Here is a 71,501-nt window from a genome sequence, read left to right on the forward strand (position 1 = left end):
GGTTTATTGAAGGTAGGTCAGAGGGTGCAGGTTGGGTGAGGGTGAGAAGAGGGACAGGAAGAGGCAGGAGCACAAGCACTGTAACATGACACATAAGGCACCTGCAAGCTGCTGGGGAAGCCACAGGTCTGCTCAGTGAGCCACGTGTGCCCTCAGCATTGGGACAGCCACCTTTCCCTCAGTGAGCCTCACATCCCAGGGTCAGCAAATCAAGAGGCACCAGGCATGCTGTAGGTGACTCAGAGCGAGTGCAGTGGGTCATGGTGGCCAGGGGCCAGAAGCAGGCAGAAAGCCAACAGGGCTGGGGAAAAGGCTCTGCTCTGCTTACAGCATAGGCTGAGGGCTGGGAGAGCTCCATTTCCCCCGTTGAGATGTTGGAGACGGGGCCTTTCACCTTCCTGATAGGGCTGTCCCTGGCTGCAGGCAGCCAGAGGAGTACGACGACACAAGGCCGAGAGCAGCAAAGCAAAGAGCCAGCCGTGCACAGCACAGGGAGGTGGCCCAGTGCAAAGCCAGCGTGGCACCCTGAAGGTGCCCGCTGCACTCTCATGTGTCCCTGGCCTGGGCAGGACAGGAATGCCCGTGGTCTAAGAGGGCCTTTCTGTGGCCCCTGTGGGCTCAAAGCTGCTGCTCTTCTGGCTCCATGGGGCCTAAAGCCACAGAGCTCGGCCTCCCCCACAGCAAGAGGAACAAGACTTGGATATCAGGCAGTGGAGCTCAATGCCTAAGGCTGAGGGGTGGGGGGCTCCAGTCTGGAGCACAGGGAGGGCACCCCCCCAGCCCCACAACAGCTGGCCTCACAGCCCTGAAAGGCCAGGAGCAGGTTTCCACGCCTGATTCCAGGGCGTCCCTCCAACCGGCCACCGACCTGGAAGCGCCAGAGCAGCCGGCTCTCGGGATCAAGGCGGCTGCCAGGGGGCTGCTTATGGCCTCTGCCGGCCAATTGCTCAGGGCTTAGCAGCGCCTCAACCCCTCAGGGTCTCCCCCAGCCTGGCCAAGCTTCCCGGCAGCAGCGCCGCAGCCCCAGAGCAGCTCCAGAGCAGCCCCATCCAGAGGCGCCGGGGAGCCCTCAGCACTGCAGCTAGCAATAGACGGGCAGGAGGACACGGATGGCCCTTCCTGTCCAGCACAGGGCTTGTGGCCATCTCCAGGCACCGCTCTGGCAGGGATCCCTGCAGCTCCGGCCCCTGCCCAGCCGCTCTGTGGGCAGCACAAAGGCTTCAGCAGAACCACCAAAGGCCTAAAGGCTTCTGGCCATTTTCCCTGCAACACTGCACGCCTGGGCAGCTGGCTGAGTACAAGCAACCTTTTCCCCCTCTTCTCTTTTGCCCTACAGACCTTGCACACGAAAAGAAAGATCCTGAGACTCTGTGTATTGTAACGTATTTTATATTTACCTACTCTACAATGAAAATGCAAACACGGAAATGTTAAAGAGGAAAAAGAAAATTCCTGCTGGCTTAAATGGCCCCAGATCATCTCTCTGCAGAGCTCCAGCAGAACAGCAAGGCAGTGCCACACAGACGAGGCCGTTTCCTCCATGCACTGCGGAATCGATCTCGCAGCTGACGCCATGGGGAGTAGGGAGCTCTCTGTATGGCTCGGAGAACTAAACAAGATTCAATGGCAGCATTTCTGATTGCAGGACTGCTGTCATAGGCCATTTCTTCAAGGGCTGCAAGAGAGAGGAACAGAGGTAAGGTCAGATCCTGCATGTGCAGGGAGCCAAGGAGAGCCCCCTGCCAGGGCCATCCCTGTCGTCTCTTGCCATGGCCCGCAGGGAGCAGGGAGCAAGGGGATCAGGCCGAAGTTGCTGGCCACGAATGCCACACGTAGCCCTGATATCTCTGTGTGCTCTGCCCACGGGTGCAGATCCCTCCACCGCAGGGGCAGGGCTTGCAGCTGCCCCCTCCAGCCCCCACGGTCAGTCCGCTGCCCTCACTCACTCACCAGTGCAGATCAGCTGCAGTTGTTGCTGCTGCCCTCTCAGGTGCCGCCCGGCCATGCCTGTGAACACAGAGCCTGTCACGGCCGCAGCGGCACAGCTCCCTGCCAGCGCCACTGCCGGTGCTGTGGCCACCCGGGCTGCTGGCCGGGCAGAGCTCAGCCCGGGCCCTTGCCGCACGCTGCCGCCCCAGGGCACGGCTGCCAGAGGGCGGCAGCAACGCCCAGGCCATGGGGGGCTCCACGGCGCCGGGCCCGGCTGGCGCTGCCGGGGCAGCAGGCGGGGCCGCAGCCGAGCTGCGGCGGGCCGGGGAGGGGCAGCCCGGGCTCGGGACTCACCCATGAACCTGACGGCCGCCTCTCGCAGGGACTCCTGTGGGCTCTGCAGGTAGCGCAGTGCCCGGCGCAGGTGCTCGGCCGTTCGGCTCCTGTCCTCTGCCAGCTGCAGAGAGCGGCAGGAGGGAAGGGTTGGCGCGGGCTCAGCTCCTGGGCCGGGTGCTGCCTGCGCCCATCGCCGACCTCGCCTGCCCGCACAGCCCTGAGGCGCGGCCAGCAGCCGCTGGCCAAGGGCTCCCGAGGGGAGGGGCGGAGGGCCGGCTGCTGCCCGGGGAGCCGTGGTGCCGCCCCGCAGCCCCGCCGGGCCGGGGCTCCATGGGCACCCGACTCAGGCTCACGGGAGCCTGGAGCAGAGCCCGCGCGGCCTCTGGCTGCAGCAGCGGGCACAGCTGCTAGCCCCGCATGCTGAGCACCGCCCTCAGGGACCTTGGCCATGCTGAGGCTGGGGGGTCTCTGCTGTTCTTACCAGGCACTCCCCAAAGCTCTGATCCACGTGTAGCATTTGTTCTATATCTCTCCTCTTCAGGAATCTGGCTGAGGAATGCAGCGTTTCCCGGGAGGCCTGGAGAGGGACAGCGATGCACAGATGGCCCCACAGTCCAGGGCACAGGAGCATCCCAGTGGCACAGGCTGGAGGAGGCTGCAGCCCACAAGGTGCCAGGGCAGGAGGCAGCGCAAGCCCCTGCCAGGGGGACCGCAGTTGGCCACAAGTGCTCACCTCAGCAACAATCTGATTCTCATCATGGCAGTGGAAGTAGAGAGGGAGCAGGCTCTGGCACACGTGGGACTTGAGGGCCTTTCTTCCCTCTGCTGTTAATAAGTCCAGCATCTCTTGAAATAGAGCCATGGAGCTCAGCTGCACCTGGATATCATCCTGGATGAAAGGAAAGGGCAAAAGACCTGAGCATCAGCTGCTTCAGGCCCCCCAGGGCACAGGCCTGCATCTGCACAGGGCACCAAGGGTCTGGGCAGCAGCCAGTGGCTGTGGCTGTGGGCACAGAGCCTTACGCTGTCAAAGAGTGGCAGGAGCGCCTCAGCCAGCTGCAGGGCGATGGGGGTGGCTATTGGAGCACCATTATCCAGGAGCAAATATCTGAGTAGAAGAATGCTCATCCTGATCATGTCGCTGTCATTTTCCTCCAGGAGCTCCACAAGACTTTCAGTCAGGCTCCGCATTTTTTCAGCCTGTGCGGAACACGACTTTGTGAAAGGCCACCCTGCTGCCGCAGGGCCCAGAGGCCAAAGGCCTGTCCCGAAGCACTGGGGCAGCTGAAGCGGGAAGCAGGAGAGATGGGAACAGCTGCCCCAGCGGCCGAAGCCCAGACAATGCCAAGTGACGGCGTTGCCCAGCCCCACGCTGCCTGCACGGCTTCAGCCACTGCCCCCTTCTCACCATCAAGGGATTCTTGCCCAGCACTACGAGGCCTCAGAGTGCCAAGTAACGCCTGGCCATGTGCTCGCTCTGCAGGTTCTGTGCCAGGATCTCCAGAACGCTGTCACTGCATTCGCTCAAGTCCAGGCACTCGAGGACCTGAAAGACACCGGGCAGTGACAGGGGAGCCAGCCGGCAGGAGCCCAGAAGCGCACAGGGCCGGGCCCAGGCAGCAGCACAGGGCACGGGCACTGTCCTGGCAGCTGTGGCTGCGAGAGGCCAGAGGGCTGGGAGGCAGCTCAGCCAGGCGGCGCTGGCCTTGAGGCTCACCTCCATGAGGAATGCCAGGGCAGGGAAATCCCAGTATGGCATCTCTTTGCCGAGCAGGGCGAGCAGGTAGAATGCAATCGCGGAACAAAAGTGGATGGCTAAGCGGCGTATTTCTCTGAAGAGGGGAAAAAGGAAACAAGACCCTGATGCAGTGGGGCAAACCTCTCCCAGGCGTGACTCACCCTGTTCTCATCTTTCCCCAGCACCCTTCCAGCAAGGGGACGTGGGCCATTTGGCAGTTGGTTGCTCATGGGCACCCTCCTGTGCCAGCCTTTTCCAGTCTGCTTGGCCGTCCCTCAGTGACAAGGCCCTCTGGCCCATGGCCACCACGGACACTTTGTGGGGCACCTGGGCACAGAGCAGCAATGTCAGAGGCAGTGGGGAGAAGGGGGTCTCACCTGGCAAGCAGAGCCACGGCAAAGTGGTGAGTGTCAAGAGAGAGCAGCGTGTCCCAGGCACACCTGCGCTCCATTGCCACCACCACATCCTCGCAGCGGAGAAGGCAGAGCAGGGACTTGAGGGTGCGCACTGCAAACCTGCGTGCAGAGCAAAGCCCAGGTCACACTGGCAGCACTGGCTCCTTGGCAGGCCACGTGGCAGGGACAGGAGGAGTGGCATGGAGCACCTGTTGGGGCATGTGGCAAGGCCGTGCTCTTCCTGGCATCCCTTCCAGAAGGTGTCGACCTTCTCTGGCATATCCAGAGTGCTGAAGAACACTTGGAATAGCAGATGCACAAATAGGCGGGGGAAATACACCTTCAAGATCCGTGGGAGACAGGGCACCTGGAGGATCTTCCACATCACCACAGTTGCCTGCAAAGGACAAAGCCCCCCGAGACAGCGCTCAGTGCCGAGGTGTGCGTGTGGCAGGGCCCGAGCGTGGCAGGGAGAGGCCTGGAGAGACCTTGGCAGGCGGAGCACGGGGCCTGGTGGGCCTGAAGCTGCCCCTGGGCCAGGTTTCAGGCCAGCGCCAGAGGCAGGGAGATGCAGTGGGGGAAGGAGGATAGAGAGCTGCTGGAGAGGCAGCCTTGGGGCCTGCAAAGGCCACTTGCAGAAACTCACAGCCAGGGCAAAGACACCCGTTTCGTCCCCATCGGAGGTGCAGGTGCTGTACTCTGGCCAGCTCCCCAGCACATCCAGGAGGATCAGCTGCGCCAGCTCCACAGTCCTGGCTGAGCCCATGATGGTCTTCCACATGGCCATGGCAGCTCTGTGGGGTTAGAGCTGTGTCTCAGGGGGGGTCTCAGAGACAGCAGTGGGGGCAGCTGAGCCGGCTGCCATTTCTGCCTCTGCCCACTGCCCCCCTGGCAGCAGCAGCCAGACAGCCCAGCCCTGTGGGGACAGAGCCCTGAGAGGCGGCAAGGGAGCATGGCAGCAGGCTCAGGGGCTGACATGGCAGGGCTGGGAAAGGGAGCAGCCAGAGGGCCCTGGAACTCTCTGTTGCTCCGACACCTGGGGCAGGCTGTGCAGGGTGATGGGCTGGATAGGCCTGAGCTCTATGGGCAGGTGGGCCCCATACCTGTCACAGGACGGGGCCACACGCAGGAGCGTGATGACTGCGTCATTTGGCTGTGCTTCGGTGAGATGCAGCAGGGTCTCGTCCAGCCTGTGCTCAGCAGAATCATTGGCCATGAGCCACTGGTGGATGTAGCTCACCATGGCAGGCACCTGGGGAAGGCACGGGGAGACTTGGAAAGCTGCCAGAGGGAGCAATGTTCCCAGCTTCCCCAGAGGGGTTCCACCTTCCCACCCCACTGCCATGTGGCCTGAAAGACTCACAGCAAGCGGCATGCGTGGATTGGGAGGCCAAGCAATTGCTGGGAGGATCAAAGCCTGGCCACAGGCTGCTTACTTGCTTTGGAGTGTAAAAATCTTCCTCTACAAGCATACACAGCAGGGCAGCACCGGTCTTGCTTAGGAAGATGGGCGAGTATGGTCTGAGGCCTACGCCCGTGGCGATGGTTTCTTCCTCCTCAGTTCTCTTGAGGAAGTTTCAAACAAACTGTAGGAGAAGGGCAAGAAGCCGAGGATGTTGCATGGAGTGCTGCACACACGGTGCTGGGCTGAGCAGGGCAGCAGGCCCAGCCCAGGTGGGGGTGGCTGCAGGTACCTGCGCTGTTCTGCGGAAGCGGCCACGGCTGGACTCCTGCTCTTGTGTGCGCTCCAGGGCTGCATCTGGCAAAGAGCGAGCGCAGCCAGAGATGAGGGGCTGAGAGAGAGGCCAGAGAACACGGCCCAGCCCTGCGATCCGCAGGCCGAGAGAGCCCGGGATGCCCCAGGGGATGGAGCACGGCCACTGCGGGGTGTCTGCCCGGCCCCTCTTCCGTCCTGTCTGTGGGCATGTCCCCAGGGGATAGCATGGCAACGCACGGCACGGCATGGGGTCCAAGCTGGCAGCAGGCACCAGTCCTGTGGCCCAGCTCTGCCACTCACCCTCCTGTGGTGGCTGCAACGGCACCACCTCTTCAGTCTGCTGTGCCGGGGCAGCTCCAGGGCCTTCTTCCTCCTCCTCCACCCAGGCCAGCTCAGGCACTGCCGGGTGTCTCTGCTCCATGTCTCTGCCTGGATTTGTGGCTATTTGCAGGAGAGTTGCCTTGGAAAAGCTCCAAGGCACCAAGTCCTGCAGTGGTACCTGGAAGGCACCTTCAAGTAAGAAGCCTCAGGAAGGCTACAGGACAGCAAGTCCTGCACTCGGTCTCAAGGGCCCCTGCCCTGTCAGGACAGGGGACTCCTGACAAGGACTATGATATGGCCTCAAAGGCACCTGCAGAAGAGAAGCCTCAGGGAGACCACGGGTCAGCAAGTCCTGTGGTCTGGCCTCGAGCTCAGCTGCAGGAACAAGGCTTCAGAAAAGCTCCGGGTGGGACGCGAACGGGCACGCTGTGCGGGGGCTCCTCACGGCACCGCTCTGTCCCGTCCTGTCCCGTTGCGTGCTCTGAGCACTGTGGCGTGCTCTTGTCACCTCCAGCTCCTATGTCACCCCGTGTCACAAAGGGCTTTTGGACACCCGTTCCGTGTCACAGTGACTGTGCGGCACCGTGTCACCAAGGGCCCTTGCACACACTGCCGCCTGCCCTGGGGCCACGCCCAGCCCACCCAAAGTGGCCCAGTTTGGAAGGAATGGCTGGCCCCAGGAGTCTAAGCAAGGCCGACAGGATCTTTAAGAAGGGCTCAGACCATCAGCAAACGCTGCCATGCTCTGTGGGCTCAGGGCAGCAGAAGGAGCCCCCAGGGCTGCCGACACAGCCGTTCTGGGAAGGGCACGAGGCCTTGCAGGGAAGCTGGCACGGCCTCCTCGGGACACGTCGTCCCGGCTGGTGGCCATCCTAAAGCTGCCAGTGTGACACGCACAAGGAACGTGTGGGCCCGGGCACAAATGCTGCTCTGAGGCCTGGGGCCCGGGGAGCGCTGACATCAGCAGGTGTGGCAGAGTCCCCGGCCAAGCAGACCTGCCATTCCCTGAGCCCTGGCAGCACTGGTGCCTGTCTCCTGCCCCAGAGACCTGTGCCCCCGGGGGGCTTCTGTGCCAGAAGGAGCCAAAGGCAACGTGCCTTGGGGGCTGTGCCTCTTTCCTGCAGGGGCTGATGGCAGGAGCACCTGGAGCAACTGCTGGCACACTTGGTCTCTGTCAGATGATGTTGCTCCATCCTGAAATGAATTTTTCTCATGGAAGGCATTGGCAGTAGCACCAGAGCACCATCCATTGCTGAGTTTCGCAGGGCAATTAGAATGCAAAGTTAACAGTCTGAAATTTCCTTGTGCTTTTCTCACTCTCTTTCCCACATTCTGGAAAACACGGCATCTGCCCAGCCTCTGCATTTCTCAGCTTCAGTTGCTGCATGTCTTGCTCTGGCAGCTCATGTCCAAACAAAACTGTGTCCCTGCTGAGCACAGCAATGAGCGGCCACAAAGTGGCAAGTTCCCCAGTGAAGATCAAGGCAGAGACGTGGAAGTGCGGAGGATAAGGACAAGTCTGGGAGGAGAAGCTCTTCTGTGTCTCTGATGATGGTGCCCACACCCTGAAGCAGCAGCCAAGAGAAGCGCTGGAAGCAGACGGGCGCAGTTTTGGGCAGCACAATATCAAAAGTTATGAAACCATTAGCCAGAATGCAAAGGAGGACTGCAAGGATGGAGTGTGGCCTGGAGGGGAAGCCATCCAGGTGCAGCTGAGGCCACTTTGTTCAGCCTGGAGGAGAGTAAAGGGCGTCATTGTGGTCTTCAACATCCTCCTGAGGGGAATCAGAGGGGCTGCTGCAGCTCTCGTCACTGTTGGGACCAGTGACAGGACTGGAGAAAAGGGCAGGGAGCTGGGACAGGGCAGGTTTCATTTCCGTATCAGAACAGGGTTTTTCACCCAGAGCACGGTCGGGCACGGGGACGGGTTCCCCATTGACGCAGCCCAGCGGAGCCCGGGCTGGCTCTTGGGAAAACTGCGGCGCTGCGCCAGGAGTGGGGAACGGCCAAGGCTTGGGTCCTGCCCGCGGCTGACCCTGGTGAGCCACTGCTCAGTGGTTCAGGATGCACTAACTGCAGCACGCAGCAGGCCAAAGAGAAGGAGGAGGCTCCTCCATTGTGAGGTGCCACAGGACAAGGCTTATTCCAAGGGAAGGATTCAGCAGCAAAGAGCCGCCAGCACTTCTGTGCACGGGATTTTATCGGGGTACAACTCAGGGGGTGGATACAAACAATTGAGCAATAAGGAATCTGCAGGGGAGGAGCTAGGGGATTCCATCAGTTGCTTGGGACTAATTAGGACAGATGGGAAGAGAGGGTAGGTCACATGCGCCAGCGGGGCTTCCAGCATGTGAGGAATTCCAAAGGGGTGGTGCAGTCAGGGATTGGTCCAAGGCAAAAGTGACAGGGAAGGTTCAGGAATAAAGAGCTGGATTATCTTGAGAGGCAGGGAAGGAGCTGGAACAAAGAGTGGGGAATGGCATGAGGGAGACAGCTTTGAGGGAGGGCAGAACCTAGGGGTAAACCAACTTGGGGAAAATACGGGGTACATGAAAACAAACCATTCTACGATAACTGATAAATAAACACGAACTGGAACACCCCAGGGAAATGGTCACAGCACCAAGCCCGTCTGTGTTTGAGAAGTGTTCAAACAACATTGAGCAGTCACGCAAGCTTTTAGACACTACATCAAAAGTAGAAAGTGTACGATAGTCAAGAGAGGGAAGAAGAAAAAGAGCTCCCTGCAGCCATGGTGGCAGCTCTGGATTGGCACCAGGGAGAGGACGGATGTAGGCGCGGTTGAAGCAGAGGCAGGGGCGAAAATAGCAGAGGCAGAGGAGGTTCAAAGCAGCCGCAGACCAAGCTGGGGCCAAATCAATGTGCATCATGTAATAAATCAGGACACTGGAAATAGGACCAGTGCCCAGAGTAAGCAGACAAAGTACACAAAACTCTTGCAGCCACTCTAGATGATAAGAAATGACCAAGACTGGCAATTCTTACCCTAGCAGGCCTCTGTTTAAAATACAGCTAAAGAATGATGAAGAAGTTGAAATTTTAAGAAATAGTGGAGACACATTTGCACTCTTGAATCAAGAACTGATACCCAAAAGTGAAAACTGTCTTCAAGCAATAGGAGCAACTATAGGGCAGCCAGAAAATGCATTCTTCCTGAAACCACTTTGATGTAAAATCAAGAAGAAAATGGGAATACATCAGTTTCTTTCTTTACCAAACTCACCCAAATCTGTCCTATGCAGGGATTTGCTTGAAAATTTAGAAGCAACAGTTCTGTTTAGGAAAAGAAAACTTCAATGGAAGGTACCTGAAGACAAATGAGCGGTTTTAGCAGTAGGACTGACAATTGACACCAGACCAACAAACAAGAGGAACTAGTTAGAGCACGTATTGAATCAGGTGTACCCAAGAGTATGGGATACTGATAGCCCAGGAAAATCAAAACGAGCAGACCCTATGAAAATTGAGCTACAGATGAGAGTTAGGGCAGTAGTCAGAAAGCAATACCCTTGAAGATTAGAAGCTAGGAAAGGAATAGAGCCAACAATCAATTAAATCCCTGACATCAGGACTATTGGAAGAATGGGAGTCAAAATTTAATACTGCTAGATCAGCAATAAAGAAACCTAATGGAACTCAGAGACTAGTGCCAGATTTCCAGGCAATTAGTGGTTTATACCTTACTAGCTTACTAGCTAAACTTGGAGATGATTTTATTTGGTGCGGGGAAGGTCCATGGGCAGGTGCTGTCGAGAGCCGTTCCCTCTTGGTCTGAGAGACCAGCTCCCCCAGCCCACCTTGCTCCCAGGCCCGGAGGTTGTAACGTGCCCTCGACCGGCAGCCGAAGGAGGGCTCTTGACACCGTGTCTGATGCAACAGGGTTTATTGAAGGTAGGTCAGAGGGTGCAGGTTGGGTGAGGGTGAGAAGAGGGACAGGAAGAGGCAGGAGCACAAGCACTGTAACATGACACATAAGGCACCTGCAAGCTGCTGGGGAAGCCACAGGTCTGCTCAGTGAGCCACGTGTGCCCTCAGCATTGGGACAGCCACCTTTCCCTCAGTGAGCCTCACATCCCAGGGTCAGCAAATCAAGAGGCACCAGGCATGCTGTAGGTGACTCAGAGCGAGTGCAGTGGGTCATGGTGGCCAGGGGCCAGAAGCAGGCAGAAAGCCAACAGGGCTGGGGAAAAGGCTCTGCTCTGCTTACAGCATAGGCTGAGGGCTGGGAGAGCTCCATTTCCCCCGTTGAGATGTTGGAGACGGGGCCTTTCACCTTCCTGATAGGGCTGCCCCTGGCTGCAGGCAGCCAGAGGAGTACGACGACACAAGGCCGAGAGCAGCAAAGCAAAGAGCCAGCCGTGCACAGCACAGGGAGGTGGCCCAGTGCAAAGCCAGCGTGGCACCCTGAAGGTGCCCGCTGCACTCTCATGTGTCCCTGGCCTGGGCAGGACAGGAATGCCCGTGGTCTAAGAGGGCCTTTCTGTGGCCCCTGTGGGCTCAAAGCTGCTGCTCTTCTGGCTCCATGGGGCCTAAAGCCACAGAGCTCGGCCTCCCCCACAGCAAGAGGAACAAGACTTGGATATCAGGCAGTGGAGCTCAATGCCTAAGGCTGAGGGGTGGGGGGCTCCAGTCTGGAGCACAGGGAGGGCACCCCCCCAGCCCCACAACAGCTGGCCTCACAGCCCTGAAAGGCCAGGAGCAGGTTTCCACGCCTGATTCCAGGGCGTCCCTCCAACCGGCCACCGACCTGGAAGCGCCAGAGCAGCCGGCTGTCGGGATCAAGGCGGCTGCCAGGGGGCTGCTTATGGCCTCTGCCGGCCAATTGCTCAGGGCTTAGCAGCGCCTCAACCCCTCAGGGTCTCCCCCAGCCTGGCCAAGCTTCCCGGCAGCAGCGCCGCAGCCCCAGAGCAGCTCCAGAGCAGCCCCATCCAGAGGCGCCGGGGAGCCCTCAGCACTGCAGCTAGCAATAGACGGGCAGGAGGACACAGATGGCCCTTCCTGTCCAGCACAGGGCTTGTGGCCATCTCCAGGCACCGCTCTGGCAGGGATCCCTGCAGCTCCGGCCCCTGCCCAGCCGCTCTGTGGGCAGCACAAAGGCTTCAGCAGAACCACCAAAGGCCTAAAGGCTTCTGGCCATTTTCCCTGCAACACTGCACGCCTGGGCAGCTGGCTGAGTACAAGCAACCTTTTCCCCCTCTTCTCTTTTGCCCTACAGACCTTGCACACGAAAAGAAAGATCCTGAGACTCTGTGTATTGTAACGTATTTTATATTTACCTACTCTACAATGAAAATGCAAACACGGAAATGTTAAAGAGGAAAAAGAAAATTCCTGCTGGCTTAAATGGCCCCAGATCATCTCTCTGCAGAGCTCCAGCAGAACAGCAAGGCAGTGCCACACAGACGAGGCCGTTTCCTCCATGCACTGCGGAATCGATCTCGCAGCTGACGCCATGGGGAGTAGGGAGCTCTCTGTATGGCTCGGAGAACTAAACAAGATTCAATGGCAGCATTTCTGATTGCAGGACTGCTGTCATAGGCCATTTCTTCAAGGGCTGCAAGAGAGAGGAACAGAGGTAAGGTCAGATCCTGCATGTGCAGGGAGCCAAGGAGAGCCCCCTGCCAGGGCCATCCCTGTCGTCTCTTGCCATGGCCCGCAGGGAGCAGGGAGCAAGGGGATCAGGCCGAAGTTGCTGGCCACGAATGCCACACGTAGCCCTGATATCTCTGTGTGCTCTGCCCACGGGTGCAGATCCCTCCACCGCAGGGGCAGGGCTTGCAGCTGCCCCCTCCAGCCCCCACGGTCAGTCCGCTGCCCTCACTCACTCACCAGTGCAGATCAGCTGCAGTTGTTGCTGCTGCCCTCTCAGGTGCCGCCCGGCCATGCCTGTGAACACAGAGCCTGTCACGGCCGCAGCGGCACAGCTCCCTGCCAGCGCCGCTGCCGGCGCTGTGGCCACCCGGGCTGCTGGCCGGGCAGAGCTCAGCCCGGGCCCTTGCCGCACGCTGCCGCCCCAGGGCACGGCTGCCAGAGGGCGGCAGCAACACCCAGGCCATGGGGGGCTCCACGGCGCCGGGCCCGGCTGGCGCTGCCGGGGCAGCAGGCGGGGCCGCAGCCGAGCTGCGGCGGGCCGGGGAGGGGCAGCCCGGGCTCGGGACTCACCCATGAACCTGACGGCCGCCTCTCGCAGGGACTCCTGTGGGCTCTGCAGGTAGCGCAGTGCCCGGCGCAGGTGCTCGGCCGTTCGGCTCCTGTCCTCTGCCAGCTGCAGAGAGCGGCAGGAGGGAAGGGTTGGCGCGGGCTCAGCTCCTGGGCCGGGCGCTGCCTGCGCCCATCGCCGGCCTCGCCTGCCCGCACAGCCCTGAGGCGCGGCCAGCAGCCGCTGGCCAAGGGCTCCCGAGGGGAGGGGCGGAGGGCCGGCTGCTGCCCGGGGAGCCGTGGTGCCGCCCCGCAGCCCCGCCGGGCCGGGGCTCCATGGGCACCCGACTCAGGCTCACGGGAGCCTGGAGCAGAGCCCGCGCGGCCTCTGGCTGCAGCAGCGGGCACAGCTGCTAGCCCCACACGCTGAGCACTGCCCTCAGGGACCTTGGCCATGCTGAGGCTGGGGGGTCTCTGCTGTTCTTACCAGGCACTCCCCAAAGCTCTGATCCACGTGTAGCATTTGTTCTATATCTCTCCTCTTCAGGAATCTGGCTGAGGAATGCAGCGTTTCCCGGGAGGCCTGGAGAGGGACAGAGATGCACAGATGGCCCCACAGTCCAGGGCACAGGAGCATCCCAGTGGCACAGGCTGGAGGAGGCTGCAGCCCACAAGGTGCCAGGGCAGGAGGCAGCGCAAGCCCCTGCCAGGGGGACCGCAGTTGGCCACAAGTGCTCACCTCAGCAACAATCTGATTCTCATCATGGCAGTGGAAGTAGAGAGGGAGCAGGCTCTGGCACACGTGGGACTTGAGGGCCTTTCTTCCCTCTGCTGTTAATAAGTCCAGCATCTCTTGAAATAGAGCCATGGAGCTCAGCTGCACCTGGATATCATCCTGGATGAAAGGAAAGGGCAAAAGACCTGAGCATCAGCTGCTTCAGGCCCCCCAGGGCACAGGCCTGCATCTGCACAGGGCACCAAGGGTCTGGGCAGCAGCCAGTGGCTGTGGCTGTGGGCACAGAGCCTTACGCTGTCAAAGAGTGGCAGGAGCGCCTCAGCCAGCTGCAGGGCGATGGGGGTGGCTATTGGAGCACCATTATCCAGGAGCAAATATCTGAGTAGAAGAATGCTCATCCTGATCATGTCGCTGTCATTTTCCTCCAGGAGCTCCACAAGACTTTCAGTCAGGCTCCGCATTTTTTCAGCCTGTGCGGAACACGACTTTGTGAAAGGCCGCCCTGCTGCCGCAGGGCCCAGAGGCCAAAGGCCTGTCCCGAAGCACTGGGGCAGCTGAAGCGGGAAGCAGGAGAGATGGGAACAGCTGCCCCAGCGGCCGAAGCCCAGACAATGCCAAGTGACGGCGTTGCCCAGCCCCACGCTGCCTGCACGGCTTCAGCCACTGCCCCCTTCTCACCATCAAGGGATTCTTGCCCAGCACTACGAGGCCTCAGAGTGCCAAGTAACGCCTGGCCATGTGCTCGCTCTGCAGGTTCTGTGCCAGGATCTCCAGAACGCTGTCACTGCATTCGCTCAAGTCCAGGCACTCGAGGACCTGAAAGGCACAGGGCAGTGACAGGGGAGCCAGCCGGCAGGAGCCCAGAAGCGCACAGGGCCGGGCCCAGGCAGCAGCACAGGGCACGGGCACTGTCCTGGCAGCTGTGGCTGCGAGAGGCCAGAGGGGCTGGGAGGCAGCTCAGCCAGGCAGCGCTGGCCTTGAGGCTCACCTCCACGAGGAATGCCAGGGCAGGGAAATCCCAGTATGGCATCTCTTTGCCGAGCAGGGCGAGCAGGTAGAATGCAATCGCGGAACAAAAGTGGATGGCTAAGCGGCGTATTTCTCTGAAGAGGGGAAAAAGGAAACAAGACCCTGATGCAGTGGGGCAAACCTCTCCCAGGCGTGACTCACCCTGTTCTCATCTTTCCCCAGCACCCTTCCAGCAAGGGGACGTGGGCCATTTGGCAGTTGGTTGCTCATGGGCACCCTCCTGTGCCAGCCTTTTCCAGTCTGCTTGGCCGTCCCTCAGTGACAAGGCCCTCTGGCCCATGGCCACCACGGACACTTTGTGGGGCACCTGGGCACAGAGCAGCAATGTCAGAGGCAGTGGGGAGAAGGGGGTCTCACCTGGCAAGCAGAGCCACGGCAAAGTGGTGAGTGTCAAGAGAGAGCAGCGTGTCCCAGGCACACCTGCGCTCCATTGCCACCACCACATCCTCGCAGCGGAGAAGGCAGAGCAGGGACTTGAGGGTGCGCACTGCAAACCTGTGTGCAGAGCAAAGCCCAGGTCACACTGGCAGCACTGGCTCCTTGGCAGGCCACGTGGCAGGGACAGGAGGAGTGGCATGGAGCACCTGTTGGGGCATGTGGCAAGGCCGTGCTCTTCCTGGCATCCCTTCCAGAAGGTGTCGACCTTCTCTGGCATATCCAGAGTGCTGAAGAACACTTGGAATAGCAGATGCACAAATAGGCGGGGGAAATACACCTTCAAGATCCGTGGGAGACAGGGCACCTGGAGGATCTTCCACATCACCACAGTTGCCTGCAAAGGACAAAGCCCCCCGAGACACCGCTCAGTGCCGAGGTGTGTGTGTGGCAGGGCCCGAGCGTGGCAGAGAGAGGCCTGGAGAGACCTTGGCAGGAGGAGCACGGGGCCTGGTGGGCCTGAAGCTGCCCCTGGGCCAGGTTTCAGGCCAGCGCCAGAGGCAGGGAGATGCAGTGGGGGAAGGAGGATAGAGAGCTGCTGGAGAGGCAGCCTTGGGGCCTGCAAAGGCCACTTGCAGAAACTCACAGCCAGGGCAAAGACACCCGTTTCGTCCCCATCGGAGGTGCAGGTGCTGTACTCTGGCCAGCTCCCCAGCACATCCAGGAGGATCAGCTGCGCCAGCTCCACAGTCCTGGCTGAGCCCATGATGGTCTTCCACATGGCCATGGCAGCTCTGTGGGGTTAGAGCTGTGTCTCAGGGGGTGTCTCAGAGACAGCAGTGGGGGCAGCTGAGCCGGCTGCCATTTCTGCCTCTGCCCGCTGCTCCCCTGGCAGCAGCAGCCAGACAGCCCAGCCCTGTGGGGACAGAGCCCTGAGAGGCGGCAAGGGAGCATGGCAGCAGGCTCAGGGGCTGACATGGCAAGGTTGGGAAAGGGAGCAGCCAGAGGGCCCTGAAACTCTCCTGTTGCTCCGACACCTGGGGCAGGCTGTGCAGGGTGATGGGCTGGAGAGGCCTGAGCCCTATGGGCAGGTGGGCCCCATACCTGTCACAGGACGGGGCCACACGCAGGAGCGTGATGACTGCGTCATTTGGCTGTGCTTCGGTGAGATGCAGCAGGGTCTCGTCCAGCCTGTGCTCAGCAGAATCATTGGCCATGAGCCACTGGTGGATGTAGCTCACCATGGCAGGCACCTGGGGAAGGCACGGGGAGACTTGGAAAGCTGCCTGAGGGAGCAATGTTCCCAGCTTCCCCAGAGGGGTTCCACCTTCCCACCCCACTGCCATGTGGCCTGAAAGACTCACAGCAAACGGCATGCGTTGATTGGGAGGCCAAGCAATTGCTGGGAGGATCAAAGCCTGGCCACAGGCTGCTTACTTGCTTTGGAGTGTAAAAATCTTCCTCTACAAGCATACACAGCAGGGCAGCACCGGTCTTGCTTAGGAAGATGGGCGAGTATGGTCTGAGGCCTACGCCCGTGGCGATGGTTTCTTCCTCCTCAGTTCTCTTGAGGAAGTTGCAAACAAACTGTAGGAGAAGGGCAAGAAGCCGAGGATGTTGCATGGAGTGCTGCACACACGGTGCTGGGCTGAGCAGGGCAGCAGGCCCAGCCCAGATGGGGGTGGCTGCAGGTACCTGCGCTGTTCTGCGGAAGCGGCCACGGCTGGATTCCTGCTCTTGTGTGCGCTCCAGGGCTGCATCTGGCAAAGAGCGAGCGCAGCCAGAGATGAGGGGCTGAGAGAGAGGCCAGAGAACACGGCCCAGCCCTGCGATCCGCAGGCCGAGAGAGCCCGGGATGCCCCAGGGGATGGAGCACGGCCACTGCGGGGTGTCTGCCCGGCCCCGCTTCCGTCCTGTCTGTGGGCATGTCCCCAGGGGATAGCATGGCAACGCACGGCACGGCATGGGGTCCAAGCTGGCAGCAGGCAGCAGTCCTGTGGCCAAGCTCTGCCACTCACCCTCCTGTGGTGGCTGCAACGGCACCACCTCTTCAGTCTGCTGTGCCGGGGCAGCTCCAGGGCCTTCTTCCTCCTCCTCCACCCAGGCCAGCTCAGGCACTGCCGGGTGTCTCTGCTCCATGTCTCTGCCTGGATTTGTGGCTATTTGCAGGAGAGTTGCCTTGGAAAAGCTCCAAGGCACCAAGTCCTGCAGTGGTACCTGGAAGGCACCTTCAAGTAAGAAGCCTCAGGAAGGCTACAGGACAGCAAGTCCTGCACTCGGTCTCAAGGGCCCCTGCCCTGTCAGGACAGGGGACTCCTGACAAGGACTATGATATGGCCTCAAAGGCACCTGCAGAAGAGAAGCCTCAGGGAGACCACGGGTCAGCAAGTCCTGTGGTCTGGCCTCGAGCTCAGCTGCAGGAACAAGGCTTCAGAAAAGCTCCGGGTGGGACGCGAACGGGCACGCTGTGCGGGGGCTCCTCACGGCACCGCTCTGTCCCGTCCTGTCCCGTTGCGTGCTCTGAGCACTGTGGCGTGCTCTTGTCACCTCCAGCTCCTATGTCACCCCGTGTCACAAAGGGCTTTTGGACACCCGTTCCGTGTCACAGTGACTGTGCGGCACCGTGTCACCAAGGGCCCTTGCACACACTGCCGCCTGCCCTGGGGCCACGCCCAGCCCACCCAAAGTGGCCCAGTTTGGAAGGAATGGCTGGCCCCAGGAGTCTAAGCAAGGCCGACAGGATCTTTAAGAAGGGCTCAGACCATCAGCAAACGCTGCCATGCTCTGTGGGCTCAGGGCAGCAGAAGGAGCCCCCAGGGCTGCCGACACAGCCGTTCTGGGAAGGGCACGAGGCCTTGCAGGGAAGCTGGCACGGCCTCCTCGGGACACGTCGTCCCGGCTGGTGGCCATCCTAAAGCTGCCAGTGTGACACGCACAAGGAACGTGTGGGCCCGGGCACGAGTGCTGCTCTGAGGCCTGGGGCCCGGGGAGCACTGACATCAGCAGGTGTGGCAGAGTCCCCAGCCAAGCAGACCTGCCACCCCCTGAGCCCTGGCAGCACTGGTGCCTGTCTCCTGCCCCAGAGACCTGTGCCCCCGGGGGGCTTCTGTGCCAGAAGGAGCCAAAGGCCACGTGCCTTGGGGGCTGTGCCTCTTTCCTGCAGGGGCTGATGGCAGGAGCACCTGGAGCAACTGCTGGCACACTTGGTCTCTGTCAGATGATGTTGCTCCATCCTGAAATGAATTTTTCTCATGGAAGGCATTGGCAGTAGCACCAGAGCACCATCCATTGCTGAGTTTCGCAGGGCAATTAGAATGCAAAGTTAACAGTCTGAAATTTCCTTGTGCTTTTCTCACTCTCTTTCCCACATTCTGGAAAACACGGCATCTGTCCAGCCTCTGCATTTCTCAGCTTCAGTTGCTGCATGTCTTGCTCTGGCAGCTCATGTCCAAACAAAACTGTGTCCCTGCTGAGCACAGCAATGAGCGGCCACAAAGTGGCAAGTTCCCCAGTGAAGATCAAGGCAGAGACGTGGAAGTGCGGAGGATAAGGACAAGTCTGGGAGGAGAAGCTCTTCTGTGTCTCTGATGATGGTGCCCACACCCTGAAGCAGCAGCCAAGAGAAGCGCTGGAAGCAGACGGGCGCAGTTTTGGGCAGCACAATATCAAAAGTTATGAAACCATTAGCCAGAATGCAAAGGAGGACTGCAAGGATGGAGTGTGGCCTGGAGGGGAAGCCATCCAGGTGCAGCTGAGGCCACTTTGTTCAGCCTGGAGGAGAGTAAAGGGCGTCATTGTGGTCTTCAACATCCTCCTGAGGGGAATCAGAGGGGCTGCTGCAGCTCTCGTCACTGTTGGGACCAGTGACAGGACTGGAGAAAAGGGCAGGGAGCTGGGACAGGGCAGGTTTCATTTCCGTATCAGAACAGGGTTTTTCACCCAGAGCACGGTCGGGCACGGGGACGGGTTCCCCATTGACGCAGCCCAGCGGAGCCCGGGCTGGCTCTTGGGAAAACTGCGGCGCTGCGCCAGGAGTGGGGAACGGCCAAGGCTTGGGTCCTGCCCGCGGCTGACCCTGGTGAGCCACTGCTCAGTGGTTCAGGATGCACTAACTGCAGCACGCAGCAGGCCAAAGAGAAGGAGGAGGCTCCTCCATTGTGAGGTTCCACAGGCCAAGGCTTATTCCAAGGGAAGGATTCAGCAGCAAAGAGCCGCCAGCACTTCTGTGCACGGGATTTTATCGGGGTACAACTCAGGGGGTGGATACAAACAATTGAGCAATAAGGAATCTGCAGGGGAGGAGCGAGGGGATTCCATCAGTTGCTTGGGACTAATTAGGACAGATGGGAAGAGAGGGTAGGTCACATGCGCCAGCATGTGAGGAATTCCAAAGGGGTGGTGCAGTCAGGGATTGGTCCAAGGCAAAAGTGACAGGGAAGGTTCAGGAATAAAGAGCTGGATTATCTTGAGAGGCAGGGAAGGAGCTGGAACAAAGAGTGGGGAATGGCATGAGGGAGACAGCTTTGAGGGAGGGCAGAACCTAGGGGTAAACCAACTTGGGGAAAATACGGGGTACATGAAAACAAACCATTCTACGATAACTGATAAATAAACACGAACTGGAACACCCCAGGGAAATGGTCACAGCACCAAGCCCGTCTGTGTTTGAGAAGTGTTCAAACAACATTGAGCAGTCACGCAAGCTTTTAGACACTACATCAAAAGTAGAAAGTGTACGATAGTCAAGAGAGGGAAGAAGAAAAAGAGCTCCCTGCAGCCATGGTGGCAGCTCTGGATTGGCACCAGGGAGAGGACAGATGTAGGCGCGGTTGAAGCAGAGGCAGGGGCGAAAATAGCAGAGGCAGAGGAGGTTCAAAGCAGCCGCAGACCAAGCTGGGGCCAAATCAATGTGCATCATGTAATAAATCAGGACACTGGAAATAGGACCAGTGCCCAGAGTAAGCAGACAAAGTACACAAAACTCTTGCAGCCACTCTAGATGATAAGAAATGACCAAGACTGGCAATTCTTACCCTAGCAGGCCTCTGTTTAAAATACAGCTAAAGAATGATGAAGAAGTTGAAATTTTAAGAAATAGTGGAGACACATTTGCACTCTTGAATCAAGAACTGATACCCAAAAGTGAAAACTATCTTCAAGCAATAGGAGCAACTATAGGGCAGCCAGAAAATGCATTCTTCCTGAAACCACTTTGATGTAAAATCAAGAAGAAAATGGGAATACATCAGTTTCTTTCTTTACCAAACTCACCCAAATCTGTCCTATGCAGGGATTTGCTTGAAAATTTAGAAGCAACAGTTCTGTTTAGGAAAAGAAAACTTCAATGGAAGGTACCTGAAGACAAATGAGCGGTTTTAGCAGTAGGACTGACAATTGACACCAGACCAACAAACAAGAGGAACTAGTTAGAGCACGTATTGAATCAGGTGTACCCAAGAGTATGGGATACTGATAGCCCAGGAAAATCAAAACGAGCAGACCCTATGAAAATTGAGCTACAGACGAGAGTTAGGGCAGTAGTCAGAAAGCAATACCCTTGAAGATTAGAAGCTAGGAAAGGAATAGAGCCAACAATCAATTAAATCCCTGACATCAGGACTATTGGAAGAATGGGAGTCAAAATTTAATACTGCTAGATCAGCAATAAAGAAACCTAATGGAACTCAGAGACTAGTGCCAGATTTCCAGGCAATTAATGGTTTATACATTACTAGCTTACTAGCTAAACTTGGAGATGATTTTATTTGGTGCGGGGAAGGTCCATGGGCAGGTGCTGTCGAGAGCCGTTCCCTCTTGGTCTGAGAGAGCAGCTCCCCCAGCCCACCTTGCTCCCAGGCCCGGAGGTTGTAACGTGCCCTCGACCGGCAGCCGAAGGAGGGCTCTTGACACCGTGTCTGATGCAACAGGGTTTATTGAAGGTAGGTCAGAGGGTGCAGGTTGGGTGAGGGTGAGAAGAGGGACAGGAAGAGGCAGGAGCACAAGCACTGTAACATGACACATAAGGCACCTGCAAGCTGCTGGGGAAGCCACAAGTCTGCTCAGTGAGCCACGTGTGCCCTCAGCATTGGGACAGCCACCTTTCCCTCAGTGAGCCTCACATCCCAGGGTCAGCAAATCAAGAGGCACCAGGCATGCTGTAGGTGACTCAGAGCGAGTGCAGTGGGTCATGGTGGCCAGGGGCCAGAAGCAGGCAGAAAGCCAACAGGGCTGGGGAAAAGGCTCTGCTCTGCTTACAGCGTAGGCTGAGGGCTGGGAGACCTCCATTTCCCCCGTTGAGATGTTGGAGACGGGGCCTTTCACCCTCCTGATAGGGCTGCCCCTGGCTGCAGGCAGCCAGAGGAGTACGACGACACAAGGCCGAGAGCAGCAAAGCAAAGAGCCAGCCGTGCACAGCACAGGGAGGTGGCCCAGTGCAAAGCCAGCGTGGCACCCTGAAGGTGCCCGCTGCACTCTCATGTGTCCCTGGCCTGGGCAGGACAGGAATGCCCGTGGTCTAAAAGTGCCTTTCTGTGGCCCCTGTGGGCTCAAAGCTGCTGCTCTTCTGGCTCAATGGGGCCTAAAGCCACAGAGCTCGGCCTCCCCCACAGCAAGAGGAACAAGACTTGGATATCAGGCAGTGGAGCTCAATGCCTAAGGCTGAGGGGTGGGGGGCTCCAGTCTGGAGCACAAGGAGGGCACTCCCCCAGCCCCACAACAGCTGGCCTCACAGCCCTGAAAGGCCAGGAGCAGGTTTCCACGCCTTATTCCAGGGCGTCCCTCCAACCGGCCACCGACCTGGAAGCGCCAGAGCAGCCGGCTGTCGGGATCAAGGCGGCTGCCAGGGGGCTGCTTATGGCCTCTGCTGGCCAATTGCTCAGGGCTTAGCAGTGCCTCAACCCCTCAGGGTCCCCCCCAGCCTGGCCAAGCTTCCCGGCAGCAGCGCCGCAGCCCCAGAGCAGCTGCAGAGCAGCCCCATCCAGAGGCGCCGGGGAGCCCTCAGCACTGCAGCCAGCAGCAGACGGGCAGGAGGACACGGATGGCCCTTCCTGTCCAGCACAGGGCTTGTGGCCATCTCCAGGCACCGCTCTGGCAGGGATCCCTGCAGCTCCGGCCCCTGCCCAGCGGCTCTGTGGGCAGCACAAAGGCTTCAGCAGAACCACCAAAGGCCTAAAGGCTTCTGGCCATTTTCCCTGCAACACTGCACGCCTGGGCAGCTGGCTGAGTACAAGCAACCTTTTACCCCTCTTCTCTTTTGCCCTACAGACCTTGCACACGAAAAGAAAGATCCTGAGACTCTGTGTATTGTAACGTATTTTATATTTACCTACTCTACAATGAAAATGCAAACACGGAAATGTTAAAGAGGAAAAAGAAAATTCCTGCTGGCTTAAATGGCCCCAGATCATCTCTCTGCAGAGCTCCAGCAGAACAGCAAGGCAGTGCCACACAGACGAGGCCGTTTCCTCCATGCACTTTGGAATCGATCTCGCAGCTGACGCCATGGGGAGTAGGGAGCTCTCTGTATGGCTCGGAGAACTAAACAAGATTCAATGGCAGCATTTCTGATTGCAGGACTGCTGTCATAGGCCATTTCTTCAAGGGCTGCAACAGAGAGGAACAGAGGCAAGGTCAGATCCTGCATGTGCAGGGAGCCAAGGAGAGCCCCCTGCCAGGGCCATCCCGGTCGTCTCTTGCCATGGCCCGCAGGGAGCAGGGAGCAAGGGGATCAGGCCGAAGTTGCTGGCCACGAATGCCACACGTAGCCCTGATATCTCTGTGTGCTCTGCCCACGGGTGCAGATCCCTCCACCGCAGGGGCAGGGCTTGCAGCTGCCCCCTCCAGCCCCCACGGTCAGTCCGCTGCCCTCACTCACTCACCAGTGCAGATCAGCTGCAGTTGTTGCTGCTGCCCTCTCAGGTGCCGCCCGGCCATGCCTGTGAACACAGAGCCTGTCACGGCCGCAGCGGCACAGCTCCCTGCCAGCGGCACTGCCGGTGCTGTGGCCACCCGGGCTGCTGGCCGGGCAGAGCTCAGCCCGGGCCCTTGCCGCACGCTGCCGCCCCAGGGCACGGCTGCCAGAGGGCGGCAGCAACGCCCAGGCCATGGGGGGCTCCACGGCGCCGGGCCCGGCTGGCGCTGCCGGGGCAGCAGGCGGGGCCGCAGCCGAGCTGCGGCGGGCCGGGGAGGGGCAGCCCGGGCTCGGGACTCACCCATGAACCTGACGGCCGCCTCTCGCAGGGACTCCTGTGGGCTCTGCAGGTAGCGCAGTGCCCGGCGCAGGTGCTCGGCCGTTCGGCTCCTGTCCTCTGCCAGCTGCAGAGAGCGGCAGGAGGGAAGGGTTGGCGCGGGCTCAGCCCCTGGGCCGGGCGCTGCCTGCGCCCATCGCCGGCCTCGCCTGCCCGCACAGCCCTGAGGCGCGGCCAGCAGCCGCTGGCCAAGGGCTCCCGAGGGGAGGGGCGGAGGGCTGGCTGCTGCCCGGGGAGCCGTGGTGCCGCCCCGCAACCCCGCCGGGCCGGGGCTCCATGGGCACCCGACTCAGGCCCACGGGAGCCTGGAGCAGAGCCCGCGCGGCCTCTGGCTGCAGCAGCGGGCACAGCTGCTAGCCCCGCACGCTGAGCACCGCCCTCAGGGACCTTGGCCATGCTGAGGCTGGGGGGTCTCTGCTGTTCTTACCAGGCACTCCCCAAAGCTCTGATCCACGTGTAGCATTTGTTCTATATCTCTCCTCTTCAGGAATCTGGCTGAGGAATGCAGCGTTTCCCGGGAGGCCTGGAGAGGGACAGAGATGCACAGATGGCCCCACAGTCCAGGGCACAGGAGCATCCCAGTGGCACAGGCTGGAGGAGGCTGCAGCCCACAAGGTGCCAGGGCAGGAGGCAGCCCAAGCCCCTGCCAGGGGGACCGCAGTTGGCCACAAGTGCTCACCTCAGCAACAATCTGATTCTCATCATGGCAGTGGAAGTAGAGAGGGAGCAGGCTCTGGCACACGTGGGACTTGAGGGCCTTTCTTCCCTCTGCTGTTAATAAGTCCAGCATCTCTTGAAATAGAGCCATGGAGCTCAGCTGCACCTGGATATCATCCTGGATGAAAGGAAAGGGCAAAAGACCTGAGCATCAGCTGCTTCAGGCCCCCCAGGGCACAGGCCTGCATCTGCACAGGGCACCAAGGGTCTGGGCAGCAGCCAGTGGCTGTGGCTGTGGGCACAGAGCCTTACGCTGTCAAAGAGTGGCAGGAGCGCCTCAGCCAGCTGCAGGGCGATGGGGGTGGCTATTGGAGCACCATTATCCAGGAGCAAATATCTGAGTAGAAGAATGCTCATCCTGATCATGTCGCTGTCATTTTCCTCCAGGAGCTCCACAAGACTTTCAGTCAGGCTCCGCATTTTTTCAGCCTGTGCGGAACACGACTTTGTGAAAGGCCGCCCTGCTGCCGCAGGGCCCAGAGGCCAAAGGCCTGTCCCGAAGCACTGGGGCAGCTGAAGCGGGAAGCAGGAGAGATGGGAACAGCTGCCCCAGCGGCCGAAGCCCAGACAATGCCAAGTGACGGCGTTGCCCAGCCTCACGCTGCCTGCACGGCTTCAGCCACTGCCCCCTTCTCACCATCAAGGGATTCTTGCCCAGCACTACGAGGCCTCGGAGTGCCAAGTAACGCCTTGTGAATGTCCGCCCCAAAATGTACGGGTGACGAATGATTTTTGGGTGCAAAAATAACCAACAAAAGGCACACGGGTTTTGGAGTAACAAATCAACAAGGTGCAATTTTATTTATGATAACCACAGCTAAATATGCGTTTGTTTAAGGGATTGGGGAGGAGATGGGTAAGACAAGGAGAAAAGGGAGGAAAGAATATCAGGGAATGGGGTATAGCTACCAAAACGTGATATATTCTGGGTCCTGCCACCGAAACTCGCTTGTAAACGTCTTGGGGTGTACTCAAAGGACAGTCGGACCGAACCCCAATATATATACTGTTCTTGGTTGGGGGAAGGGTGGCTGAAATTAAGTTTCCATGGAGGGGAGAAGTCCATTGTTTTCATGGCCAAATGCTCACAGGTATGTTAGGTTTTTCCCCCTCCCTGAGTTGGGAGGGAGTACAGTCCCAGTCTCTGGAAGGAGGTTGCCAGGGGGGTGCCATGGGGGTGCCAATAGAGTGCCAGAGGGGTTCTTGGTTCCTTGATGAGGGGATTCGCATCTCGGTTGGTCCATCACAATGGTTGAAGACAGGGAAGAGGGGTCTTCTCATGGAGCGGGGGGGAGCCACCCCAGAGATCAGTCCAGCCAGCTCAGGAGTTTGGAAGAAAGTCCAGTTCAATTGTCCAGAAAAGGGCAGCATGCTTCCTTCGAGTACAGCATGGCATGTTCTGCAAACATCACTTGTGAACACACTAGATAAGCAGGAGACTTTCTTTCCCAACCGGCTCAGCAGCTTTAACCCTTCGGTAGTCTTTTCTCATGACAATTGTGAGGCAAAAATTGAAGGATTTTCAGATGGACTTCTACACGATCCCGTGACTCACGATTGTCTTGAGGAATCTTCATCAGCAGAGCTCTAGAGTGTCTTTGAAACTCGTTGCACGTCGGTAGCATAACCCCGGAAAAGTAGGGATGACAGGGGAGAGGGGATAAAAGGAGAAGAGAAGGAAAAGAAAGAAGGAAAAAGGAAACCAACAAACATAAACGTAATTAATATTGATCATCATAACAACTTCACACGTGGTTATTTGTTATAACAATTTCAAAAAATTTTGATTAATTTTAACAATTTCAAAAAATATTAATCAATTAAAGCAATATCATTTGTTTAACAATTTCAAAATGATTAAGACAAATCACAAATAATCAAAACAACAAACAAATCATAATATAATCGTCGTCTTTTAAAATTATTTTCTAAAAATTAAAGTAACTTTCTGTAAATCATACTTGATATTTAAGAAGTTGTTCTAAGGCACATATGCTTGATTCATAACTGTCTTGTATCAAGTGTTTTGGGGACATCTATTGTATCGAGTACATCAGCTAAGCGGTGTGCATTGACTACATTTGACAGTCTCTTAAGCTTTTTCATCATTCTCCAATTCAAAATGAATAGGGCTGCTGACAAGATAAAGCCAAGCGTAACTAGGATCAAAAGAACAACAACTGGATGGCACACACTGTTCAGAACACCTGTGGCAGTAGGAGACCACCCAAAGAGAGTATCCCACCACCTATGCTCAGCATCTTGCTTTACCCTCTCCATAACCCGGTGTATTTGTCTCACGTTGTGATGAACAGTCACCAGGGTCTTCTGTCTGCTCTCCTTGATTTTCTCGAGGATGTCAATCAGGTCTTGATGGAGCAATAGTTGTCTCCCAAGGGTGAGGTTCATTCCGATAGGAGTGGGCATCAGCTTCTGGATCAGTGTATAGTTGGATTGCAGTAGGTGGTGAGAAGTAACTGGAGCTTCATAAGAGAAATCGCGTCCTACTATCTTAGTAAAGTTACAAGCACAAAAATTTGAATGATTCTTTGCATCTACCACAACATCTTCTACAAAGACAGAATCACATGTTGTTCTAAAGCATGCACAGCCATTGCCTATGTATATAAGAACTGTCTGGGTATCCTCATGTGGACGAATCTCGAAATGACAGATGTTCTGCTCTGTGTCCAAACAGATATCCTGAGCTACAATTGCATTGCTTTCACAGATAAACCCTTGCTGTTCTCGGACAATACAAGTTTCCAGGTTAACAGTTTGCCATTTGTCATCGACCTGACGGGCCCATCCCCTATGTTCAGCAGGATAGAGAACAGCTCCGTCATGGTTTAATCCTAATGCAATAACAGGGAAGACCAAATGTACAGAGGCATTGCGTATGGTTAGGACAAAAGCAGTGGCTGTGTTTGAAATGGGATCATAGGTAAAGTTCACCAGGTTCCACCAGGATTGGAATTCTCTTTCAAATTCAGTGGCACTGTCCCAGATTATTTTCCGAATTTCTGTGGGGAAGGTGCCTTCCTCGCCCTCTCTTATAATTGCAGTGGAGACAGATTGCATCCACAATTGTGCCTGGATACAGCTGAGGGCTAAGGAAACATTGTTCTGTGTAGCACTAAGTGCATCAATTACCAATTTGTGATCATCCACATTCACTCTTTCCCAATTTGGCAAAATGTTTGACAGCAGCCACTGGTGTGTCCCTAAGGCTGACAGAGATGACCTCAGTGGTTGCTGCAATCCGGTCAGGTCCCTAGTTGTAGCAGTCAATTTGTTCATTAGTACTTCAGAGTCAATGCTATTCAGAATTCCCAATCCTGTACCCACAACACCGGTCACATCCCTTGGTGTTCTCTTAAAAGAGCTTCATTTCCGAAGCCAAGTGGTCCAGCCTTCAAAAGAGGTTTGCAGGGACGGAGAATAGGCTGGTTCAATATCTGAAACATTGTTCTGCATTAGCAATTTGACCTGTTTGAGAGACCATGCCGGATTGAACAATATTTGTTGTTGGCCAGTTTTCCTGATCACATAAGGTCCAATCTCGAAAATTATTGGGATGAGTGTGACCGGTGGTATGGGTGAAGTGGTAACAGTGGCGACAGTGGGAACAGTGGTTTCAACATTAATTACAAATTTAAAAGAAAGGCCTTGAGTATCCTTGGCCCAGAGACAAATTACCTCTGTAGTGTCGGTTAATGTGAAACTGTACCAGCAATCCCGTACGCTTGGGTGCGTGCAGATTTGCTGCTGTTCGTTTTCCCGATCTGTGGAAACACTGATTGACCTTGCTTTGCTGTAATTAGACCCATTAACCATTTGGCTCCCAACACTAATTTTTTCACCCACTATTCCTTGAACCTGCCAGGTTTTGCATCTTTCTTATTCTTGTCTGGTGTACAACATATCCTCATGTGTAGCTACTGTTAACAAGTTCAGACTCGTGACATCTCCCATAGATCCGGTGGATTGCAGGAAGGCTTGAGACCAGGGCCACTCGAAGGAGTTCCCTGCTGCTCCTGCCATTTGGGATGTGAAGTCAGAAAAAAGGCTCGCACTTAGGGTCTGAGAGAGTGTAATTACAGCACTCGGTGTGGGTTTTGGTACAGTGTTTATCTTAAATGTGTAAACCAAGCCTCTCAGTCCTAATGGACTAGCTGTGTCATTCTCCCAGCGACATGTCACGTAAGTGGGTTTGGCCAAAGTAAAACTGTATTTTCACCTGTGGCCCTTTTAAAAGCATCAGCTTGTACTAACCCAGATACAATTTCCACTCCTACTAACACAAAATGTTTACCTCCTGATTTCTTAAAAGGACCAATATAATCTATCTGCCACGCATCCCACAAGCCTTTACCTTTCCTTAAATGCAGAGGGTCATCCTCTAAAGGATGTCTTTCCAGTCGCTTGCGGCACTGTTCGCAGGCCGATATGCATGTTTTACACATTTCCCTGGTGACTGGCCAGCCGCGGGCGTGTGCTTCCTGGTACAGATCTTTGGCACCTGTGTGCTGCCTTTTTACATGTAACCATTCTAACAGTTGATTCCAATCCTCTGAAATAGTTTCTTTTTTCAGGGGGCTAAGCCTTGCTAATTCATCAACTTTGTTGTTCCATTCACCTGCTTGATTCCCATCAGTTTGATGAGAAGCTACCCAACCAACCAGAAAGTTTCCTTTACTGGCGATTTCTAGGATTTCTTTCCACTTATCTTTCTGCCACACTGGGATTCTGTTAACTTCCCAGCCATTCTGTTGCCAGAAAGGGAGCCACTCAGTGCAGCCTTTGTATACCGCATATGAATCAGTATAGATGTAAACCGGAGAAGTGTTTTGTGCCTCACGCTGGAAAACACTCCAGAGGGCTATGAGTTCTCCTACCTGAGCGCTGCCCTCCCCTTCTGTGATGACCTTTTCACCAGATGAAATATGTAAGGCAGCCGCCTTATATTTCCAAATTTTTCCTTCCCGCTTTGAGGAAGCATCTGTAAACCAACAGTTTGTTGCTATTTCAGGTGAGAATGGTGGTGCTATTTTTATTACAGAAGCCGGTTTGTCTTGGCTACTATCTAGGCTCTCAGTATTTTGTATTGCTAAGAATTCTGCAGCACCTTCTGTGACAGAAAAACTATTGCAGTAATACTCTATTTGAGCATACCATTTCCTGACTGACGACTTTTGGGCTGTGCCGTCAGGTGGAGGGGTCCCGTTTGTGACAGCTTTAATTACCTTGAAGGGACCTCTCAAGATGATAGCTTGCTGCCGTGTGATTTTCTCTACTTCAATGAGAGCTAAGCTAACAACAAACAATCCTTTTTCCCAGGTAGTGTATCTTTTTTCAGCATCTTTAAAACCACGGGAAAAGAAGCTGACAGGCCTTGTTGGGCCTTCGGGACCTCGTTGCCAGATGTGTATTGATAGCCCTGAGGAGGCAAATCCCCATTCCACTTGGAAAGGGTCTTTAGGATGGATGGGCCCCAATGACTTATGTGCAGTGGCTTCAAAAATCAGTAACTGCAGTGCTTCCTCCTGAGAAGGAGTCCAATCCCATTTGATTCCTTTCCTCAGTAAATTGTAAAGGGGCCTAGCAATGATTGAGAAATCTGGGATGTGTTTCCTCCAGAATACTAACAGTCCTAAGGCTTGCTGGAGGTCTTTTTTGTTTTCAGGCATTTTCATCTGCTCTAGAGAAGTTAGAGTGTCAGGTGGGATGCATGTGCTGCCAGATCGCCACCAAATTCCCAGGAATTTCACTTCCTGAGAAGGCTTTTGGATTTTCTCTGAGGGGATCTTTAAATCAAGGTTCTCCAGATGAGAGATTATATTCTGCTGGAGATCCCCCACCTCTTTAATTTCCTCTCCTCCTACCAAAATGTCATCAATGTATTGGTACACAGCTACAGTGTCAGGTTTAGGTATTTTTTCTAATTCTTTTGCTAAAGCATGATGTGCTAGTGTTGGAGAGTGTTTGTATCCCTGAGGGAGTCTGGTGAATGTGTACTGTTGTCCCTCCCATGTGAATGCAAAGCGATCAATGTCCTCGGGCTGTATAGGTATCATGAAGAACATGTCTTTGACATCTATGGTTGCCATGATTGTGTGAGCCTTTTCTTGTATTGATATTATCAGTTCAGCTAAATTTGGCACTGCTGCAGTCAGAGGGTCAGTGTTGGCATTCAGCCTACGGTAATCAACCGTAAGCCTCCACTTCCTGTTAGGCTTTCGGACTGGCCACACGGGTGAATTGTATGGGGAGTGTGTGTTAACAATTATTCCTTGATCACGCAATTCCTGAATAACTGGTTTGATGCCTTCTCTAGCTCCAGAAGGCAAGGGATACTGTTTCACATTGATTGTTTTACTGTAAGTGCGGGTGGGGTCTGAAGCAGCCTAATGTTACGTTGTGGAGTGCCAAAAGACCAGAGGAAACCCTCAGTGTCTTCCCACTGTCTTCCTGAGAGGACATCCATCCCTAGCAGATTATTCGGTATGTCCCCAATTACCATTTTGATAATCAATTGATTTTCTTCTCCAGGGAGTGTTATTTTGACTAAAGCAACGTTCATGGGTTCTATGGTTCCTAAAGCATTAAGAACGCAGCATTGCCTTTTTGTTGGAACAACTCCACACTTCTGGGCATCTCTATGTGTCAGTGCGGAGATCTGGGCTCCCGTATCAACAATGTAGGTTACCAGAACTTTTTTAGGACCCGTGATTGCTGTAATTAACATGTCTCCTGATTTATTTTTTGTGAGCCTTCGTAAGTAAACCCAATCTCCACCCCTTCGCTCACCTGTAAGCGGTGGAGATATTAGTTTCCTGAAAGCTCTGTTGGTGAAGATTCACTGTTTGTGATTTGGGACACGGGCGGGTGGGCAGTTACGTTGCTTAGATTCTGTGAAAGAAGTTGCGAAAGAGTTACTTCTAGCTTACTGCTCGTGCTTTTCAGGAGACATGCAGCCAGGGTTTCACTGTCCAAGTTCTGTGAAGGAAGCTGAGAAAGAGTTAATTTTGGCTCACTGGCTGTGTTCTGTGGGAGAGGCTGAGATGCAGCCTCACTGCCCAGGTTCCGAGGAAGAGACTGTGAAAGGGTTAACTTTGGCTCATTGCCTGTGCTCTGTGTGAAAGACTGTGATGTATTGTGTGTACTGAACTGTGTACTGGTAGGAGTGTTTGTTAATTTCTGGTGAGGGAGGGGGATCGGTGCACTGGGCTGGGTATTTGACCTCCTAAAATTCCAGTTAGTTATGATTTTCTGCAATTTTTCAAGTGGTAAACCATCCATTATGTCCCGGGGAACCCCTTTCTTTATTCCCAGCATCCACCAGCGTTGTCTGTTGGAAATCTGTTTTCTTGGTTCTATGTTTTCAGTGTTAGGGGTTCCCATAAACCGGACACCTTTTGTTTTTTCAGATTTTTCTTCCAGGGTCTTTACAGGCCCATACTGTCTGCAATAGTTTATTAAATCAACTGCTACCTCACCCCATGTCCAAGTCTTGCGGTTACTGTTAGATGTGTCAGATGGTGTTGTGGGAGCCTGTGTTTGTGTGTAGGGTGAAGGTGCAGCATCAGTGGATTCAGACTGATCAGTGGAGTTGTTAAGAAGTCTTTCTAATCTATCTATTGGGCTTAGAGCCATAACTGTTTTCTGAATAGTGATTGCGGTAGATTTCAATGTTTCTGGAAGCCTACGAATTAAAGGGGTCATAATTTCAGGCTTCACAGGCAATTGCATTGGGGATTCAAAACCAGGAATTAATTTTTTCTCATGAATCATTTGCAAACATGCAGCTTTTTGTACACTTTCTAGGATTTGGTCAGGGGTAGTGGCAATTGCTAAGGGATCACCCCTTTCCAGGGGATTTATTCCCCCGGCCCAATAGGCTGCATGTTGTGTTAGAGACCAGGCATCACGCTTATCTCCTGTTGTTAGGAAAACACCGTGTCCCCAGTAACCGCTGGCTTCTTGTTCAGTTAACTTAATCTGGTCTCCACCAGTGAAAGAAACACGGAACACATATTCTGTTTCTGATTCGTGGGGGAGGCGACCGAATTCCTTTTTCAATTTAGCTAATTCGGTAGCGCTGAATGGTGTTTGTTTTGTTGTTATGTGGGGATCCATGTCTTCATCATTAATGTAATTATATTCAGTCTTAATAAAAGGTCTCAAATGAGGACAACAATTTTCCCCACAATTTTTAGCTGTTTCAGATTCTTTTTGTTTTACTGCCTCGAGTTCTTTGTAAGGATAAATCTTTTTAATGCAAGGTGTTACTTTTTCTTCCTCCTCTGTAGAGGAGTTGATTTTGTGTATGGCTTTGGTGTGTTCTTCCCTAAGAGCAGCTCGCACTGTGTAAATTTCATTTCTGTCCTCATTTAACTGTTTTTGCAAAATTTCAACCAAATTTTGAAGGGAATCTATAATTACCATTTCCTCAGTTCTCCGTTTACAGCGGTTTTCTATGGCTGCAGTAGGACATGCTCCAAGAACTGAGCAAAGAATGTTTTTATTTTTACCCATTTTGAATTTTGATTCATGTTGCAGAGAACATATTCTATCAATGACATTTTCCAAATTAAACCAATTGTTCTCTGCCCAAGTTTCTCCGCCAGATGATGGTTTGGCATGGTATTTAGCAAGCAAGGTGTAAAAGTCAGCTTTTGCTTTCGGATTGAAATTTTCACTCATTTTTGTGTGAAGGGACTAGGACTATACCAGGGAGCTGATTTGCGAACTCAAGTTACACAATCATACAGACTTTTGTTCCACTCTGTCTCCCTAGATAGCTGAAGAAACCAAATCTGTCTGGAAGGCACTGTTTTAATTGCTTCAGATTGTCCCTTCCTTTCCAGACAGTCTAGACGCACACACTCACACACACAAATGTTTTCTCTGTGAGGGGACCAGAAACCTAGAACAGGGAAAAGCCACTCAGCCTTCACTGCGCCGCCCCTCGCTCCCTGCGTAGGTGAAGGGACAATATCTGTCTAAAAGGCACTGCTTAATTACTTCAAGTCTGCCCCTTCCCTTTTAGACAGTCCAGGTACACAAAATACAGCAGTAAAAAACAGTAACAGGTTCAAATTCAGCTCAAAAACAACAGTAACAGGTTCAGATTCAATTCAAATACAACAACAACAACAACAACAGTATCAATATCAGTATCAATATCAGAAACAGCATCAATATCAGGATCAGGAGAAGTATCAGTGTCAGTGTCCGTGCCGGTAAAATCAGTAACAGAAGTGACAGTAACAATTTCCCCTGCTTTTGCACTGAAAAATCTTTTGTGTCAATTCCGGAGCCTGTGTGCTCAATCGAGCGTGAGATTTGGCTTTGGCGTGTGTAGTCTGCGAGAGGTTACAAACTACACAAAACCTGCAAAATCTCACTGGCTGCTGGAATCCTTGTCCGTGACGCCAATTATGTGAAGGTCTGCCCGAAATGAACGGGTGACGAATGATTTTTGGGTGCAAAAATAACCAACAAGAGGCACAGGGGTTTTGCAGTAACAAATCAACAAGGTGCAATTTATTGATTATAACCACAGCTAAATATGCGTTTGGTTAAGGGATCCGGGGAAGAGAAGGGTAAGACAAGGAAAAGGGAGGAAAGAAGGTCAGGGAATGGGGTATAGCTACCAAAACGTGATGTCTTCAGGGTCCCGCCGCCGAAACTCGCTGGTACACGTCTTGGGGAGTACTCAAAGGACAGTCGGGCCGAACCCCAATATATATACTGTTCTTGGTTGGGGGAAGGTAACTGAAATTAGGTTTCCATGGAGGGGAGAAGTCTATTGTTTTCATGACCGAATGCTCACATGTACGTTAAGTTTTCCCCCTCCCTGAGTTGGGAGGGAGTACAGTCCCAGTCTCTGGAAGGAGGTTGCCAGGGGGGTGCCATGGGGGTGCCAATAGGGTGCCAGAGGGGTTCTTGGTTCCTTGATGAGGGGATTCACATCTCTGTTGGTCTGTCACGGTGGTTGAAGACAGGCAAGAGGGGTCTTCTTATGGAGCGGAGGGGAACCACCCCAGAGCTCAGTCCAGCCAGATCAGGAGTTTGGAAGAAAGTCCAGTTCAATTGTCCAGAAAAGGGCAGCATGCCCGCTTCGAGTACAGCATGGCGTGTTCTGCAAACATCACTTGTGAACACACTAGATAAGCAGGAGACTTTCTTTCCCAACCGGCTCAGCAGCTTTAACCCTTCGGTAGTCTTTTCTCATGACAATTGTGAGGCAAAAAATGAAGGATTTTTGGATGGACTTCTACAAATTTCACAATTTGGTTGAAAATCCCAACTTTCACAGTCACTTCTGCAGTATATTTTTCCATCTAACAGAATAATTCCAGCTGATGTGCATACCCTAATAAGACTTAGAATGCCACCCCATCAGCAGGTGATGTTTCATAAAAGCTGGGAGCAAAAAGTGTGCTCAAGAAGCAGCAAGATCTGTGCTAGAGTGCAGGGTATGGTTTAACAGCACAACAGTAATACTTGGCAAAGGGCCCGGGGCTACTGCCACTGCCCAGGCTAGGAGCATTGATCAAGTCTTACAGATGAGCCAACAACTAGCATATAATGCTATCCTTGAACTTCCAGATAAGTTACACACTATGTCTTTTAGAGAGATTTGTCAAAGAAAGAATGAAGACTTCGATAAATTTTTAGACAAATTGCATTAAGCTATCTATAGTGATTCTCATTTAAATTCAGACACAAAGATACAATTGTATGGACTTTGGGATCATTACTCCATTCCAAATAGCTTTCCCTTCAGTCACAAGAGCCTTCCATCTCTTCCAAAAATTGCCTGCTGAAACTCTTCTGCTCCCTTGCAAATCAGTTCACTACTCCAGCATAACCCTTGAAGCATGTACAGATGACTCTTCAACTAATTATAGTAGAAAATAAGGGTATTTATTGCAGCCCTGGTCACATGTGAACTAGTTTCCAAAGACATGTTCAAGGAGTTGCAGACTCCTGCTCTCTATTTCTACAGAAAAAGTTTTACATTAGGTTCCTAAGGACACCTAATACATAATTATTATCTGCCTGCTTCATATTTTTATCAGCTGAATATCTATTACAGCTGCACAATTGTACTCCCTCAACTGGGTTGGTGGGATTTTGAAATGAGGGAGTGGTTGTATGGGAAGAGGAAAGCAGTCTTCCTCATGGTGAACTCTTCTCCCATGGCCAGTTGGCAAGATCTTTTGACCTGCTACTCATGGTCCAAGCCTCTCCTAACTCTTCAATTATTCTTAAGGCAAGGTATTTCTATGGTCTCAGCTTCTTCACAATTGCTTCCTCTATCCCTGTCACTCCTAGCTTTATGTTCCTAATATATTTTGTACTCTTTAACTAAGGTACATGATTTCTGCTAGCTGTAGTACTAACTAAGCTTCTTACGTCATTTTAAAATCTTAAATAAAACATGCAATCTTCCAATTCTATTCCAATTCCAATATTCCAATTCTATTCCCAGCTGGCCCCTCGACTTATCTGCACTTTTCAATTATCCTAAATACATTTTCAGGTTACCCCTTGACTCACCTCAGGCACAACCCCGACTGCCTCTCTCCCAGCTGCTCGGAGCTGCATTGCACAGCGCTTGCTGTGCGCCACAGAGCACAAAGCAGGCTGGCCTGGTGGGCCTGAATATTTCTGCCAAACACTCTGCATCTCACACCCTTGCTCTGGCTCAGTGCAGAACTGCAGGGTTGCAGGCGCTTCCTCCCAGAGCTGCGTGAGGCGCTGGCTCCTGCAGATGGGCCCTGCCAAGCTGTCCCTGCCTCACGCTGGCCTCGCTTCCCTGGCACGAGTGCCGGGCCTGAAGGAGCTGCCCTGTGTTCCAGCCTGCCGAGCAGCCTGGCTCCCTGCCCCAGTGCCCAGAGTGCTGCACACACTGCTGACCTTTGCAGGAGTTGCAGGGCAGCTGGCAGAAGAGGAGCCGGCCCAGCCAGCCCGCAGCTGCCCTTGGCCTTTCTCTGCTCCTGGGCACACTCCAGACGGCCATGGCCTCCAGGCCGGGCTGTGCCCAGCACGGCTGCACTTCCCCTCGGCAGCAGCCAGCTGCCACCTGGGCTCTGAGAGCGGAGGATTCGCCCGCTGCCAGCAAGAGGCACCCAGGGCCCGGCTGCTGTCTCTTGCAGCTCCAAGGGCCTCCTTCCAGCCTGCCTCTGCCGGGGCTCAGGCTGCTCCGGCCTCTGCCGGGGCTCTGCTGGGGCTCCAGCCCGGGCAAGGCCGGGCCCGCTCTCACCTCACAGGCGCTGACAGCTCTGCGCCACAGGAGACCTTCCCGAGCACCCTCTCTGATCTTTCTGCTTTCTCACTTGAGCAAGGCTCTCCTCCAGCCAAAGAGATTATTGCATTTAGGGAGCCCAAATGCTCTCCAGTCACAGCTGAAGGCCTGCATCTGTATAAGATGTTTGGGCTGCCCCATTCTTCCTGTGCTTTTGCCTTTAAATGCCATTGCCCTTTCTGCCTAAAATAGAAGTACCAAAGATGGCCAAAAACAGACCAGTGGGCCATATTCCAAAGGCAGTGTGGTCTGGAGAGGATGAATGAAGAACATCCTTCCCCACTTTCACACCATGCCAAAGACACTGTTTCACTTTCCACCTTTAAGAAACAACAGACAATTCAGAAGGAATTCTCGAGCTTATTCGCAGAGTGAGAAGGAAGGGAATCTTCAAGGTGAGTTGTGGTTTCAGAAACTTTATTGATTTTCAATCCTACTCTGCAGTCCTATTAGACAATCCTACTCTAACCCTAACCCTTACCTTAACCCTAATCCTTATCCTTATCCTTATCCTTATCCTTATCCTTATCCTTATCCTTATCCTTATCCTTATCCTTATCCTTATCCTTATCCTTATCCTTATCCTCATCCTAATCTTAATCCTTATCCTTATTATTATCCTTATCCTTATCCTTATCCTTATCCTTATCCTTATCCTTATCCTTATCCTTATCCTTATCCTTATCCTTATCCTTATCCTTATCCTTATCCTTATCCTTATCCTTAATCTAATCCTAATCCTAATCCTAATCCTAATCCTAATCCTAATCCTAATCCTAATCCTAATCCTAATCCTAACCTACAATCCTACTCTAAACTGATTGAGGAATAAATGGTCCTGATGTGATTGTCACATTCTTGTCTCCCTCCTCTTCTTCACTGAAACAATCAGTGGCACCAGGCTGGACGCAGGCTCAGCAAATCTTACAAATGGATGCTGCCCAAAGGGAAAAAAAAACAGATCAACAAAAAACAATGAACAATGACTTTCCAAGCTCAGTGCTTCACAGGATTCCTCCTGCTCCTAGAAGGATGCAGGAAGAGGAACAATGGGACTGTCTACACCTCCATCTTTATGTGCAGACTTTGGCATCACAGGCAAACCTGGCCCAGAATCCCACTCATCCATTTATACAGGTGTCTTCATCTTGCTGAGATTTTAGCCCTGCCAGTGCTCTAGAAATGGTGCTTTTCTTCTTTTCAGGAAACTCCAAAGCCTCTCATTGGTCCCTCTCTTTGAAAGACAGGCACTGTGCTGATTGCCACAGGGACAGAAAGCAGTGTCTGCCTTTCCATGCCCTGCCCCTCATGTGCTGGATGGCACCTTCCTTCCCAGCAGGCCCAGCCCAGTGGCACTGGGCCCTGCAGTTCCCTCTCTGCCACACAACCTGCCAGTAACCCTGGCACAGTTCCCGTCTGCTTGAGCGTGCCAGGCAGCAGATGGGGCTGGGACAAGTCCCTCCCAGCTGTCCCTGTTTGCATGGCAGAAACCTCTAAGGGTGGGCTGGGGGGCACCAACCAGGGCCCCTCAGAGGCTCACAGTGAGCCCCCCACAGCCCCTCCTGCCCACAGCCAAATCTCTGACCCCTAGGCTGGGACTGGCTTCCTTGGGTTCCTCCACCACCATTTCATGTCTCTGTACCCTGCATTGCTCTACTTCAATTCTTTTGCCATTACATAAAATTGAACACCCCACCAAATTACAAAAGAAGGTGACAGAAACAGCCAGAGGACCTCTCTGACTCAGGAAATGCAGAGAGAGGTGGGGTTGCTCAGTTTTGTCAAGAACAGGCCCCAGGGAGACTTTATTGCCACTTTCCAAAACTTCAGAGTGGCTTTGAGGAAAGTTGAGGACATCTTTTTTAACAGGGCCAGTTACAATAGGATGTGGGTGAATATTTTTTAACACAAATAGGATCTAATCAGAACTTGTTTACTCGGAGCATGGTGTGACCCTGGCACAGCTTGCCCCAAGAGCTTGTAGGTACCCCATCCCTGCAACCATTCCGGCTCCAGTGGGAAAGGGCTCTGAGAAACTTGATGTCTTTAAAGATGTCCCTGCTCATTGCAGGACACTTGCACCAGAGGACATTTGCAGGGCCCTGCCAGCCCAGCCCAGTCTAGGATTCCTCACTGTTTTCATTTGAAGAGCAGCAAGAATGGAGGTGAGGAGGAAGGGGGCTCATCTGCTGCCTTGGGCTTGAGTGGAGGAGGAGCCCATCCCTCAGAGCCTGTTTCACCTGCAGCCCCTTCACATTTTACCTGCAGGAGCTCCTTGGCAGACCAGCGCCGCGCCTCGTCTCTCTGCAGGCAGCAGCTCAGGAAGTCACGCAGGCAGGATGAAAATAGGTTGGGCTGCTGCAGCTTTTGTCTTCCTCCTGTGGCTATCAGGAGTTGAGGCTGGGGAAAAGGGAGACACCAGGCTCCACCTGCTTCTTTCCCATCTGTCACTGCTCTCCCAGATCCCACTGATTAAGCTCCACTCTGCAGTGGCAGTTTCTGCCCTGGCACAGACCCAGAGATGACTTTCCTTTACCAACCAAAAAACCCAAACCCCGATGCAACAACAGCCTCTCCAACATCCCACAGATCTTGCCTTGACAGCTGATTTCATATACTGACCTAGTTAGTGGGAGCTACATCAGCAAAAGGACATTTGCTTCTCTGAGGATTCATGCCAGCTTGAGAGGCGTTTTGGAAGAAGGACTTTGCTATACTAACTCTACTGTATCCAAGGGTTAGTACATGGAAAGTATTTCTGCAGTGCTTCTTGGTCCCTTAAGCACCGCTGCCACAAAACAAACCTAATCAAGCTTTTTGCTTTGTTCTTGAAAAGAATGGGAATTGGAGGGAAAGAAAGGAAATCCACCAGGTATTCCTCAGGTAAGGAAACAAATCTTTGGAATCTCATCCTCAACACAGACACATTATGATCCATGCACAAATGTACTGGGATGAAAACGCCTGCTTGGACACACAGGAGCCACCTGCAGCTCTGTTTCTCAGCAGTCTGAAAATTTCTGCTTTCCTTACATGGAAAAGAAAAACCTTTCATGGTCAAATCAGAAGGAGAGGTTCCATCCCTATGGACACCCTCTAGTCATTTGGCTGCTCAAGTCAATGCATAAATGGTAGGCCCATCCCAGAAAGTGCCTGGAAACAAATGGGAGGTTTTGGCAGGCTCTCCACATCACCAGGCTCTGGCTTGGTGACGGGCAGAATGTGACTTGGGCTGGGAGAGAAACACGGTCACTGAGTGTTTCAGCAGCACTGCACAAGAAGCAGAAGAGACTCTGCGGCCTTTGCACCCTCATGCCCAGGTTTCAGGCACGTTTCCCAGTGAGAAGAAACTGCACAGGGGGTTAAGTTCCTCTCTAAAAACGAGTGCCTTAGCAACTTTCATGTGTTTGGGCTTCTTTTCTTCATTTCTGGAAATGTAACACCAGTTCTGAGAGGCTTGCCTTGTGGTTTTAGGGGCATCTTCACAGACAGACAAGTGGGAACAACTTGAAACCCAAAGCAAATGTTGCCTGAGAAGAGCTGGGGAGTGTTTGCCTGTGGTGAGGCTTGAGCTGTCTGGCAATCCCCTTCCATGATGTGCAGAAACATCCAGCTGCTCCCCAGAACTCAGTCCCTCTGAGCACGCAGGCCTCTGGAAACACCTGACGATTCCAGCCTTTCTCCTGCTCAAGAGCATCTAACCTAAGCTGAGCTCCAGTTTCTTCAGCAAGGCCAAGGATGCTCACTTCCATGCAGGTGACAGTGTCCATGGAGCTCAGCAGGTCTTTCTGATACTCCTCAGGCCAAGGAATTACAGTGTAGATTGGCAAGACATCAGCTGATCATTGTCCAGTGTGGTTCATGTGGAACCAAGCTCTAACACGCTGACAAGTCAGAGGGAGAGAGCTCATTCTGCTTTTGCAAGATGGTATTTAGAAACATAAGACACCAACTTGGAACTATTCAAACCTCAACTTGCAGAATCCATCTCAAACAGACAAAAAGAACAATGGCAAGAGGCCTTGGAGTCTCCATAAAAATGCCCACCACTGTCATGATAACTCTGTGCTCATGGCACTGAAATAGATGGTGACCAAAGAGACTTTGCTATTATCCTCTTTAACCCAAAGGAGAATTTCAAAGCCAGAAATGGCAATGCACTCCCCTTGTGTACAAATAATTGATGCGGCTTTCTGTCCTTTTCCCACATCACCAGAGGTGACAAAGAGGGTTTTATCCTGACTCTCAGCTGAGCTCAGCCACTGGCCATGGTGGGGAGCTGGAGCCCTCCCTGTCATTATAACAGTGCAGGCCAGGGATGGCCCTGCTCCTGTGGTAAAGAAACACAGCACTGGTGTCAACTGCCCATGCTGGATCCCAGCCCAGGCACCTGCCTGCAAGCTCATCAACTTGTTAAAGTACCCAGAAACAGCCAAGGGTTTGGCAAACAATTCTAACTGCAGTCAGAGAAAAACACATCCTAAAATTATCCAGGCCACCCACACACGTGACTGAACAATGTACAGATGACTTGAAAGCCTGAAAGTTTCAACAACCACAGGATTTGGAAAAGATGCTACAGAATGGAAGAGAAGAGCTGCATTTAAAAAATGAAAAAGCAAGCAGAACTGCTTGGGCATTGCTTTGGTAGTAGGTTTTTTTCTCTTTTCCTTTTTTGTTTACTCTTCTTTTTCCTTTTTTTCTATGTTTTCTATAAAATTGATACTGAAAAGGTCTAACCTCCATTGCTCAGGATGTTTATCACATGTCTACCCTGTCCACTGAAAAATTCTTGTCCTTCAGAAACAGAGTTCCAACATTGTTCAAAAAACAAATGGGAAATGTCAGGCACGGCTGGAGGCCAAAATGGCAGGTTTCTGAACTGGTTAGGTTTCTGAACTGCCACTTCCCTTTCTGATACAACCAAAGCTACAGCAGATGCTGATGTGTTGCAGGGGCATTTTTAGAAGGGGACCTTGGTGGAAGTGGTGCCAGCAGATGGAAATGGGATTTTGTCCAATGGCACACAGAACATGGTACAGGTGAGAAAGACAGTGGAATCAGTGAGTATTTGCACCTTACCAAGACAGGAGTTGCATTCCAGGAAGGAACTTCTCGTTCCACCATTTCGATGCCCACAATTCCCAAAGACCATATGTCCACTTTGGGGCCATATGGTTGGCCTGTCACCACTTCAGGCGCCAGCCACCCAGCAGCGCCGGCCACGGAGCTCCATCTGCCCTGCTCAGGGCTGAGCTGAGCAAAGAGGCCAAAGTCAGCTGTGGAGAAAACCACAAACCATGAAAGCCAGCTCCAATTAGGAAACCAAGCAAAAGAATTCCCCACTCCCAGGCTAAGAATGTGCTGTTGAATCTCCTGGAGAACTGTCCACGCTCGATTTCCTTGGGGCTTTAGCCAAGGGAGTATGGAATTGGCCACTTCCAAAAAAACCCAGGTTTCTTAATGCTGCTCACAGCAGTGGACTTCATTCCCCTGAAGCTTTAGATTGTAGATCCCTCTGTCTAGAAGGGACACACACAGAGAAAGGCCACTCTTGACTGCTTGTGGTTCCTTATACCTCTGTGCACGTTCCAACTGTGCCCTCAGCTCGCAGCAGGGGTCCCTGCACTGCCACCAGCACCATTTTTCGGGAGCTGGCAGTCACGCCAAGCAGCCCTACACCCACATCCCTGGAAAGCTGCACCTGACCAAGAATATACTGACCCAGCTTGACAGAACCGTCAGTTCTGAGAAGGATGTTGCTGCTCTTCACATCTTGGTGGATGACATGGTTTGAATGAAGAAAATCCAGTCCTTGCAGGCACTGAGCGAGAAAACAGAAAGAGGAGGGCAAAAATGAGTGATGTGATTTCATCACACAAGAAAGGAGACAAAGAATCGAATGGGGGAATGGGGAGTAAGGGCAGAACAGTAATGGCCACTGAGATTTCATCACACAAGAAAGGAGACAAAGAATCGAATGGGGGAATGGGGAGTAAGGGCAGAACAGTAATGGCCACTGAGAGGAAGAGCTTGCTGCTCCAACACTTGCAGGGCAGGAATTTTCTGAGGAAAGGCACATCAGCTTTTGAAAGAGCAACAGCACCTGCTGTTGTAGGCTGTCCCCTGCAAACCAGCCAGGACGACTCCTGCTGCAGTGGACCTGCTTTTTCCATGCAGAGGACAAAGGAGGGGTTTGGAAAGGAAAAGTGCCTCCCTTTGGTGTTTAGTGGATCACTTTTGTGTGGGAGGCTGCATGGAAAAGATTTTCTTGCTGGCCTCAGCACAGGCTTGGAAGTATCACACCAGTCACTTTGCGGAAGCAAAGAGCATTTTGGCTGCACTTCTATCCTTTTCAGCTGAGAAATGAGTCTTTTTTCTTTGCTGGTCTTTTCAAATCCTGCCACCAGCACATTGCTTTTACAGGCAAGGAATGCAGCGAAGACAGACTCCAGGCAAACATTTAGAGAGGCAAGGTAGAGAACAGAAAATACAAATAAAAATACAAGAGACAGAGCGAGAATACAACAGCAGGAGATAAGAGTACTGGCACTGAGTACAGGGAGTGCAGGGGCACTGGCAGGCCTTTCTGTCGACGGAAGGGAACCAGGACATCATTTTGATCATCACAGGCTCGATTTTATTGATCAGTATGGCGGGTTAAATACAGTTAATAATGAGCTTCATACATATTGCAAAAGTTGAGCTCAGGATTGGTCAGCTTGCATATCAGCACCTACGCCTACTTCTACATTCCTCTGGTTCTACTTTTGATACTTTCTACATATTCTTAGGATGTATTCAGGACTAATCTCAACTCCCTATCCTCATGTTGCAGCAAGGTCGCTGCTGACTCTTCCTTTTAGCTTGCTGACTGCTGACTTTTCTCCTTCAACTTAACCAGTGGCATTATATCAGTGTGGCCTTTCTCAGCTAACCAATTATTAATAATGCTCTCCACATTTCCCCCGTTTTCTTCTTGTGCAAGGAGATTAGTTTGACATGTTTTTGCTATTGTACGGCTGACCATGTTTTGGATACAGTTAAAGATACAAGGCAAAATAAGCAAAAACAGTAAAATTACACCCAGCAATCCTATAGCATAGATCACAAGGTTCCTCAGCCACGGTCCGAGTCCCAGGCCTTTAAGCCATTCGTCAATTCCTAAACCGTCTTCTTCCTTAAGTTTGTGAAGTCCCTGTTGTAATTCTTTTATCTTAGTGTGAATGGACACTGAATGATCAGACAGATTCATGCAACACATTCCCTCGAACTCTTCACATCCATGCCCTTGTGCTAAGAGTAAAAAATCTACAGCAGCTCTATTTTGCAAAACAGCATGGTTAACACTTTGCACATCTGCAGTTAGCATGTCTAGAATTTGTGATGTCTTGTTCAGCTCATTCTTTGCCCAGCATCCTAATTGTTTTGCTAAATTCATGGCTTTATTGGCAGATCCTCCTGGTAAAATAGTTGAAACCACCACCTGTTTGAATGTGCCCCAAAATCGTGGATCCCCTATCTGGCTGCAGTCTAAGTCATGTATGCTACGTTTTCTCCTGTTTGAATTTTGACTCAGCTGCATTAGCAAGGACACATTAGGGTGAAACAGTGACAATTTTCCCAAAAAACAGGGTCCACCTTGTGGTTTAGCTGGTATACCATTCCATGCCCTGTCTCCACAAATCAAAAATATTCCAATGGGTAATTTCATTGGTGCTGTGATATTTGTGCCGTTACATTGACTGTAATGCTGTGGAGAGAATTCACTCACATTCAGGGATGAATCTAGGGTGGCCCATGTTTCTTTAGGTTGGTTTAAATTCTGAACACCCGAAAGTTTGAAGCTGAACCATCCGCCAGCTGTAGTGTTAGATATACTGGCATTTGTACTTCCAAAAAGATCCAGTTCTTCAGGAGGAGAATGCAAAGAGGCGTTAAGTGATTGGATTAGTAAGCATTGACGATAGCCATCACTCTGACCTGCAGTATACCCTTGTTGCACCGGCAATGTGATGTTTGACATGTTAGACATGCATAAGGTTTGATTGTTTATCAAACTACAAAATTCTCCCGGAGACCACACCGGAAGTCCCACCAGGCATGTTCGAAATGGGTTAGTGACTCCTCCAAGACTAAGACAAAGTGATGACTGGTTAGTTTGATTAGCAAGCGTTACCCATAAATTTTCCCTTGGTTGACTAAAGTGTGTTACTCCTACTGCTTCACTTGCTACAGCATTGAGCAGTATAACAAAAACAAACCTCATTTTTCTTTCTGCTTGCTTTGCTCCTCCTTTTCTTCCTTCTGCTTACGTTGTTTTTTCTTTCTTCGCTGTCTTTTCCCTGGTTTGCTAGATTGTCTATTGTAAGGCTGAGTCAATTCTTGAATATACTGATCTAATTCTAAATCAGCATCCTTGCTCACAAGTATAGCACGAGGTAAGTTTGAAGGCAAATCAGCTTTGCAGCGAGCGGCTATGATGCGTGAGGCTCTAGTAATTTCAAATATTCTAAGGTTTTCCTGTAACTTCCACCTAAGATATGCTATAACCACTTGTTCTGCACTCTCAAAGAGCTGTAATCCTGTCCGTCCTGGCAGGCCAGTACTTTGTTCAAGAGCTCTAACCCAGATATGATTTCGAATCCACTTTCCAAAACAAGATGTACACCATAAATATCCCAATGACTTCTGTGAATACCAATAAACCTGATTACAATCTGCACAATGCAAAGCTACCCATGCATAGCATTTATCTTTATCCTTTTTGCAAACATAACAAGGAAGCGAATGTAAGTAAGGACCAGTATAAAATTCTGTATCTTCAACCCAATGCAACCAATTCAATGGTGGTGATCGCAAAGCCTCTTCAGCCTTTTTACTATATGAGGCTAACAGCTCAAGGTCTTTCTTTAACACAAGGTGTATCTTATTTCGTAATCGTAGTTCTTGTTCGTTATCCTCCTCAACAACTATATCCTCCCGAGGGTCCCACAACAGTAAAATTGTTCTAATCATAGAAAATTAATTAGCAATCACTGATACCCCTATTCAAATGAGACCGTTCCCTTTTTTGCCTTCTTTTTCTTATCTGTCTTCAATCTTGCTGCTCCTAATTTCACTGGTCCTGCCACTTTCAAACTTAATTTTTTCGACTTATCAATGCAGCAATCTAATGCTCTATCAGGATCCGCTTGGAAGGGTCCTACAACTGAATGCTGTGTTAAAGGCACTAATTTCCTACACCTTATAGAAACTATACGTGATTTACTTTGAACCTTAATTCTATTTACAATACATTGTATTTCCCATCGATAATAAGCAAGAACCTTCTGTTCAGGAGACTCATAAAGATTTAAAGCTATATATGCGTTTTGCCCCGTTTGTCTCCTTAATTCATCTTGCCAGCTTTTTCCCCACGTATGCTCGTGTTCACAAGTATGACACCACAAGTCCCTTAATAATGATTGTTCTATCCAAAAAGTTCTTTTACAACCCCCACAACGTAGAGCTATCCAGGCAGCACAATGTGGATTGTGACAGTCAAGGCAATGTAGTTTCGCTGGATCTGTTAAGTGAAAAGTTGATAATGAGTCAATGAAACCAATCAACTCCTGGGCCGTCCGGTAGTGACGTGTCAGTGCTCTGTCCACCGCTTCCGAGTACCCCTTCAATTGTAACAGTAGTGGTTGTAGGACTAGAAGCAGTTTCTTCCCCAGTCACTCCCTGTCCTCCTCCATAAGGCGATCCACCGGAGGCTGCATCAAAAACAGGTTTAGTCCACTTAGCAGGCACCCACAAAGGCCCTGTAGGTGAGGAAACACAAAGATACCCCCGACCCCAATATAATACTTTTGCAGGTTTTTCCCATAATCCTGTACTTGGGTTCTTATACTTAACCCAGACCTCTGTTTCCTTAGTATTTTCCTGACCTGACCTTGGATGATGTTTCATTGCAGGAGGGGTATCATCTTCCCCAAAAATGCATAAATGATTAATCACATACAAAACCTTAGCCAAACATGCTTGTGGATCTGTCAAATCTTGATGTTTTTCAATATACTGCTTAAGGGTACCATTTGCTCTTTCCACTATTGCCTGTCCAGTAGGAGAGTGTGGAATACCTGTCATGTGCTTAACAGACCACTGATTCAAAAATTTCCGGACCCTAGCACTTACATAACCTCGACCATTATCTGTTTTGATACTTTTTGGAACTCCCATAACAGTGAAACAACTTAACAGATGTCTGATAACCTGTATAGCTTTCTGTCCTGCCTGAGCCGTAGCCCATATGTAATGACTATATGTGTCTATGGTGACGTGCACATGCTTGACTTTACCGAATCTAGCTACGTGTGTAACATCCATTTGCCATTTCTCATTTATTTCTAAACCTCGAGGATTAACCCCGATGCCTAGACCTATCCCACAATTATGATAACTACATGTTGGACATGCTCTGACAATGGCCTTGGCTTCTGACAAACTCAGCTCAAAGTGTTTTGCTAAACCTCTTGCATTTTGATGATATCTACTATGTGCTTCTCTGGCCAATGTGTGCTTGTCAATAGGACAAGAATTATCAATGGGTAGGGTAACCAATTTATCTGCACGTTCATTCCCTTCTCCTAAACCTTCAGACCACTTATGGCTCCTAATATGAATCACAGAATATGCTGCCTTTCTTTCTCGTAAAGCCTTCCTTAACTGTATCAGTAACTCATACAATCGTTTATTATTCACTTCCTTAATTGCTGCTTCCTCTATTCGTTTGACTACTCCTGCAACATACATAGAGTCTGTGGCCACATTTAAAGGCTCCTGTAAGTTGGACACCGCCCATACTACTGCTAACAATTCCAAAGTTTGTAAGCTATCTGCAGGGTCTGCTGTGAGGAGTTGATGCTTCCATTGTCCCTTTTCTTGCCAGGTAACAGCAGCACGCCTTGATTTCTTTCCTGCATCTGTAAAAACTGTAATAGCTCCTTCTATGGGGTTTTCTTCTCTTAAAGGTCGAGTGATCCAGTTCCATTCTGTCATCCATTGCAAAACTCTAGGCACTAATTTACTAGTCTCTACTTTAGCAGGTGACATCAATAATGCTTCTTGTAAATTCTTTGAATTTATCAAGTACCAGTCCAAGGTTTCTTTTTCCATAGGCAATCTAATAGTAGCAGGTTCTCTACCATCCACTTCAAGAATTCTGAGACGCCCCTTTTTGATTAATGCAGCCAATTGTTCAATTTTTGAAGATATTGTTTTCTTATGCTGTAGTGGTAGTGATAACCATTCCAACACCCGTATCTCCCCCGTTTTCTTTTGCAACTGAGAGAGAGCACCAAGCAAGTGGCAAGGGCTATTCCAAATAGTAAGGTCAATGGGGTGGTCGAGTTGTCGACGAGACACATACCCTTGCTGTACACAGTTACTAATTTGCTGCAAAGCAAGATGATGCTCCTTTGTCAGGTGTACAGGAGTAGTAGGGTCCACACCTTTTAACAAAGGCCGTAGGGCTTCTAATAAGTGATTTGGTATTCCCACAATAGGCTTCAGCCACTGTAAGTCTCCCAGCAACTTCTGTGCATCATGCAGAGTTTTAATGTCCAATTGTAATTCCAATTTTTGTGGTATCACTATTTGATCCGTCAAAGTCCATCCCAAATATTTCCAGGGCTTTGTAGTCTGAATTTTCTCTGCAGCAATAACAAGTGAATATGCAGCAAGAGTATTTATAATGGTGTTAATCTGTAAAGAGGAGAATGGCTGTTGCTGTGCAAACAAAATATCGTCCATGTAATGATATATTATAGTTGCTGGCCATTTACGACCTAGTGACTGTAATGCTGCATCAACATAAAGCTGACATAAAGTGGGAGAGTTGCGCATGCCCTGCGGAAGAGATGTCCATTCAAATCTTTTATCTGGTTCCCCACGATTTATTGCTGGTAAAGTAAAAGCAAATCTCTTCATGTCATCAGGATGCAGGCCAATAGTGAAAAAACAATCCTTTAGGTCAATAATTAAAAGTGGCCAGTGTTCTGGGATCATAGCTGGATTTGGAAGACCAGGCTGTAAGGCCCCCATTGGTTCCATTTGGTCATTTACAGCCCTCAAATCATGTATCAAACGATATTTCCCTGATTTCTTTTTGATTACAAAAATAGGTGTATTCCAAGGGCTTGTGGATAGTCGAAGGTGTCCCTTTGTATATTGTTCCTGTACCAATTCATGGGCATGCATAAGACTCTCCCCTTTTAGTGGCCATTGCTTAACCATCACCGGTGTATCCGTTTTCCAGGTGAGTGGAATGGGGAAAGTCCAAGCAATGGCAATTACCCCAAAGGGTGCTGATTAGTTAACACCACTCCCAATTGTGTTAAAATGTCCCTTCCAATTAAGCAGGAAACTGTAGGAGGCAGTTGAACAATTGAAAACACAGCAGATATTTGTTGATTCTCAATGCACACAGACAAAGACGGCGATCTGCTTGCCAATGTAAATCCTCCCACTCCTGTGAGCATGTTTGATGAAGGAAATAGAGGCCAATGTTGTGGCCAGGCTTCTGGAGAAATGATGCTAGTATCTGCTCCTGTATCCAATAATCCATAAAGGGTTATGCTTTGATGCCCATAGGTAATTTCAACTTTTTGTTTTGGTCTATTTTGTAAATCCACAGTTAAAAGTGTAACACCAGTAGAGCCAAAACCTTTTTCATCCTGTGCTTGCCCAGTAAATGATTGTATTCCTGATGTCATTTGTGACAGTGGTACCAATTGTGCAATGCGTTGTCCTTTTGTAATTTTAATCGGAGGATAAAGGGTGTAAGCCATAATTTGTATTTCCCCTGTAAAGTCCGCATTGATAACACCAGGCAAAACAAATAATCCCAACATAGTTATAGAGGAACGTCCCAGCAATAATGCTCCACATGTTTGTCCATTTAGTATAAGAGGACCCTTTATTCCAGTGGGTATCCTCTCAGGCCGGTTCGTCATTAGTGTGACGTCTACTGCTGCTGATAAGTCCAAGCCGAGGCTCCCTGTTGTTGCGGGTTGCAGACAGGAGGTGGCAGCGATGTCACGGCAGCTGCTGGTGTCTCCGATGTCACGGCGGCAACTTGTGTCTGGGCGCGGCCCCCATGATTCGCGCTCTGCAAATGGTTTCCCGACCGGCGCCTACAAGGCGTAGTGTTGTGGGAGCTGGATCAGCAGTGTTGACACCATACGCCAGTTGCTCGGCACGTTCGGCGTGTATGTCCTTCGTTGCCGCATCGGTAACACTTGAGGAATGGCTTCGAACCTCCTTGAGTGAATGCCAGAGAGCCATTTCGGAGAGGAGCAAGAGCAGCTAACACCTGATTTTGAGTGGACTCTGCTTGCTTTTGCAACCCCAATCCTAATTCCTTTAAGGCTTCTGCTATAAATGCCTGTGAAGCTGTTGGCATTAATGCCATTCGCTCTAATGCTTCCTCAATAGTCCAATTTGCCCCTTAAGAAGCTAACACTCTCTGGGTTGCTGGATTGCTATTTTGCAAGGCACACTGCTTCAATAGCGCCCCCTTCATGTAATCTGCCACACTAGCCCGATCTATAGCAGTAGCTGCTCTATCTATAAAATTTCCAAATGATTCTTCCCTTCCTTGCTTAATACCCATATAAGCCGGTAACCCTCCTGGCTCTTTAACCATATCTATTGCAGCACGCACCAACCTCATAGACTCTCTAAGTTTATCAGCTCCCGATATCATCTGTGCCTCTGTACGCAAATATGCCCCTAAGCCCATCAGCTCCTCTACTGTCACCCCATGTAATGGGTCTCCCTGGGCTCGTTGTACAGCAACCGATTCATTTACCAACGCGTGCCAATGGGCATTAAATAATAACTGCTGATGCTGAGTGAATATCAACCGAACTATTCCTCTTAAATCATTAGGACATAAAACCTGAGTATTAAAAAGATAATCTAACATTTGCTTAACAGGTTCACATTTTACTCCAAACTGACTAACCGTAGAACGTAGCTGAGTTAACAGCTTCCAATCTAAGGGAGTATATTCTGCTATATTATGCGTAAGGTTCCCCTGTGCATCATACTGTGGTGTGTATGTAACTGGACATGCAAGACTAGAAGCTATTTCCACCGCCTCACCATCCCCCATTTGCATTACTTCTTTCGCCAAAGCAGCCCAAGCTTCCCTCCTCTGTTTAGCCATCCCCCCGCATGGATCACGGTGTGCCCCTGTGATGGGATCTGGCCCTTTAAGGGTGCTATGCTGCTGGCGCTTCGGTGCAGACACCGAGCTTTTGCGCGGGGGGGGCAGTGAAGCAGAGGCTGGCTCGCGCGGGGGAAGCGGGAGCCCCCCCTCCCTCGCTGGAGCTGACAGTGAAACCGGAGCCGACTCAAGCGGAGCCGGCCTGCGAGGGGGAACCAGCCCCCCCGCTGGAGCCGGCTCGGGCGGGGGAGGTGACCCCCCCACCGAAGCTGTAACCTGAGCCGGCTCACTGAGGGGTAGCGGCGGAGGCAAGGCTGGCGGCGGAGGCAAAGCTGGCTTGCCCCTCCCCCCACCATCCGACCCGCCTAAAGCTGGTGGCGGAGGCAAAGCTGGCTTGCTCCTACCCCCACCATCCGACTCGCCCTCCCCCTCTGACAGGAAAGGTGCAGACGGTTCCACTGCGCCTATAGAGAAATCCTCCACACCACTTTGCTGGGGACTCTTAGGCATAAGTACTTTAGTTACAGAGGGTGCCAGGGGATCATCTTCACGACCATACCCTATATTTCTCTTATGAGCTTCTGTTGCCCTTTCTGCTGCCTTTCTCTCAGAGACCTGCTGAAGTAACGTGTTATACACCACCCGCCATAACTTCCCGAATTTCTTTGCTGACTTATCATCGTCTAGTACTGTATCCCACAATATTTCCCCAAACTTTCTCCACTCTGATAACTCATGAACTGTATGAGGATTAGAAAAGATACCCTTAGCATGGCCATAAGCTAATAACCCTGGTAACTCCTTTTTTAAATCTATCCCTTTTATCCCACGCCGCTCTAAATAGGCGGTAAATAAATCATATGCCGCTTGCCTATCCATACCTATTAATCAGCGCGCGCTGTTGCAGCTCTCCAGGCTCCGGCGGACACGTATTGGCTTAAGTCACAGTTGTGAACCTTAAGGGTGCTTCAAATTCCGGCACCGTCCCGGCTGCTGGGACCCAAACCCAACTTCCGGACCGTGGCGTAATCCCTTTTTCTTTTAATCCGAGAAAAAGGGCAGAGATTCGGTTATGCCCGCATTCTCCACCATTTGTCGACGGAAGGGAACCAGGACATCATTTTGATCATCACAGGCTCGATTTTATTGATCAGTACGGCGGGTTAAATACAGTTAATAATGAGCTTCATACATATTGCAAAAGTTGAGCTCAGGATTGGTCAGCTTGCATATCAGCACCTACGCCTACTTCTACATTCCTATGGTTCTACTTTTGATACTTTCTACATATTCTTAGGATGTATTCAGGACTAATCTCAACTCCCTATCCTCATGTTGCAGCAAGGTCGCTCCTGACTCTTCCTTTTAGCTTGCTAACTGCTGACTTTTCTCCTTCAACTTAACCAGTGGCATTATATCAGTGTGGCCTTTCTCAGCTAACCAATTATTAATAATGCTCTCCACACCTTTCCCTTGAGATGCTTTTACTTGCCCATAGCATACCAGCAACACAGAAACAAAGCTCGGCACAGGAAATCACTTCAGCTCTGAGCCCGTTTCCCAGACAATCCTGCCGAAGCCCTTGGAAACACAGATGGGATTGCTGACCTCCCGACTGATGGCTGCCATCTCATCTTCCAACAGGTAGGTCTGGCTTATGACATTGCTCAGAGTGCCTCCATCCATGTACTCCATAACCAGGGACAGTTCCTCACCCACAAGGTAGCTGAAAGAAGGAAACAAGGGCATGGAGATGAATGTACATGGCTAAGTTGCTGTTTGGAAAAGACAGGTTGGTTCTTCTTTTCAGGTCCCTTTGAGACAAAGACAAAATAAAGGAAGAGACATTCCCTCTTGGCTGTGCATTGTTTGCCATCTGTGCAGTCTCAAGGAGAAAGGCGCAGCTGCAAGAAAGGAGATGTCTTAGATGGGCAGCAAGCAAAATGTGCAGTTTAGTAACAGCCCAGATAAAAAAACCTGTCATGCATGGTGTTTCTGGAAAAAAAGTATCTAGTCTTCCTGGCATGCATAGCAATGGAAAACAGTGGCAACAATCCAAGGGAAATCCTTGTTAGTTTACCTGGACGTAAGAAGACACTTGAAAAAAATCAAGCTCCAAACCAAAGTGGTGGCTGTGAATATAGAGATCATTGATTTAGTAAGACACAACTCATCTGGGTTTTTGAACAATTTTCAAATACCATGTGCCAGCGAAGACTAATGCAGACAAAATGCAATCTCTTCCCATCCACTGGAGATGAAAAGAGCAATAATAATTAGCCAATAATTACAGCTCTATTTTCTGCCAGTGACCAAAGTGGGATTTTACCTTGCATGTTTGCCACATGCAAACAAACATTCATGGGACAAAAGCACAACTCACCTGTCAAAACAGTTGACCAGGTTGGGATTTCTATTCACCTTCATGACCATGAGTTCGTTGACTTTTAGTTCCTTCTTCCTCAGTCCTTGAAGCTGTATTTTCTTGATGGCCACCTAAAATGACATTGAAAATCAGTAACTTGAGACGTTGGTGGCATGAGACCACAAGGCACGTGGAGCAAGTGATTTTGCAATGACACAGCTGAGCTGTGCCAAACTGCCTTGTGATTAGGCACTGCAGTAATCAGGAACTGACATTCCAACAGCCCATTTCTCTGCTCCCTTGGGAGCCAGTTACAGGACACGTGGGGCCACTGACATTTTGCCTTGACCACTTGGTAACAGCAGTGTCTCAGTTATCACCCACAAACCTCTGACCACACTCTCTGCTGCTTTCTTTGGGACTCAGAAGAAGTAATCCTTGCCTTAATACTCTGTGGATACATCTTGGGCTATGGGCAGGGCTTAGGGCTTTCAGGGACACCTTGCAGATCTCTCCCTATGTGCAGTTCCCAAGTGCAGCACTGCAGGTGGCTAAGGAACTACCAGTAACTTTCAGATGGATTTGCTGGCAGCCAGAAGTGAGAATTCAGGACTCTGAAGCTGTAGCCCCAAAGAGCAGTGAGGTGCTCTAAGGCACTACCTTTGTTTTAGCAATGGAGAGCGAGTGAGCGCGTCCTTCTCTGAAAGGAACCGCTGCCCTCCGTGCCTTCCTTCCAGCAGCTGAGGAGGACAAAGTCCCAAATGTGTTCTGTGGGCTGGCACCAGTCTGTGCTTCTTGTGCCTTTTCAGCGCAGCTCTGCCCAAAGCTCCAGCCACAGCTCACACCAGAGGGGAAAGCCCTCGAGTGCAGCACAGTCTGCAGGGGCTGTTGACATTTACCTCTCCTCCTGTGGCAGTGTCAAGTGCTTTACAAACATCTCCAAAAGTCCTAGAAACAAAACAGAAGCAGAGAGAGGAGAAGCCATTTAGATCTTGCAGTGAAAGCCAGCCCACACAGGAGATCTGTGCTGTAAATACCGCAGACCTGCAGGACACTGGAAACATTGAGATGTGTTTGACAATGCCTTCTGAGCACACTTAGAAATTCTGATCAGCACTGACAATCTAAGCCCAGTGCCTGAACACATTTGCAGCTTGTCTGACTTCACACTTGATACCTATTCCACCAGCAAAACATCTGATGCATAGTTTTGTAAAATTAACATTGCTTGGACTCACCCACTGCCAATATTTTCCAGTTCAATGTATTTTAGAATAGGATTTTCCATCTTCACCATTCTCCCTGAGGGAAACAAAATGCAAGATGTTCACTTCAAAGCAGAGATCTCACCTTCTAGGAGATACAAAAGGCAGCCCCACTGTCTGGAGCTCTGAGCCCTCCCTTGGTGGACAGCTGGCTAACAACAACAGGAACAGGAACTGGAACAACAAGAAAAGAACAACAGGCCCACAGCACAAGTGGCTGGCACAGAGACTGATTTCCAGCATCCTTTGAAGGGAGAGACCTCTTGACAGCAGGCACACAGGGAAGCACAGGGAGATACATTCAGAGGAGACTGAGACCAGAAGAGAATGCCTATCAAGGCAAGTAAGTTTGTCATCTAGAAACATTAAGGAGAGCTGGAACTAACAGTGCCTTTGTTTTCTTGGGAATAAACACTGTGAGATTTATAAAAGGTTTCCTACTTGCTAAGATTAAATGCACCTGGACATCTGGAATCAATTCCTCTGAACAGATGCCAAGTTCAGGACAGGAGGAATATTGCCAAGTGTTCCCATCTTTTCCACCTTGCAGCAGTTTGCCAGAAGAATGCCTCTGTGTTTGTAAACCAGAGCAGCTCATGCTAGAACCAATCCCCACGGGGCTTCCAGCATCAGGACCCTCACCCTTTATGAGCAGGCTGAGCCCAAAGACGCCCTTGCCCGTGCCCCATGTGAAGAACCGCGCTGCTTCTCTTCTCCCTGACAGCGCGGATCAGTCGCTCCCATTGCACTCGCCCTCTCGGCACCACACACGTCCCCATCTTCCCAACTTGGCACGGCGGGCATGGGCACAGAGGACAGCAGTGCTCCTCAGGCGTCCCTGTGACACAGAGAGCTGCCCAGAGGAGATGCTGACCCTCTTGTGAGTCCAGGCCGTGCGAGGCAGATGCCGGCCCAGAGCAGGGGCTGCGGCCTCAGGCAGCTCCGCACTGCAGCAGCCGGGCAGCAGTGGGACCCTCCCAGCTCAGGAAGGCTCCAGCCTCTGCATTCCCACAGCCCTCAGGGACAGGGCAGAGACCACAACAAGGCTGGCAAAGCCCAAGCATGAGCACTGACAGGCACTGATGGGAAGAAGCCAGAGTGAGCCTGAGCCCCAGACAAGCTGTTACCCCCATTCAGGACACAACAGGATGGGCTTTGAGATCAGCCACACCCAGGCACAGATCAGTGCCCTTTTTGTCCCAACAGGTGATGGCAGACACAGAATCCACTGGGCTCTCTTCTCAACCCTACCAGATCTTATCTGAGAGCACAGCACTGGCAGCTGTTCAGGGCAAGAAGCAGATTCATTGGGTTGCGCTGCAGAATCACAAAGGGCTTGATGTGTTCTCCTAGAGACTGATTTCAGCAGGGCTTCTGCCAGTGGCTGGGACTCAAGCAGTCACAGCCTTCTGCTGATCCAGGAACAATCCCTGATTCTGCCTTCGGCAGAGAGGGAAGCCCAGGCAAACTCCAGCCAGTCTAAGCTGCCCTCAGAGGCAGCAGGAACACCCAGAGCTCTCTCTTGCTGCCTCGGAGCACTGCCAGCACTTCTGTGACACTAAACTGAGCAGAACCCTTTGGTACAGCTATGCTGACATGTGCACACAACACACTGTCCCTCAGATAAGAAAGATACCAGACGTACTCTGCTGCTCCAGGGAGTCACCCGCCATCTCCTGTTGCTGAGCAGCAGCTGGGTCAGCACGGCAGGTGAACCAAGGGCTCAGGCTCCACTTCTTCAGCTGGGGAGCAAAGGCTCCTTGGGATGGCACTGCTGCTTCTGCAGCAGCTTCAGTGTCAGAGTCGGTGTAGATCTGAGACAAGAAATGAGTTGATGTCAGGAAGGTGTGGCAGAGATTGCCCTGAAATGCAAGAGAGATTGCCATTTGAAATGCAAGCCCTTAGGAAGCTGCTGTCAGCCACATGCAGAGCTCTTCAACTGGATTGCTTTGGATGTCCCCTTGTGAAACCAAATGGTCAAAAGCAAAGGCTGGTTTGACTCGAGTTCATAGCCAGTTTCTTGTTCTAAAGGATGACTGCAGCAACGACCGCTCCACTTCTCTCAAAGACTCCTTTCCCCCTCCTAGGTCTGCAGATACATTTGCAGCTCCTCATTCTAATGTTCTACCTCCTGCCATGAAATTCTCTTTTTCTGCACCTTCCTCGGGACATGCTTATCCTGCAGCATCTCTGGGTGGGTCAGTTCCTGGGCCTCATGCCAGCCTCGGGGCTCTTGGTTGCCCGTCATTTGCTGGAACTCTCTGCAGGCTGCCAGGTAGGATGGCGACACTTCCACCTCAAGTCAAACAGAACAAAGCAGTCAGAGACTACAGCTTGTCCCCGTCTGCCAGGAGACATCGACTGGGAAGAAAGTAAAGGACAGGAGCAGATCTGCAAGGGATACAGACAGCTTGTAGCTCGTATTCCAAATCTATATGAGTGACCATGTTCACCTGCAAAAACACCTCAAGAAACAAGGTCACCTGGAAGAAGCCAGCAGGAGTTCATTTGGATGACTGCTGGCTAAATGGCCAAAGGAGTAATGCCACTGTCTAGAGCATCAGCTGAGATCCAGCAGAGCAGGAAGTGTCCTTGAGAGCAGCTCTGACAGAAGCCTCATCAGGATGGCACTCAGAGGCATCACCCACCCCTGCTGCTCTGCACTGGAAAGGCAAGGAGGGCAGAAACCACCCTTGGGTGACTGCAGTGCTGATGGCTATTTCCCTCACTTGCTTTTCTAGAGCCTTTTGCTCCTGAAGGAGGCAATTCATTTTCTCTTGGATGATTTTAATTTTTTCGTCTAGCCTCTTCTTCCTTGCCTTGGTCCTAGCCTCAGTTTCCTGCAGCTGTGCCTGCATCTGTTTGTCAATTTTCTGTAAACAACAACGGAAAGGACTCTCTTTCATGAGTAGAGTGGCTGCCATTCCTTCATTCACCTGTTTTTGTTGATTACCCCTGTGCATAGGGAGATTCTTCTCCTCTTGGATGTCTTCATTCCTCCTCTTCACTGCCATGATGGCACTCTGAGCTTCAAGCAGCTCTGCTTGTGGCTCTGACTTGATGTTCTGTACACACAAAAGCAGAGCAAGTGACTGAGAGCTGCCATCAAGCTCAGCTTTTCCCTCTTTTAGCCTCAAAATCACATTTATTCAGCCCCTTCTTTCTGCTTCCCTACCCAGCTTTGCTTCCACTGTAACCCTCCTGTGCTGGTGCTGATCTCTGCAGATTGCAAGGCTCTGTGCTTCCATTGCCTGTGGGACTCCTGGCCTCCTCAGTCCCAAGAGCTCTGGTTTATGCCCCTCTCCCTGCCCTTCCCTCTGTGCCCTGGCCAGTCAGGCTCACCTGGCCATTCTCCTGTGGCTCTTCCACCTGCTGCCTGAGCTGCTCTTCCTGCTCTCGGGCTGGGAACAGCTGTCCCTGAGTCTGGCATGGCAGCTCAGATGAGGCAGTGTGCTCCTGCTCTTTCCCTAGAAGCACCTGCACAGAAAGCAAGAGAAGATGGGTTTCAACTTCCCATACGCCCTTTGTGGGCCAAGACTCACAGACTGCTGGGCTCACACGTTCCCAAAGCACTGTGCTGCTGCTCTCCTGGGTCCTTCTCTGCCCGAGGGGAGGCACATATTCCAAAGTGACCCTGGCTCTACAATCAGGGGCCATCTGGGACTGAAGCTCCAGCAGCCTCTCAGGCAGCTGACAGGGAAGGGGTGGCATTTCTCAAGGGTCTGGTGAGGGCCTCCCTCTGCTTCTGCCATGTCCTCTTTGTCTCTCCTGAAGGGATACCTTTAGGTGAGCTTTGCATCTTCCACTGCTTTGGAGCAGAGTCAGGAGGATTTAAATAGATACATAGATAGACAGACAGATCTCACTTTTATAATCTCTCTTTACTGTACTGTGGTATTTACATTCTTTGAATGGAGAGAGATATAATTCTCTCTCCTAGGTTTTTTTTAAGGGAAGGTAGTGAGAAACTTAGAGAAGAAGAGAAAACAATTCTAATCTCTACTGGCTGTTCTTGTTTTTTAGTATAGGAAGAATGTGTTACAGTGATTGTTTTCTGAAAGTGATTTGTTAGTTGGGTTTTAGTGATAGTTGTTTAGACTGATTAGTTAATTAGATAAAAGACTGCCTGGAGACAGTCACGAGTTTTTCTTTAGTAGCTTTTTAGTGAAGTATCTCTTTAGTATAGTTTTAATATAGTACTAGTGTAATATAACATAGCTTAAGAAAGCATTTGTTTAACCTTCTTAATCATAGAGCCAAAGCACATTATTCCCCACGTGGGGGTCACCCTGAATCAATCCTGTCCTTTCTGTCGCTACACACATCAGCACTCGGTAGCAGTGCCCCGATCAGCAGCCATCCTGAATTTGCTCTCCTGTTGCTTCAGTAACCCACACTCTTGGGGAATCTGGAGCATGTGGGTCCCTATGGAATGCAACCAGACCCAGAGCATTGCACTGGGAACGGCTCTCTTTGTGCATCTGTGCTCGGGCAAGTTCTTCTCTTGGACTCGCCCACACTGATGGTGCTAAAGTGGCTGGAATCAGAAATGCAGCCCAGCCCCTCCCAGCTCCTCTAATCTCTGAGCACCAGCTGGAATGCAAGGGCATTGATTTCCTACTCACTTCCCAAACACAACACACACTGATTCCCTGGGACGCCAAAACACACGGGAGCCGTTAACTTGAAAATGATGGGCAAGCCCTACTGGCTGGTCTGGCACCAGAACAGCTCGTTCTGCACCAACATCCCTGCCCCAAACTATGTGTTCTTGTGCAAAAATACTGCATTATTCAGAACTGCCTCCTTGAACACTAAAATTCTAGCAGAATTTCTGCCAGTGCTGTAAAAGGGCAGGAAAGATTGAGAAAAAAGCTCCCTTGCTCTCTGGAGAAGGAGAAATTGCACAAGGCTTGTCCTTCTAGCAAACAAACAAATAAACAAAATATGAAAGTGTTACCCACACCAGTGTCTAAAGCACTTGGATGCAGTGAAGGGATGTCTGGCAGGGAAACAGCCCTTGTGCTGAGCATTGGCTCTATGGATCCAAGGCAGGGATCAATGGCAGTCTGCCTGAAGGTCCCTCATGAGCCCCCATTGTCCAGGCTAAAGCTCCCTCAGCACCTTCTCCCTGGCCTTGTGCTGCACCCCTTGCCCAGCTCCCCTGTCCCTCTGTGCCCACGCTGCAGCCCCTCCATGACTTTCTGCTTCCCAGGGCCCACAGCTGCACACAGCACTCCAGCTGTGGCCGCAGCGCTGCCCAGCACAGGCCACGCTCCCTGCCCTGCTCCTGCTGCCCCACTGCTGCTGGCACAGCCACCGTGCCCTTGGCCTTCTGGGCCCCCTGGCCCCACGCTGCCTCATCTTCAGCTGCTCATGGCCGCCAGCCCTGCGTCCTTTGGGCCCACGCAGCTCCCCAGCCACAAAGGTGCCCATTGCACTTCAGATACAGCAGGCACCATTGCAAGGTGTACATCCTGGGTTTAGCATTACAAGACAGCAGTCAAGGACTTGCAGCTTTGCTCCCACTCTAGGCTCCAATGCAGTTTTCAAATGCAGTTTTCAAAGCATACTACACAATAGAAGGTATCGACAGACACATGCATTGTCTGGTTTTTGCCTCAGAAGAAGGGTTCAGAACTACTCCCTTTGTTTCTTTTGCCACGCCTGACAAGAATGCCCCCCCACAGCTTCATGGACAACACAGTCATCTCCTTGCAGCTTATCAAAGACCAAGAAACAGGCAGACTCAGAGCACCTATCTGCTCTGCTACCGGCTGCTCTGCCTGAAGGGGCAAAAGAGCAACCTGGCAACAAAGGCACCAAAATCCCTGACTTCAAGCAGCAACTCTACATCCCCAGTGTGTCTCTGAAATACTCCCAAGTAAACTCACCCAAGAAGTTTGTGGAGACAAAGCACCAGAAAGAACTTGTGTGGTCAGATCAACATTTTTTTTTGGTGCCTGCAGCTACTTGGCCAGTGTGTGAAGGGGGACAGGTCTCTCCACGCCACAGTGTCCCCTGTGTTTACAACAAGGCTGAGCACAGTGTCTTTGACATGCTCCCTGCTCTGGGATCAGGGAGCCTTCGTGCTTCAGGCTGGCCCCTATCAAAATGCCAGGAAGCTGGTCCCTAAACATGACAGACCAAAGCCCATTGTCCAGCTGTCACAGGCTGGGGGCAATCACCAGGCCCTGGCAGGACTCCAGCACTCAGCATCCTCAGCCAGCAACAGCAAGTGCTGGCTGGTCAGAAACTTGCAGCTCTGCCCTGCACTAAAGACAGCAGCACACACAGCTGGCACTTACTGGCTCAGAATGTTCAGGCTGTGGTGTGAGCACAGCTGGAGGCTGGTGCTCATCCACCTCATTTGCCTCCTCTTCGGCCTCCTCTCCATGAGCAGAGGGAGCCAGGGGAGAGACTGCTGTTGGTTCTGTGATCTGTGGACAGACAGCAGTATGAGGGACACAAAGTTACCTATAATTTATAACCTTATTTCTATTCAGCACTTTATGCTATTCAGCTCTATTTCTACAACCAGCTCTGCTAAGGACAAATCAGAAACTTTGATAACAATGGGATTCTAAGTCACTGACACTAAATTTAAATGGGCTAATTCAACAGAATTGCTAATAGTTCTGAATTAGACATTTCGCCCTGGCTACTATCAAGAAGCAACATTCTCTCTGCAAAATGAGCTTTTCATTCCTTGAAAGTTCTGAAATGGAAAATTAGGAAATAGCCAGCGATGCCTTTGTTATTGCTGCTGCAGACATGGAAATGGATTTTCTTTCAGCCTACCCAGCTGGCCCTCTACACTCTACTGCCACAGGCCAAGCTCACAGCTTGCTCTACAATTCTTAAGCACCAGGAACATGAAATGTTCCTTTCTCACTCACCTCAAGATCAGCACATCTGAATACACGCTTCAGGTGACCTGGAGTGGGCAAGGGAAAATGAACAAGTGCTGTGAGAAAACTGCCTGGGCTGCTGAATCCCACAGAAGAGAAGAAGTCAACCCAAACAGAGAGTATTTTTCTTTATCAACATCCCTCCAGGTGACATAGTTCTTTCACACAGCCAGCAAGAGATCAGGACAATAATCTTGGTTGTGCCTACACTTTGGCCAGTTTAGCCAGTAAATGAATACAAACATGATCAAGAAAATGCAAATTGTTCTTCAACACTCAATGCTTCTGTTCTGTCCAGCAGATAAAGCAGCTATGGTTCTCTTGTCTTTCAGGTACTTTTTTAAAAAAAGAAGTTGCATGCGCTAATTCCCATTAAGTTGCTGAAAACAGTCACCCAGAAAAGCTTGCCCCAAATCCCCCTGAGCTGTGGCAGTTCCATTGTGAAAGAGCACAGCAGCAGCTCCAGGCTCAGGAGCAGACACTCACTGCTTTGGCGTTTGCACTTCACTGCAAAGGGAATCACTCTTTTAGCACTCAGTCAAGGGTCAAAATAGGCAGTCAAATCCTTTCATTACAAAATTTGGAACAAAAGAAGCTTTCCCTGAGTTCTGGGGAGAACTACAAAGTCCTTAGAAGGCCTTCTGAGAAGGCCTCCCAGGCTGCATTTTGGAAGTTGTCCTGCTTGTCCCAGCAAACTGAGAAAATGACAGACTCTGCTGCCACAGACTCTCCCGTGGAGGGAATGGAAGCCCAGCAGGTTCCCCTGCAAATGCTGCCCCTGTGGCTACAGACACCCCCTTTTTAGCTGAACCTCTTGACAGGAGCTTTACCAAACCACTGGCATCCTAATGCTCTTTCTGTTTCAAAATCAGAAACTCAGCCCCCAAGAAAGAGCAGGAAGACATACAAAAGCCAGGTAAGGATACACCCTAACCTAAGTAGAATGGAAAACTCTACTTACGTGCAAAGTGTGTAACGTAATACGCGGAAAAAGAAATGCCATATGCAGCAAAAGCTGCTGTGGCCAGATGGTGAAATATTGTCATTTTTGAAAGTTGGGTAAATAGAAGAAACAAGGCTCTTGTCAGTGGGCAGCTACCCACTGACAAATACCCCAACCAGAAAAGTTCTCATCAACTGAGCAAGGCCTAGGGCTGCTCTGACACTCAGGCCTTCCGTGCACCAAGGCAACCTTCTGATGTCACGACGACAAGGTGGCAACCATGCCCTGACATCACAAAGCAAACGCTCCATGTTGGTCTGTGAGTTTATGCAAAGCAATAACCAACCTTCCCTACAGCAAACACAAAAGAGCCTGGGAAGTTTTTCTGTGTCACAAAGCAGCGCAAAAGCCCCTCATGGGCCAAACCCTGTTCAGGGATCCAAGAGGAACTCCAGGAGTGCCCCAAGCACCTACAGCCTGTACCCCAGCTGAGCACTCAGATGGGACCCAAGCAAAGGAAACCAGAACAAGACAATGGCCCACAGCATTGCACATGTGAGAAATGACTCTCACTTTTAAAATTTTAAAGGTTTAGTAAACCTTAACAAAGGACTGAATAAGGAAAAATTGCAGCATTGGGAGTCTCTGTGACTAGCAGCCATGTGCTCATCTACAAAAACGATGTTCTGCCTTTTACACCCTTAGCTCCTCTAAAAGTTTTGTCAGCCAACTTTTTCTCTGCTATCCATTGGAGGATATTACTTTCCTGCATCCTGACTGGAGGTCAGGCGTTGTTACACCCTGCCTGCTGGTCACAAGCCAGCCCTCCCTGAATGCCCTGACTACCAAGGCTATTACAAGGGGGATGGGAAAGAGGACTATGGGAGGATATATTACAATACCATCACTGCACATTTGAACATCCACATAACATCTGCTTCATAATTGTCAGAGCCAACCATTACATTATTCGTCTAGAACACACAGAACCAGGAGAGAAGCCACTGTTGGCATCACAGCTGAAATGCTTCATAACAAATCTCCCCACATATTTGCACCTTTATTGGACATGCCCAGGGCCCCAGTGCGTGTACATCTCTGCCTCTCTCACCCTTTGGCAGCAGTCGAACTGGCAGCATCTGCCCACCAGCAGCAGCTGCTCCCAGCTGGGAACGCCACTGGCGGTGCTGATTTCCAGAGGCTTCTGTGTGCCAGGGGAAGCCAAGGCAGGAGCGGGTTGAACGGTGCTGGCGCTGCTGCTGCTCTGTGCCAGAGAGCCCCGGCTGGGCAGGGCACGGTGCCCACTGCGCTGCGGGCTCCTTCTCCTGCCACAGCTGGGCACACCTGGCCACAAGGCATGACAACCTCTGGGCAAGCCAAGGGGTTTCTGGGGCTGCACTGCTCTGCACACACCCAGCACACCTGCAGCACACAATTTTAACCCTCAAACTGGTAAACCAAAGGGAAACAGCTGGAAAAGATTTCATTTTGGCCATTCTTACCTGCTCAACAGAAGTCTTCAAAATGAACATTACCAAGCAGGGCCCAAATCCTGCTGCCAGCTCAGGGTTAGAAGAGAGGCAATCCTTGATCTCAGCACTGGGTGTGTGGGGAATCACTTCCCTAACACGTGCACACCCAGCAATCTCACTTACTAGTTTGTATCCATGGATCTAAGACATATTCAATACTTTGCTGAAACTCACAGGCTAAATATTCCCCTATCACAGACATCTTTTCATTAAAATCCTTTTGTTAGGATTTTTCCTGCTGAAGCTGAGAAGTTTCAGCAACAAAGTGTAAACAATGGTTATCTACTGCTGTGGAATGTAACAGGTGGATGCATGATTGGTCTCCTGTGGATGTTTGGATTTACTGACCACTCATGGCAGAGCTGGGTCTCGCTCTCTGCCAGGAGACAGACCTTTGGTATTCATTCCTTTTATATTCTTAGCTTAGCTGGCCTTCTGACTTTTCCTTCTATTTCTTTTAGTACAGCTATAATGTAATATATATCATAAAATAATCAAGCCTTCTGAACATGAGGTCAACATTCTCGCCTCTCTCTTCATCCTGCAACCCTTGTGACCATCATCACATTCCCCTAAATTATTTGATTTACTGATTGATACTTATTGACACTTAAATCACTTCTCCGAATTTACTGACAAGAGAATAGGTGTGTCCTGTAGGTCCCTGCCGGTCTTTGACACAGGTTCAGGAGGAGACAGACCCATGCACAAAATAACCCAGGACAAAACTGGGCTTGCAAAGCAAATTCATTCTATTTGTTGCACTAGCAAATAATACATACCAAGCCCTGGATTCCTAAAAATTTGCTGAGAAGGAGGTGGAGCATGGTGCTCGGCAGCAGGGGCAGGTAGGCAGTGCACTTTCAGGACATCCCCTGGATCAAAACGCTGTGCATCTCATCCTTCTCACCCTTCCAGCTCAGAACCAGGCCTGGGATCTCCTGCTCAGGAGTGGAATTTCCCAGTTACAGCATTGGCTCACACATGCCTGGCGTGTGAGATGAGGCCAATGAATCCAGGATTTAAAAGAACTGGGTGAGTTAAAATTTGAGCAAGATTTAGTTAGGGGGAAAGAGTATGGCAAGAAGAGTAGAAATAATAGAGGATAGTTAATTTTTAGCAGATAAGGTAGTTAAGGCTAGGGTAATATATCACTTGCCTGTCTTTACTATGTTTAAAGAAGCAGGATGGGATGCGGATTCCTTTGTGACAAAGAAGAGGACCGTAGCCTGCACCTGGGCCCTGAAACTTCAGCTATAGCCAAGGGGTGTGAAAGCCTGCCAACAGGTCATAAGGAAAGAGATCAAATTGAACAAGAAGTCTTGGCCTTCATCAGAAGGAGACCATTCCCCACTTTAAAACCCACTCACCCATGTGATGTGAAAGAATCCGCAAATGTGAAGGAACTTTGGACTCAGTTATAATACATTTGCATACAAAGGGGGTAGGTGGGGTTACCTAATGAATATGTATTAGTTGTTTTGGGAATTATATGAATATGTAAGATTTTTTAGATCAGTAGAGAGACAGTGCTTCTTCACACATGTCTTCAGGAGACAACTCCTCCTGTGCCTGGCTGTAATAAAAACACCACCTCCTACCTTTAACTGTGGGGAGTTCTATTCCACACCTCATTTGGTGACCGCGGCAGGAACGCTTCCCTGCTCCAGCAAGAACATCCGAGCTCTGGATGTCTCTGGGCGCTGCCAGGACATTCCTTTCCTGGAGGCACCTCCACTCTCGGCTGCTCCTCGTGGGGGACAGACAAGACTGCTGGCACTTTGGAGAAAGGAACGTTTAACTCTGTATAAAGTAACCCGTAAGGCGTATGCAGGGGAAGGGCTGTTCACAAGTCACACAGAGATGTCCTGTGCACAACGTACGCCTGTGCAGTTTGGGCTTGGGTCTGGCTGATGGCAGAAAGGATTTGCTGTGTCAATAAGGACCTGCTAGGAATTCTGGGGGTGAATTGAGCAAATCCTGTTTTATTGCTGCTATTTTTCCTGTGTGTTGTAATTGTGGCTGTGTTTTCAGTGTGTGAATTGTGGAGAGTATTATTAATAATTGGTTAGCTGAGAAAGGCCACACTGATATAATGCCACTGGTTAAGCTGAAGGAGAAAAGTCAGCAGTCAGCAAGATAAAAGGAAGAGTCAGCAGCGACCTTGCTGCAACATGAGGATAGGGAGTTGAGATTAGTCCTGAATACATCCTAAGAATATGTAGAAAGTATCAAAAGTAGAACCATAGGAATGTAGAAGTAGGCGTAGGTGCTGATATGCAAGCTGACCAATCCTGAGCTCAACTTTTGCAATATGTATGAAGCTCATTATTAACTGTATTTAACCCGCCGTACTGATCAATAAAATCGAGCCTGTGATGATCAAAATGATGTCCTGGTTCCCTTCCGTAGACAAATGGTGGAGAATGCGGGCATAACCGAATCTCTGCCCTTTTTCTCGGATTAAAAGAAGAAGGGATTACGCCACGGTCGAGGAAGTTGGGTTTGGGTCCTTGCAGCTGGGACGGTGCCGGAATTTGAAGCACCCTTAAGGTTCACAACTGTGACTTAAGCCAATACGTGTCCGCCGGAGCCTGGAGAGCTGCAACAGCGCGCGCTGATTAATAGGTATGGATAGGCAAGCGGCATATGATTTATTTACTGCCTATTTAGAGCGGCGTGGGATAAAAGGGATAGATTTAAAAAAGGAGTTACCAGGGTTATTAGCTTATGGCCATGCTAAGGGTATCTTTTCTAATCCTCATACAGTTCATGAGTTATCAGAGTGGAGAAAGTTTGGGGAAATATTGTGGGATACAGTACTAGACGATGATAAATCAGCAAAGAAATTCGGGAAGTTATGGCGGGTGGTGTATAACATGTTACTTCAGCAGGTCTCTGAGAGAAAGGCAGCAGAAAGGGCAACAGAAGCTCATAAGAGGAATATAGGGTATGGTCGTGAAGATGATCCCCTGGCACCTTCTGTAACTAAGGTACTTATGCCTAAGAGTCCCCAGCAAAGTGGTGTGGAGGATTTTTCTATAGGCTCAGTGGAACCGTCTGCACCCTTCCTGTCAGAGGGGGAGGGCGAGTCGGATGGTGGGAGTAAGAGCAAGCCAGCTTTGCCTCCGCCACCAGCTTCAGGCGGGTCGGATGGTGGGGGTAGGAGCAAGCCAGCTTTGCCTCCGCCGCCAGCCTTGCCTCCGCCGCTTCCCCTCAGTGAGCCGGCTCCGGTTACAGCTTCGGCGGGGGAAGGGCCCATTTCCCCGCCCAAGCCGGCTCCAGCGGGGGGGCGGATTCCCCCCTGCAGGCTGGCTCCGCGTGAGCCGGCTCCGGTTTCACTGTCAGCTCCAGCGGGGGAGGGGGGGCCATTTCCCCCGTGCGAGCCAGCCTCTGCTTCACTGCCCCCACCGCGCAAAAGCTCGGTGTCTGCACCGAAGCGCCAGCAGCATAGCACCCTTAAAGGGCCAGATCCCATCCCAGGGGCGCACCGTGATCCATGGGGGGAGATGGCTAAACAGAGGAGGGAAGCTTGGGCTGCTTTGGCGAAAGAAGTAATGCAAATGGGGGATGGTGAGGCGGTGGAAATAGCTTCTAGTCTTGCATGTCCAGTTACATACACACCACAGTATGATGCACAGGGGAACCTTACGCATAATATAGCAGAATATACTCCCTTAGATTGGAAGCTGTTAATTCAGCTACGTTCTACGGTTAGTCAGTTTGGAGTAAAAAGTGAACCTGTTAGGCAAATGTTAGATTATCTTTTCAATACTCAGGTTATATGTCCTAATGATTTAAGAGGAATAGTTCGGTTGATATTCACTCAGCATCAGCAGTTATTGTTTAATGCACATGACCCATTACATGGATTGACAGTAGAGGAGCTGATGGGCTTAGGGGCATATTTGCGTACAGAGGCACAGATGATATCGGGAGAAGATAAACTTAGAGAGTCTATGCGGTTAGTGCGTGCTGCAATAGACATGGTTAAAGAGCCAAGAGGGTTACCGGCTTATATGAGCATTAAACAAGGTAGAGAAGAATTATTTGGAAATTTTATCGATAGAACAGCTACTGCTATAGATCGGGCTGGTGTTGCAGGGCGCTATTGAAGCAGTGTGCTTTGCAAAATAGCAATCCAGCAACCCAGAGAGTGTTGACTACTTTAGGGGCAAATTGGACTATTGAGGAAGCATTAGAGCGAATGGCATTAATGCCAACAGCTTCACAGGCATTTATAGCTGAAGCCTTAAAGGAATTATGGATTGGGGTTGCAAAAGCAAGCAGAGTCCACTCAAAATCAGGTGCTAGCTGCTCTTGCTCCTCTCCGAAACGGCTCACTGGCATTCACGCAAAGAGGCTCGAGACCATTCATCACACAAGTCGCCGCCGTGACATTGGAGACACCAGCTGCTGCCGTGACATCGCTGCTACCTCCTGTCTGCAACCCGCAACAACCGGGAGCCTCGGCTTGGACTTAGCAGCAGTAGACGTCACACTAATGACGAACCGGCCTGAGAGGATACCCACTGGAGTAAAGGGTCCTCTTATATTAAATGGACAAACATGTGGAGCATTATTGCTGGGACGTTCCTCTATAACTATGTAGGGATTATTTGTTTTGCCTGGTGTTATCAATGCGGACTTTACAGGGGAAATACAAATTATGGTTTACACCCTTTATCCTGCGATTAAAATTACAAAAGGACAACGCATTGCACAATTGGTACCACTGTCACAAATGACATCAGGAATACAATCATTTACTGGGCAAACACGGGATGAAAAAGGTTTTGGCTCTACTGGTGTTACACTTTTAACTGTGGATTTACAAAATAGACCAAAACAAAAGGTTGAAATTACTTATGGGCATCAAAGCATAACCCTTTATGGATTATTGGATACAGGAGCAGATACTAGCATCATTTCTCCAGAAGCGTGGCCACAACATTGGCCCCTATTCCCATCATCAAACATGCTCACAGGAGTAGGAGGATTTACATTGGCAAGCAGATCGCTGTCTTTGTCTGTGTGCATTGAGAATCAACAAATATCTGCTGTGTTTTCAATTGTTCAACTGCCTCCTACAGTTTCCTGCTTAATTGGAAGGGACATTTTAACACAATTGGGAGTGGTGTTAACTAATCAGCACCCTTTGGGGTAATTGCCATTGCTTGGACTTTCCCCATTCCACTCACCTGGAAAACGGATACACCGGTGATGGTTAAGCAATGGCCATTAAAAGGGGAGAGTCTTATGCATGCCCATGAATTGGTACAGGAACAATATACAAAAGGGCACCTACGACTGTCCACAAGCCCTTGGAATACACCTATTTTTGTAATCAAAAAGAAATCAGGGAAATATCGTTTGATACATGATTTGAGGGCTGTAAATGACCAAGTGGAACCAATGGGGGCCTTACATCCTGGTCTTCCAAATCCAGCTATGATCCCAGAACACTGGCCACTTTTAATTATTGACCTAAAGGATTGTTTTTTCACTATTGGCCTGCATCCTGATGACATGAAGAGATTTGCTTTTACTTTACCAGCAATAAATCGTGGAGAACCAGATAAAAGATTTGAATGGACGTCTCTTCCGCAAGGCATGCGCAACTCCCCCACTTTATGTCAGCTTTATGTTGATGCTGCATTACAGCCACTACGTCGCAAATGGCCAGCAACTATAATATATCATTACATGGACGATATTTTGTTTGCACAGCAACAGCCATTCTTCTCTTTACAGATTAACACCATTAAAAATACTCTTGCTGCATATTCACTTGTTATTGCTACAGAGAAAATTCAGACTACAAGGCCCTGGAAATATTTGGGACGGACTCTGACGGATCAAATAGTAATACCACAAAAATTGGAATTACAATTGGACAATAAAACTCTACATGATGCACAGAAGTTGCTGGGAGACTTACAGTGGCTGAAGCCTATTGTGGGAATACCAAATCATTTATTAGAAGCCCTACGGCCTTTGTTAAAAGGCGTGGACCCTACTACTCCTGTACACCTGACAAAGGAGCATCATCTTGCTTTGCAGCAAATTAGTAACTGTGTACAGCAAGGGTATGTGTCTCGTCGACAACTCGACCACCCCATTGACCTTACTATCTGGAATAGCCCTTGCCACTTGCTTGGTGCTCTCTCTCAACTACAAAAGAAAACGGAGGAGATACGGGTGTTGGAATGGTTGTCACCACCACTACAGCATAAGAAAACAATATCTTCAAAAATTGAACAATTGGCTGCATTAATAAAAAAGGGGCATCTCAGAATTCTTGAAGTGGATGGTAGAGAACCTGCTACTATTAGATTGCCTATGGAAAAAGAAACCTTGGACTGGTACTTGATAAATTCAAAGAATTTACAAGAAGCATTATTGATGTCACCTGCTAAAGTAGAGACTAGTAAATTAGTGCCTAGAGTTTTGCAATGGATGACAGAATGGAACTGGATCACTTGACCTTTGAGAGAAGAACGCCTCATAGAAGGAGCTATTACAGCTTTTACAGATGCAGGAAAGAAATCAAGGCGTGCTGCTGTTACCTGGCAAGAAAAGGGACAATGGAAGCATCAACTCCTCACAGCAGACCCTGCAGATAGCTTACAAACTCTGGAATTGTTAGCAGTAGTATGGGCGGTGTCCAACTTACAGGAGCCTTTAAATGTGGTCACAGACTCTATGTATGTTGCAGGAGTAGTCAAACGAATAGAGGAAGCAGCAATTAAGGAAGTGAATAATAAACGATTGTATGAGTTACTGATACAGTTAAGGAAGGCTTTACGAGAAAGAAATGCAGCATATTCTGTGATTCATATTAGGAGTCATAAGTGGTCTGAAGGTCTAGGAGAAGGGAATGAACATGCAGATAAATTGGTTACCCTACCCATTGATAATTTTTGTCCTATTGACAAGCACACATTGGCCAGAGAAGCACATAGTAGATATCATCAAAATGCAAGAGGTTTAGCAAAACACTTTGAGCTGAGTTTGTCAGAAGCCAAGGCCATTGTCAGAGCATGTGCAACATGTAGTTATCATAATGGTGGGATAGGTCTAGGCATCGGGGTTAATCCTCGAGGTTTAGAAATAAATGAGAAATGGCAAATGGATGTTACACACATAGCCAGATTTGGTAAAGTCAAGCATGTGCACGTCACCATAGATACATATAGTCATTACATATGGGCTACGGCTCAGGCAGGACAGAAAGCTATACAGGTTATCAGACACCTGTTAAGTTGTTTCACTGTTATGGGAGTTCCAAAGAGTATCAAAACAGATAATGGTCCAGCTTATGTAAGTGCTAGGGTTCGGAAATTTTTGAAACAGTGGTCTGTTAAGCACGTGACAGGTATTCCACACTCTCCTACTGGACAGGCAATAGTGGAAAGAGCAAATGGTACCCTTAAGCAGTATACTGAAAAACATCAAGATTTGGCAGATCCACAAGCATGTTTGGCTAAGGTTTTGTATGTGATTAACCATTTATGCATTTTTGGGGAAGATGATACCCCCCCTGCAATGAAACATCATCCGAGGTCAGGTCAGGAAAATACTAAGGAAACAGAGGTCTGGGTTAAGTATAAAAACCCAAGTACAGGATTATGGGAAAAACCTGCAAAAGTATTATATTGGGGTCGGGGGTATCTTTGTGTTTCCTCACCTACAGGGCCTTTGTGGGTGCCTGCTAAGTGGACTAAACCTGTTTTCGATGCAGCCTCTGGTGGATCGCCTTACGGAGGAGTACAGGGAGCGACTGGGGAAGAAACTGCTTCTAGTCCTACAACCACTACTGTTTCAATTGAAGGGGCACTCGGAAGCGGTGGACAGAGCACTGACACGTCACTACCGGACGGCCCAGGAGTTGATTCGTTTCATTGACTCATTATCAACTTTTCACTTAACAGATCCAGCGAAACTACATTGCCTTGACTGTCACAATCCACATTGTGCTGCCTGGAGAGCTCTACATTGTGGGGGTTGTGAAAGAACTTTTTGGATAGAACAATCATTATTGTGGGATTTGTGGTGTCACACTTGTGAACACGAGCACATGTGGGGAAAAAGCTGGCAAGATGAATTAAGGAGACAAACAGGGCAAAACGCATATATAGCTTTAAATCTTTATGAGTCTCCTGAACAGAAAATTCTTGCTTATTATCGATGGGAAGTACAATGTATTGTAAATAGAATTAAGGTTCAAAGTAAATCACGTATAGTTTCTAT

At 50.7% G+C, this 71,501-nt stretch overlaps 1 long non-coding RNA gene across 1 annotated transcript; it reads right to left on the minus strand.

Annotated features, from left to right (window-relative positions):
• Positions 1-41,741: 41,741 nt before the first annotated feature.
• Positions 41,742-52,700, minus strand: LOC134433493 (uncharacterized). Its single transcript, XR_010031566.1, has 3 exons — positions 52,654-52,700; positions 51,841-51,958; positions 41,742-41,841 (listed from the first exon to the last, which is right to left on the minus strand). It is a non-coding gene; the product is annotated as an uncharacterized LOC134433493 (long non-coding RNA).
• Between the last annotated feature and the right edge of the window lie 18,801 nt (positions 52,701-71,501).

Source organism: Melospiza melodia, unplaced genomic scaffold (assembly GCF_035770615.1).
Source record: "Melospiza melodia melodia isolate bMelMel2 unplaced genomic scaffold, bMelMel2.pri scaffold_18, whole genome shotgun sequence".
NCBI classification, from domain to species: domain Eukaryota; kingdom Metazoa; phylum Chordata; class Aves; order Passeriformes; family Passerellidae; genus Melospiza; species Melospiza melodia.